The following is a 70738-nucleotide window of genomic DNA, read 5'->3' on the forward strand; positions in this document are numbered from 1 at the left end:
ACTTTCTTGTGATGTTTTATGAAACACTATCCTCTAGTAGAATAATTTTATATTAGATTGTAAGCCGCTAAGATGGTTATAACCATATAGCGGGATACCACATTTTTAATAAACGTGGAAGATTGGCTGTATCTGGTGTTCCTTAATTGCGCCAGTAACAGATTCCACCACTAAGGAAGTAAAAACATTTCAAATAATAAGTTTATATTTGTTTCCACTGGGGAAGAATGAGGCGGGGGGCGGGGGGCGATCTGAAAATGGGGAATGAACTGCCTGAGCTGACTCTCCCCTCCCCCTGAAACAAAACCAGTAAGCAGCCTAAGAAAATGCATCAAACCACACAGTCTATCTATGCTAGCTCATATGGCTGCTGAAAACAAAGGCTCCTCTCTCCAAATATAATTGACGTGACGCCATGAATAATAATGAAGCATGAAAGGAAGGTTTGTTCTGAGAGCATAGTATTGTGAGAAAACCATGGCCTATGAAGAGGTGTTCTATGAAAGGGATCTCAAAGTCCCTCCTTGAGGGCCGCAATCCAGTCGGGTTTTCAGGATTTCCCCAACGAATATGCACGAGATCTATGTGCACGCACTGCTTTCAAGGCATATTCATTGGGGAAATCCTGAAAACCTGACTGGATTGTGGCCCTCAAGGAGGGACTTTGAGATCCCTGATTATTTACTCTAATGCTATAGCACTGATGCAGCGTCGCCCATAGGATATTTGTCAGTCATCTAAGTTCAAATTCTTGGCTCTAGTCCAAAATGTTGCAAAGGGATCTTCATACAGTGAAATAGTGCCATGGATTGGGAAGGGGGGGGGGCAGTCTGGGGCAGGAGATATGGTATGTGGAGCAGTATGTGGGATTTTGTTTGGCTTTTTAGCTCATGTATTCAGTTACAGCAGGTATTTCCCTGGCTTTAGAAAGATTACGGTGTACCTATCTATTTTCTATAATTTATACCAGGGGTAGGTAAACTTTTTGACTCGTGGGCCACAATTACATTACATTACATTACAGACTTGATTGTAAACCGCCTAGAAGTCGCAAGATTGTGGCGGTATAGAAGAAGAAAGTTTTTATTATTATTATTATTATTCCGTCATTACCTTTCGGTTCAAAGCGGATTACAAAAGAGTTATGGAAGAAGGGTTACAAAGTTAGATCAGAGAACGTTTCCAAGAGAGGGATAAGAAGGATCAGGGGTAAGGGAGGGGATGGTAAGAAGGGGATATTCGTGGTATTAAGCTTTATTAAGGGATTTCTTGAAGAGTATAGTTTTTATTTCCTTTCTGAACATCTTGTAGTCTGGGGTTGTTGTCAATAGGTTGGAGACTTGGTTGTCTATCTTCGCTGCTTGAGTGGCTACTAGGCCGTCGTATAGTTTTTTCCGTTTTACTTCTTTGATTGGAGGGTAGGTGAATGGGGTGTGTGTTTTTCTATGCCTGGTAGAGGTAGTTTGGATGAGGCGATTGTTTAGGTAGATTGGGCTGACTCCGTTTATGGTTTTAAATAGTATACAGTAGAATTGAAATTGTATTCTTTCCTGGATTGGAAGCCAATGTGAGTCGATGTAAGCCTCAGAAAAGAGGTCATGTTTCTTCAATGAGTAGACGTGTCTCAGCGCTGTATTTTGAACTGTTTGTAGTTGTTTAATCTTATATTTGGCAGAGGGGCCGGACCCGTCCCGTCTCCGTGAGCTCGGTTCCCGTCCCCACCCCATCCCTGCAAACTATCTGATCCCATCCACACAAAGCCTCAAATAGTTTTATACTGAACTTTTTGTTATTTATTTATAATTTCAAAAAATATACTACGCATTCAATACTTGTACAGAAAGATAGATTATGACAATATAGCTTGTACATCAAAACCAAAATAATACTTATACCAAGAAATTAAATTTACTGCTTAATCTATCTCAAGTCCTAAGTAAGACACTCAGTTCTAATCTTGGATCCCTTTTGTCTTACTGAGAAAGCTTCTCTATGGAATATTTGATCCTTTAGTTCCCTTATATTGGAACCCCTTCAGATCTTGCCATTTGAGGAATACACAGAGATATAAACTATCTTTCCCTTCTTTTAAGGGTATTAAATCTATAGGAAAGCTTAGTCAATCTTTTGCCTTCAAGCTGGTAGAGATGTGGAATGGACTTCCTGACTCCATTAGACTGATAGGCCAGCTACAACAATTTCGTAAAGCCCTGAAAACTCTGCTGTTTACACAACATTTAAATGGCTTAACTATAGCATCAAAGAATTGACGATAATCCAGCTTTTTTTTTCTTTTATGCTCTCTTTCTTATGTACTCTAGTCTTAATTAGATAGATAGATAGATATAGGACCTTTTTTGAAAGGACCTTAGCATTTCAGGCAGGCAAACTTCAATGTTGGCTCAGTGAATGTCTTCATCAAGCCATGTCGTACTGTTCTTTTCGAAAATTAGTAAAGTCTGCTTTGTTTGACAAATTTATCACATAATTAGGCCTTTTTAACATTCTAATTATTTTACCATTTATAATCTTGTTTTTTTTTTTTTAATCTTATGATATGTATGTACTTCGCTGATTGTTCAGTTTCTTATGCTGTAAACCGCCTAGAACTCTTGGGTAATGGCGGTATAGAATAATAAATTTATTATTATTATTAATAATTACATGTGAACCGAGTCAAGCTCCGTTGGGAGATGACCCGGTATATAAATTGAAGACTAGATTAGATTAGATTTTATTAAAGTATAAAAAGAAACAATATTCTATACAATTGTCATTGCTCTCCTCTGATGCAACTTCCTGTTTCCTGTTGCATCAGAGGAGGACTTTCCAGCAGCCACACGCGACTTCATGGCTCCAGCTGCTTGTGTCATTCTCTATCATTTAATAATAAAATTTAGACAAATTTGGTGGGCTGGATTAAAAAACTAAACAGGCTGGATATGGCCCGTGGGCCATAGTTTGCCCATGTCTGATCTATACGGTTCTCCCAGTTACATACCGTAGGGAGATTAAAGGGCAAATTCTATAAGAAGTACCCAAAAGGTAGGCGCCGAATTAGGCACCGTTCAGCGCGATTCAAGCAAAATCGGGCGCTGTTTAGTGAATCACGCCGAATGGCGCCTATTTTAGAGGCGCCCAATAAATAGGCCAGCTCTAGGCACGACTAAAAGTTTAGTGCCCATGCGAGCCCTTAAGCACGCTTAAGAGCAGCGATTCTGTAACAAGGCGCCTAACGCGAGGCCACACCCACGCCTAACAGGCATAGCGCCTATTTTTTTTGAAGGCCCCTAAATTTTTAGAGGCGCCCTGCTACAGAAACGCTCTTTCTCGACAGGTGCCTAAGTTCCAATTCTTGCTGATTAAAAAGTTTAATTGAGCTTGTTATTCATTTTAGATAGGCGCCTGTGTAGCTGGGTGCCTCCGAAATAGGTCCTGATTACAGAATTTGGGCTTAAGTGACTTGTGGAGGGTCGCAAGGAGCACCATGGGTTTGAACCCACAACCCTGGGGGGGGGGGGAGTGGGATGGCTGAGGCTATAAGTTTTAAGAGCAAATTAAAAAGCTTTCTTTTTAAGGATGCATTTGATAATTAGTAAGCCAGATTTTCACTTTACTGCATAGCTTCACTGAAGTGTATTGATTTTTCATTGATTTTTCCTTTCTTTTCGCTTTTCCCTTAAATGTCCTACTTACTATCAAATAATTTGTATTTCCTTTCCCTACTTTTCCTTGTGTTGAATGGGTTTGTCATGTTAGCCCTTAGTCTTGCAAGACTTAGTTTTTGTCATTTGTTGTATTGTTCCTTAAATTTTGTAATTTTTAGTGATATGTACATCGCTTAGAATTCTGATTAAGCAATTAATCAAATCTTTATTAAACTTGAAACTTGATCACGGTGCCACACTCTCCCCCTAATGGTGGCATCTTTTAGAGGGTACAATGAGTATGTGTGTGTGTGGTCAATTATACTGCTACCCCTGCCACCCCACCTACATCAGGAGTGTCTGAGACAGGGAGGGTAGATGTGTATGCCAGGGACACAGGGAAGGGGTTTCAGGTTCACCTTGAAGATCTGTGTGTGGGGGGGAGGGGGGAGTAGAGTGTCTCTGAAAAGGGTTTTTGGAGCAGTGATGCAGGACTGGTTCACGTGGGTGCAAGGTAAGGAGTTGGGATACAGTTTCTTTCCGTAAATGGAAGGATACCCATCTATTAGGAGTACCGCAAGGCTACCATTAGGGGTCAATGGCACAATTTTGGATCTTGATGCAGCACCAGCCTGGAGCAGAGGGGTATTGCTCTTTCCTAGGATCACTGGACCACCACTGCTGACCCCAGGTAGGTCTTGGGAGGTGTCATGGGGGGAGGGGGGGGCTCTGGGAGTTGGATATGTTAAGGGGGAGTTGGATCAGGGTTTGTGGCAGTGGTGTACCCAGACAGCTAATTTTGGGCACACCTGAGCCCAAAGAGAGCAGGCCTCTCTCTCTCCCCCCCCCCCCTTTCAGCCTGTGCAGGAGCCTCTCTTTCCCTTCCTTCCCCTCCCCCCAGCCCATACTCTTCCGCTGCCAAGAAATCCCATCCGTGTATCCCCCTCCAGTGAGAGAGATGCCCACATTCCCGCTGCCAAGAAATCCTGGCTACGCACATGCAAATTTAGCGAACCTTCGCTGCTGTCCGCCTACCTCATTTGCATGCGCAATTTTTTTTGAGAATGACTCGCTTTTTTTCAATTCCCTATCAAAACGGCTGCGTTAGCAGACCGTCGCTTTTTAACGCGGGTTTTTGAAAATCCTGGCCTTTGTGTCACTGAAGTAACTCCAGAATTTGAATATACTTATTGTATGTTGAACGGTAAAGAAAAATTTCCAAAATGGTGGTAGTGAGGGGGAGCAAGATTGTTTATGTGGATCTGTCCATTCGGGGTGTGGAACCCTATGCATTATCATCATTCAACCAATCTTCCTATCAAATAACTCCAATAGTAATTTTATGGGGGGGGGAGGGGCCAGGGGAAAGGGAGGACGGATATATAACTAACCTGTTTTTTTTATGTCTGGAAGGCTCTTAGAAAATTTTATGTCTTTCCTGACCTAGCCTTGGATCCCCCCTCAGTTCACAGAGCTATAAACTCAAGGTGTGAGAACATCATTAAAAAAAATCAAAGGTCACAGCCCTCAACTGCAGGAAAAAAAAAGAGAGCGAAAACTTCTAAACCCTCCCTGCTAACTTTCTCAGGATAAAGTAGTGTGGTTGCCATGTTAGTTCAATGAATAAGTTAGCCCAATAAAAAAGGTATCACCATATTTTCCTTTCTTTTATTCATGTTCTCAGGAGAAGTATCCCCTGAGAGAGACCATCTCCATCAATTCCAGACTCCATTACGGTGGGTGACGCTGTCTTTGCACTTAACCAGGAATTCCAAATTAGCAAATGAACTCCTCCCAGTTGTTCCTGCCCAAGTTCCCTGGTCTTATGCCCAGAAAGAGAGTTTGGGGTATGCCTTTCTCTTTTACGGTTTGGGAAAATTCCTTCCTGAATTCATTATAAAATCTTCTAGGTGGATTTTCCTTCATTCATCTGAAGTTTTCTTTATGTTTATGTAAAGCTTCTATACTGTTACTAATGACCGGGGAGTCAATTCAGAGCAGTTTACATGAGCGTCTGTAATAGTGTTACAATATATGAGCTTCTGTAAAGGTGTTACAATACAGAGTTAGCATTTTTTTAGATGGTTTTCAGTATAGACACATTTATACCATAATCAATCATCCTACATTTTATGTACACATTTATGTAGGTCCCATTTTAAAAACTGTGTTTATATGACTGTTTTTTGTGTGTCAGTGTATTGGTGTGTGCATCTTAATATCTTACTCACATAGGATATATTACATATGAGCATAGGAGATGCCAGATCAGTGGCATTAATGACAAAAGGAAAAAACTGCAGAGACGATGTACAAAGTGTCAGGTTACTTTATTAAAAATAAATCAAATATAGTTGTCTCAATAGTGGGTCTCATATGTTAAGTACAGGACTTGACATGGGCTGTGTTTCAGAGAAACACTCCTTCTCAGGGGTCCGGATGAAAGAGAGTCACAATTGCGGAAAACTGTGGGTGTTTGGAAATCAGTACAATAAATCTGCTCCACAACTCCCTCCTGCTCCCGGGGACATCGCCGTCTCATTCAGTGGCCAATGGGCTTGGTAGAAATCAGCCATTCATAACAGGAAAATCCATTCCTCAGTACACATACACAGAAAAATGAAGTGGAGACATGTAAGACTACCTGACCACCGATTCCACATGGAGTTAAGAAAATATGAACATAAGAACTGCCAATACTGGGACAGACCAAAAGTCCATCAAGCCCAGTATCCTACCCAGGTCCCAAGTACCAGACAGAAACCCAAAGAGTGGCAACATTCCAAAGCTCTTATTGTGATGTCATAATGCCTCATTCCACCAGTGCCTAAGAGCCAACCTCATCAGTGATGTCACAATGGCTTGGCTCACATAAGAACATAAGAATTGCCATACTGGGACAGACCGAAGGTCCATCAAGCCCAGTATCCTGTTCCCAACAGTGGCCAACGCAGGTCGCAAGTACCTGGTAGAAACCCAAAGAGTGGCAACATTCCAGAGCTGAGATTGTGATGTCATAATGCCTCATTCCACCAGTGCCTAAGAGCCAACCTCATCAGTGATGTCACAATGGCTTGATTGTTCTATACTTGGCTCACATAAGAACATAAGAATTGCCATACTGGGACAGACCGAAGGTCCATCAAGCCCAGTATCCTGTTCCCAACAGTGGCCAACGCAGGTCGCAAGTACCTGGTAGAAACCCAAAGAGTGGCAACATTCCAGAGCTGAGATTGTGATGTCATAATGCCTCATTCCACCAGTGCCTAAGAGCCAAACTCATCAGTGATGTCACAATGGCTTGATTGCTCTATACTTGGCTCACATAAGAACATAATAATTTCCATACTGGGACAGACCAAAAGTCCATCAAGTACCAGACAGAAACCCAAAGAGTGGCAACATTCCAAAGCTCTTATTGTGATGTCATAATGCCTCATTCCACCAGTGCCTAAGAGCCAACCTCATCAGTGATGTCACAATGGCTTGATTGTCCTATACTTGGCTCACATAAGAACATAAGAGCTACCATAGTGGGACAGACCGAAGGTCCATCAAGCCCAGTATCCTGTTCCCAACAGTGGCCAACACAGGACGCAAGTACCTGGTAGAAACCCAAAGAGTGGCAACATTCCAGAGCTGAGATTATGATGTCATAATGCCTCATTCCACCAGTGCCTAAGAGCCAAACTCATCAGTGATGTCACAATGGCTTGATTGCTCTATACTTGGCTCACATAAGAACATAATAATTTCCATACTGGGACAGACCAAAAGTCCATCAAGTACCAGACAGAAACCCAAAGAGTGGCAACATTCCAAAGCTCTTATTGTGATGTCATAATGCCTCATTCCACCAATGCCTAAGAGCCAACCTCATCAGTGATGTCACAATGGCTTGATTGTCCTATACTTGGCTCACATAAGAACATAAGAGCTACCATAGTGGGACAGACCGAAGGTCCATCAAACCTAGTATCCTGTTTCCAAACAGTGGCCAACCCAGGTCCCAAGTACCCAGCTAGATCCCAAGTAGTAAATCAGATTTTATGCTGCTTATCCTAGAAATAAGCAGTGGATTTCCCCAAGCCATCTCAATAATGGCATATAGACTTCTCTTTTAGGAAATTAGCCAAACCTGTTTTAAACCCTGCTAAGCTAACTGATTTCACCACATTCTATGGTAATGAATTCCAGAATCTTTTTACATGTTGTGTGAAGGAATATTTTCTCCAGTTTGTTTTAAATCTACTACTTAGTAGCTTCGACACATGCCCCCTAGTCCTAGTAGTTTAGGAAAGAGTGAACAAGCGATTCACATCTACTCTTTCCACTCCACTCAGCATTTTATACATCTTTATCATATCATCCCTGAGCCATGGTACAAAATGCATCAGCAAAACTTCTGCTGGGAAAATCGAGGCAGACGAGTGCCACCTCGCTACTGAATGACTTCTACTGGCTCCCGATTGAAAGCGAGGTGAAATTCAAGATCTTGTTGCTGACGCACAAAATCGTACATCTTTCAGAACTGCAATATCAAGCGGCCAGACTACATTACCGTATACCAGCATGTGCCCTGCACTAGAGCCAAGAATACCTGTTGGAAATACCCTCCTTCAGAGACATCAAATACAAAAGCGTCAGGACAAGATGGCTCTAAGGTGGTGGAACGCCCTTCCTAAGGATCTAAAACTAGAAAAGGACATCATAAGAACATAAGAATTACCGCTGCTGGGTCAGACCAGTGGTCCATCGTGCCCAGCAGTCCATTCACGTAGCGGCCCTCTGGTCAAAGACCAGCGCCCTAACTGAGACTAGCCCTACCTGCGTACGTTTCGGTTCAACAGGAACTTGTCCAACTTTGTCTTGAATCCCTGGAGGGTGTTTTCCCCTATGACAGACTCCAGAAGAGCGTTCCAGTTTTCCACCACTCTCTGGGTGAAGAAGAACGTCCTTACGTTTGTACGGAATCTATCCCCTTTCAACTTTAGAGAGTGCCCTCTCGTTCTCTCTACCTTGGAGAGGGTGAACAATCTGTCTTTATCTGCTAAGTTTATTCCCTTCAGTATTTTGAATGTTTTGATCATGTTCCCTCTCAGTCTCCTCTTTTCAAGGGAGAAGAGGCCCAGTTTCCCCAGTCTCTCACTGTAGGGCAACTCCTCCAGCCCCTTAACCAAGGTCTGATCCACCTTCCATCCACCTGTGCCCCACCCCCTCATCCATCCACTTTGCCTTAGATTTTCCTTCTCCCTCCCAGTCCAGGAGCTCCTAATTAGAGGAGAAGCAGAGTATGTGCATGTGATGTTGCCTGTGCAGATGGGATTGGAGTAGTAGCCTGGAAGGTCCCACCTTCTCTGGTCCTAAAGAAAAGCACCCCCGGAGGTTAATTGCTGATGAGAAGGTCAAAAGCACATAGCAGAGAGACAAAAAGGAAAGGTGGCCCTATGACAGACTCCCGAAGAGCATTCCAGTTTTCTACTACTCTCTGGGTGAAGAAGAACATCCTTCAATTTTAGAGAGTGTCCTCTCGTTCTCCCTACCTTGGAGAGGGTGAACAACCTGTCCTTATCTACTAAGTCTTTTCCTTTCAGAACCTTGAAGGTTTCAATCATGTCCCCTCTCAATCTCCTCTGTTCGAGGGAGAAGAGGCCCAGTTTCTCCAATCTTTTGCTGTACAGCAACTCCTCCAGCCCTTTAACCATCTTAGTCGCTCTTCTCTGGACCCTTTCGAGTAGTACCGTGTCCTTCTTCATGTACGGCGACCAGTGCTGGACGCAGTACTCCAGGTGAGGGCACACCATGGCCCGGTACAGCGGCATGATAACCTTCTCTGATCTGTTCATGATCCCCTTCTTGAGCATTCCAAGCATTCTGTTTGCCCTTTTCGCCATCGTCGCACATTGCATGGACGGCTTCATCGACTTGTCGATCAGAACTCCCAAGTCAAAAAGTTCAAGAAAGAGATAAAGACCATTCTCTTCACAGACTACTTTAACTAATAAAGCAACATAGAGGAGATAGCAGGCTAATCCCTACTAGGACCACGACATAGAACATGATACAGGTATTATGTGTGCAAATAAGTAGGATTTAGCATGAATAAAGTATGTGATACTAGTACACTATTATATGTAGGATGATTGACTATGGTATAAATGTGTCTGTATTGAAAACCATCCCAGAAAACGCTAACTTTGTATTGTAACACCATTACAGAAGCTCATGTAAACTGCTCTGAATTGACTCCCCAGACTACAATGGGAACTCACGGCAGCCATTTTGATGATGGCTCTGCGGGGGGCAGGAGCTTAGGAAGATTGATCTTGCCCCGCGTCGCTGCTAGACCACCAGGTAAGGTCTGGGATGCAGGAGGGAGGCAGGAGTGGGTCAGAGCCGGCCCTAAAACTTATTCGCTCTGCCCCTAACTTCCGCGAATATTGAGGGGGGAAGTATAAACTCTTTTTAAAGTTCTGCTGTTCTCCAAACCTTGACCGTATTATCCGGTGACTGGTTCCATTACTCATTTGTTCATCGACTTTGCACACTAACCTCCAAATTCTGAATATGCGTCTTACATTGTGCACACAAATTGGTGTACATAACTATTAATGTTTAAAAAGCCTTTTGGAGTACTGTGTTCAGTTTCCGAAGCCATATCTGGCCAAGGATGTAAGAAGGTGTGAACTGGTCCAGAGGAAGGTGATGAAAATGGTAGGGGTAAATTTCACGCCTAACTTTGGACACAAGAACTTGTGCCTGCCAATTCATGGCAGTTGGGTGCCGCAGATCCAGGTATTCTATACCATTTTTCCTAAATTCTGCAACACCCCTGACCTGTGCAGGCTCCTCATCCCTTTTGGAGTTGCACACCATTAATTATAGGCGCACGTGTTATCGAGCAGAGCGTATGGCAGATTATTGCCGATTTAGTGCTTGTGAACTGCAATAATTAATCATTAGCACCTAATTGACTAATTAGTTTATGTGCGGATCTGGGGTCTGCACACCAAACTGGATGCCCACGCTTGCGTGACCTGTGCAGAATTCAGGGGTTGTTGAGCAAAGCATTCAAACAGGAGTCTAACCCCGGAAATATTACCGATGCTAAAATGGACTTTGGGATTACGGGATTCCTTAAGCTCATCGCTGCCCTCCTTATTTTGTATGTATCTATAAAGAGCAAAAAAAAATAAAATTATAGAATTTTATTTATTGAAATATAGGGTAGGGGGAGGGTGGGATTAATTTTTATATTATCTGAAATTATAAGGATATATTGGAGGGAGGAAGGGAGGAATTATATTATGATTTCAATATATGTAAGATTAATAAGTGATATTAAAGTGTATATGATTGTATTATTATGTACTTGTTGAAAGTTTAAAAATGAATAAAGAATTATAAAAATAAAATTAAAGAATGGTTACATTTGGGGGGGGTGGGGGAGGGAGGGAATAGCAATCCTTAAATTTCCAACTTCTGTTTCAGCCAGACTGAATGAATGAAATTATCCACTGATGCTTTCTGAAGAATGGCAAAAAACATAACCTGACATTGGAGGTCTTTTTCTTTCTTTTAAAAAATTTAACTAAGGGTACCGTATTTTTCGCTCCATAAGATGCACTTTTCCACCCCAAAAAAGTGGGTGGAAAAAGGTGTGTGTCCTATGAAGCAAATACCCAAATCCCCCCACCCCCGTTACCTTATTTAGATTGCTGCCGTTGCTCGCCCTTCGCATGCCGCCGCTGCTGCTGGTTGCTCACTGCCGCGGAAAGGAGAGGAAGGGAGAGGCCAATTCAGACGTCGGCGAGAAGGTCGGGGCCAGCCAATGGATGTGGTAAGAGCAATTAACTTCAACTACTACAATTTATCATTTCTATAGCCCTGAAAAGTGTATGCAGATCTCTACAATCAACACAATAGACTGTCACTGCTCAGAAGAGCTTACAATCTAAATGCACAGACAGGACATATAGGGGCTGGGGAGTTTTAAAACATAGTTGGTTTAGAAAAAAAAAAAGTTGGGACAAATTCCTGGAGGAAAAGTCCATAGTCTGCTATTGAGACAGACAAGGGGGAAGCCGCTGCTTGCTCTGGATTGGTAGCATGGAATGTTGCTACTATTTGAGGTTTTTTTGCCAGGTACTAGTGTCCTGGATTGGTCACTGTGGAAACGGATTACTGGGCTACATGGAGCATTGGTCTGATCCAGTATAGCTATTCTTATGCTCGAGAGACTGGATGCTTCAATTTCTCTTTCTATGCCATTTTGTGCAATGCTAATATGTTATTCCAGCTACTCTCATGGATACACTCAATCCCTAAAAAGGGAGGAGAGTGTGGTGTAGTGGTTATAGCTACAGCACCCTGGGGTTGTGGGTTCAAACCCATGCTGCTTCTTATGACCTTGAGCAAGTCACTTAATCCCCCTTTGCCCTTGGGACATTAGCTAGATTGTGAGCCTGCTGGGACAGACAGGGAAATATGCTTGAGTACCTCAATAAATTCATGAGCAGTCTATAACAGAAGTTACAGGGAGATACTTTGAAAACCAATAGAAATAAATATATTTTCACTTAGAGAATAGTTAAAGGGACAAAAATATGCACCATTTTTATGGGACCGGCATGTGACATTTCAGCACAAAGTAAAAATGAAAAATAAAATACATTTGCACCTGATTTTGGAAAACATTTATTCGGTACCATTCAAGGTGAACAAAGACAACTGAAGCCCATACTCTGGAGAATTTAAATTGAATAAAAAAAATAAAAAAAAATAAAATAGCAGACCTTGTTCATTTAGGAGAGACAAGGCCTCCAAACCTCTCTGAAGAGCTTACCACCTTGAGTGAGCAGAGGGGCACAGCTGCTGAACTTTTTCCTGCTTCTCCCTCCCAGCAAGTGTTGTCTTGGGAAAAGAGAATGCCTTCTTTTGGCATATAGGAGCTAATTTACTTCCTCTCACCTGCTTTACAAGGCTGGGCGCTTTGAAGAGCCCTGGGAACTTCTTGACAAAATGTAGCCAAGGTAGGTGGACTTTGGCACACAAGGGCGACAAGGAAAGCCGACACATGTCTTCTCACTCGGCTGCCCTCCCCCTTTAAAGGTCAGCCATCCTGCACCCAGCTTCTCCCCCCCCCCCCCTCTCTTAAATCCCATTCACAAAAGGGGACAGACTTTAACTCTGTGATAATTCTTATATCCTGTGAGCTGAGGCTGTATGCACAGTTAAGCAGTGGGATGTGGTCAAGGTTAATAGCTTAGCTGGGTTTTGGACCTGTTTCTGGAGGAAAGGCCTATCGACAATTATTAGCCAAGCAGGTGTGGGGCTTGTCACCTCTTCCTTCTGGGAATGAACAACAGGGAAAGGATGTTCCCATTAAGATCTGCTGAATGTTTCCAAAATAACCCTGAGCGGCCACTTTTGGGGATAGGATGCTAGGCTTGATGAACTGGTCTGATCCAGTATGGCACTTTGGCTCTGGATTGCATCCCCAGTTCCCAGAACTATAAATTCAAATAGTAAAGCATATTGAGGGAATAAAAAACCTAGGCTAGCTGCTTTTGAGCAATATGCATGGGGGGAAAAAATTGAGGACATGGCACTTCTTAGTTCTTATATGAAAGAGGAGGCATGAAACATGTACAAAGCTCGGCCAATGTTTACATCAATGCAGTTTATTGAAACTGAATCAGATATGGAGTTTTACCAGAAGCAAGCAGCGCTGTACATTAAACATGCAAGAGACCGTCCCTGCTCAAAAGAGCTTACAGTCTAATTATGACAGACAAGCAGGTTTTAGGTAGGGAATATGGAGGGAATGACAAACCTATGCTTTACAAATAGGTTGGGTTAAGAGCAGGAGTTGGCTTTGACTCTCCAGGGCTGTGAGAGGAGTTTCTTGTTTTCCACGGAGAACCTACCTTACAGGTAAGTAACTACACTTTTTTTGCTTTTTGGGAAATCTCTGGAGAGAAGATCAGGGCTGCTGGATGGAGGCTGATGGCCTTCCTTTCTCTCTGGTAATTAGCTGATATGGTGTTGAGGGAAGGTGTCTGCCTGGCCCGTGTGCTCTGCAGGGGGGAGGCACAAGGACACGTGGATAGCTTTAGGTTAGAGAGGTGTGAAAATAGGCAGAAGTCGGATGGGAGGAAGGAATCTCACTTGCACATGTGAAAAGGGTGTATCTCCCCCAGCCCAGCCCTGCACCTCCGGAAGATTTGGAGAAAAGCATAAAACCCTTAACGTATGTATATGTAGACTACAGATATAATGCCAGTATACATGTAGGTTTGGAGTTCAAATTATTTTTTTTGTTGAATGTGAAAGTTTCTCTTTTCCTCCTCTAACTGAATAACCTTGCTATGTAGACACCAGCCTGCCAGCTTTTATTTTTCCATTATATAAAAAAAAGAATCTTTGCTTCTCATCATGCCATTTGCTTTGGTAACCCGTTCTGAGCTTCAGGGAGGATGGGCTAGAAATAAATTTTAAAAATAGTCTGCCTCAAGGTGGCGCTGTCTATACATTGATTCTGCGGTGATCAGTAGGAAAACGTATAATTCAATCAACTAAAAGATAAATAATTAGAATAAAATATAGTTTAAATTCTCTAAAAAGGGAAATAGCTAATTTTAAAAATGAAAAAAAAAAAGTTATTGACTGCATTGGCCGGGAATCGAACCCGGGCCTCCCGCGTGGCAGGCGAGAATTCTACCACTGAACCACCAATGCTCATCTTGAAGAGAGTGCCTTTTTTAGTTCTGATAAAGGTTATTTTTTCATTATTGTTACTTTTGGTTTTTTAAATTCGTGTTAGTGAGGCTATAAACTAATTGTGATATACAGTACTGGTTTTTTTTTCTTCTTGGTAGTTGTGTGACATATATTTTCCAGAAATAGCTTGCTTTTTTTTTTTTACAAATCTTTATTCATTTTAAATTTTACATCAAGTGTACAGAAATTCATTAAATAATATACAATTTCACTTGAAATTCTACAAATATTCACACAAAAAGGGTTTCCCCCAACCCACCTAGAACATACTTTATAAATAAATAACCTATAATATAATAACTATATCATTCATTTTTATTTATCATTGAAAACTAAAACCCCACCCCTCCCACCCACCTGAAATATATTTTATAAACAAGTATCATATAATATAATATCTATATCATTAATTTTATTTATTGAAAGCTAAAATCCTACCCTCCCACCCAATACATATAAATATTAATAGGGGGAAAATGCTTGCTTTAGTTTTAAGAAAGTCCTTAGCATCTTGGAAAAGATGCACAATAGAGAAGAAAGATTTTTAGTCCCTATATATTTTTCAAAATTTATGTCTTTTTTTACAGGGGGGGTATCTTGAAACTTAAGTTAAATGCACAACAGCATTAAAACAGCATTATTCATAGTCTGTAAAAAAAATAACACGGATATTGGGGATACTTGATTGCCTATAAACGAGGATTCCAGGGACCTCACAGATGTCTACTGCACGACCTTAAAAAGAAATTGGTGGTGGCATGCAGGGCAGGATTAATTTGTCGAGGGCCCCTAGGCACACAAGTACACTGGGCCCCCTGCCCCCATCCCACCCCACCCCACCATGCACCTAGGCGGAAACAGGAAGCTGCGTCAGAGGGAAGCTTTGGGCAAGCAGCACCGCTTGCAAAATTACAGTTCCTGTTGCCTTTCTTACCCGTTGCTTGCTTGTCTTACTTTCCGTCGATGGGGGGGGGGCTGCATTGCCAATAGGGGGGGAGGCGCATTGTCGATCGATGCTGGAGGGGCCCATCGCCATTTGGAAAAAACAATGTTGATGCCCTCCTTCATAGGGCCCCCCTGACCATTTCGGGCCCTAGGCACGTCCCTACATGGCCTATTGGTTAATCCTGCCCTGGTGGCATGGGGTCTGTAGGGATCGTTGTTTTAACTCCTGCGGACCTCAAGGATCCCGCTTACCCCATGTATCCTCATCCTACCCCCCTCCTGCAGGATCCGTGAGGTTCACAGGAGTTAAAACGAGGATCCATGAGGACCCCCACACCATGGCCACTTTTAGCTCTGTGGGTTCCATGTTTTAACTTCTACACTTGTTTATTTCTTTTTTCTTTGTGGTTGGGATTGGGAGGGGTAAAATGCGGACCCCGCAGAGATCCTTGCTTTAACTCCTGTGGACCTCATGGTTCCCACTCACCCCCAAGGTGAGCAGGTTTATAATTGTGTGAGGTTAAGATCCGCGTTTTACCCAGTCACATTTTTGGTAGGGTTACAATATGGCTCCAGAAAAAGGAGGACGGATTGAGATATCCAGGTTTTACTTCCATTGCTTTCAAAGGCCAGCATGTGGTCAAGATATTTCTTACTTTCACATCCTTTAACTGATGGAAAAACAAACAGAGCATGTGACTTTCTACTATTCTTGTAAGGTGCTATAAGAAATATATCAACTAGATATGATGGAGCTATACTTTTTCCTCGGTATTCACAGGGGATAGGGGCAGAGACGGACTGCGAAGTGTGAAAAACCGCGAATAACTTCTTGTCCAGCTCTGACCCACCCCTGCCTCCCTCCCGCCTTCCCCCTAGCATCCCGGCCGTACCTGGTGGTCTAGCAGGCTTTCGGGGGCAGGAGCAAACTTCCTACGCTCCTGACTTGTGCAGATCGCCAATAGGAAATGACTGCCATGAGCTCCCGTAGTCTCTCGAGACTACAACGGGAGTTCAGGGCAGCCATTTCCTATTGGCGATCTACACAGGGCAGGAGCTTAGGAAGATCGCTCCTGCCCCGAAAGCCCGCTAGACCGCCAAGTAAGGAGTAATCTAGACATTTTAAGTCCTGTAGGGAGGCAGGAAGGCCCTAAACTATGCTTTCCCCCCAAACCGCCCCCCCCCCACAGATAATTAAAACCGCGAACCCTGAAATCGCGAATAGGGAGGGGGAAGTGTAATCCAAAAGCAACTTTATAGCACAGACATCCCAACTTGAAAACAACTCGTGCCTCCACTGGGAGCCAATGCAGCTCACAATAAAGTGGAGTCGCGGGGTCGTATTTCTTCAGACCATAAATGAATCTGACCGCAGTGTTCTGTATCAATTTGAGTCTGGCATGTTATTGTTTGATTCTATACGTGTGCTGTCACATTTATTGTGTATGTGATTTTGTAATCCGCCTTATTAAAGATGGACTATGAATACAAAATTATAAATGAAGACTGCTTTATTGGAGAAAGTGAACTTGAAGGAATCTGGATTCTGTCTGCAGGACGTCCCATCTACCTGCTTGCTGTTCTCAATGATGCCCTCCCTTCCACCCTGCCAGAACCATCTGTCAACTCTGTTTAAAACTTTAAAGCATCTTTTCCATTCCATTAAAGGAATTGCATAACTGTATTTCCAATCCCTTCGTTTTGCAAATCATGATTCATTTAACACTGAGCATAAAACAAATCACAGCTTCTGTCGGTGCTCTCTCCCCTGCTATGTGTGACCCTCTGCCCACACTCCAGCTCTCTCCCATGTGGCATTCCTTAATCATGCCCACCCCTCCATCCCCACCAAGCACCTTTTGGCCTTTTAGCCCTTGTCACCTTGGTCCTGCATCCTCCCCTCTTGCACTTCTCCCCGAGGGAACCCACTGTATGCTGGGAAGGAAAGGGGGAAGAAGTAGGGGGGGGGAGATGAGTTGCACCTTCCCACCCATTTGTTCCCTTAGAATATTCAGCTATTCACTCCCAAGGACCCATAAATCTACCCTGGGGCCATTCACAGGTCCCTGCTAGCCCATTTGCCTGTATCATTGCCCTTTGTCTACAACTGTGCACTATAAACTGGCCACATGGTATAACATACAAAGACCTGTGATAATCCTACATGTCTGGGGGAGGGAGGAGGACCATAGCTCCGGAGCCTGGGCTGGAGATCAAACTTGTACTTGAAATTGATTGCTAGACAGAACAAAGATCTTACAGGGTTTATCAGCGAGGACACTGGTCCTAGGCGGGAGGGGCACAGTTCCAAAATTGGACGCATATTATCCAGAGTCGTATTTTCCACTCTAAAAATTTGTGACACCTATTAGCCTCTTGTGCAGACGAAAGGAGATACTGCATAAGTTAATCTGGTCGATTGATTTGTTCCGATGAAAATGAAACCAAAAAAACTATGGATACAGATGTTCTGGAGATAATTTATTATATACTGACATATAAAAACATGAAAATTCAATGAGAAAAGTACAATGATAAAAACTACAGTGGTAAAAATCCAACCGGACCCTACACGGTCCGTGTTTCGGCGAATACGCCTTCCTCAGGGGTCCAATTGTTTGCAAACTCACATATAAAGAATTGGACTGAAAACAGTCTATTGTCTTTAAACATGTGACCAAAGAACATTGTTCTTCTACATGTTCCAAATCCAATTTTTATAAATCTGAGGGGGATTTCTCAGAAACCTTTTTTAAAGTTCAGTATGAGGGGGAAACCTGTTTAGGACTTTCGGGGGAAGTTAATTTGACAGGATTTTGAAAGAGAGAGCCTGTAGCTGTTTTTAATTATATAAGCGCTCTGGTTTTATGCAACAGGTTTGACTTAATTACGGTGCAATTATTTGGTTTGATTTTTCACCTCAGGGGATCTTTGGAATGGGAAGGAAGTTTAAATGGAAACGGAAAAAAAAAGGACATTATCTCCTTGAAGTAATAATGGTCAACTAGAAAAACAGTTTTGACACAAGCTGTACTGAATATTTGTATATGATTTGACCTCAAATGCTTCCTATATGGTGGAATAGTGATTTGAATTTGGATTTGAATAATCTGGGCCTGTTCTGTGCTAAATTCTACTTAAATAAACACTTGATTTGTGATTTCACCTTGTTTTTTTTATTATTAGCTAAGCTAAAGCTCAATGCCCCTTATTTGGTATTGCAACAAAAGTTTTCATTATTGTATCCTGCAGAATAGTCAACTTTGCTATTTGGTATAGATCTAAGCAAGTCAAACACAATTCAAAGAATTAGGAAAATCATCTCCTCAGCTTTGATAGAGCTGAAAGAGTCAGTAGAATACAGACAAGGGGGAACCTGGTGTCCTCCTGGGGAAGGAAGATCTGTGGAATAGATATAGAGGGGTGTCTAGTGTCCTCCTGGGAGAGCTGTGGAATCAAAAGGGAGTGGACTTCTGGAGAGTTAACAGGGACTGAGGAAAAGTTGCCAACTGGATCCAGATTTGCCTGACAGGGTTGATTCAGTCCTGGGTTCACCCCTTTGCATGCAGGGACTTTTAGCAGGGAAAGTAAAGAGGAGCGCTGAAAAGTTCTCAGTCCAACATAGAAACACGATGGCAGATAAAGGCCAAATGGCCCATCCAGTCGGCCCATCCGCAGTAACCATTATCTCTTTCTCTCTCTGAGAGATCCCACGTGCCTGTCCCAGGCCCTTTTGAATTCAGACACAGTCTCTGTCTCCACCACCTCTTCTGGGAGACTGTTCCACGCATCTACCACCTTTTCTGTACAAAAAGTATTTCCTTAGATTACTCCAGAGCCTATCACCTCTTTAACTTCAAAGTTGGGGCAGTCTCCATCCAGGGCTATACACTTAAGTGTAGTGATTTTCCACTTTTTTTTTTTTTCATTCCATTGGAAAAATATAGAATGAAAAAAAATGGAAAATTACTGGACTAAGTGTATAGCCCTGGATGGAGACTGCGCCAACTTTTTGGATTGGGCTGAGAACTTTTCAACAACCCATTGGAATGGGGGGGGGGATTAGAACTATAATTCAAGCATGCACTGGGTAAAATCAGGACTGGATTGACCCTGTCATGCAAATCTGGATCCCGTTGGCACTCCTACCTTCTGGTGAGGGAAAAAAAAGGATCTATGGCAGGGGTAGGGAACTCCGGTCCTCGAGAGACGTATTCCAGTCGGGTTTTCAGGATTTCCCCAATGAATATGCATTGAAAGCAGTGCATGCACATAGATCTCATTAATATTCATTGAGGAAATCCTGAAAACCCTACTGGAATACGGCTCTCGAGGACCGGACTTCCCTACCCCTGACTATGGAATAGAAAAAAAAAAAGTGCCCTTTGGGAGAGCTGAGGAAAGTCCTTTTGGAGGCAGCAGAAGAAGAGCTGTGGAAAAGGGGATCTGGTGTCATTTGGAGGGAGGAGACAGGTTGTGGAATAGAAGTGACCTACCTTTGACCTTATGGGAAGAGACCTGGAATAGAAAGGGAATTTGTGTCTTCCTAAGGGGGAGGGTGGAATAAATAGCTATCTCCACGTGTTGCCAGGGCCCAGCACCAACACCTGGAGGTGTGACTGGCAGAGGAGAAACAGGAAGCGCTGCTTGGTGAGGGGTGGGCTGGAATATAAAAGAAAGAGACAGGGAGGAGGGAAGGAGAAAGGTTTCCTGCCGCAGATAGACTTTGGAACATGAGTGGATCGATGGTCCCCGGGCAAACCACGGAGGCAAGAAAGATGAGAAAGGTGCCACCATTCCTTCTAATACTATTAGAATAAATGGGATACCCATGTGGGATCCCTACGAGGGTCAAGATAAAGAAATTGGGTCATTAGGGCATAGACAGGGGGTGGGTAAGCAGAGTGGGCAGACTTGATGGGCTCTAGCCCTTTTCTGCCATCATCTTCTATGTTTCTATGTTTCTATTTACAGCTAGCAGGGGAAAAAAATTCCTTTATCCCCCAGACCCTAACTAAAAACAAGCTTTGTTCTGATAGGACCAAGGCTGGCAAACAATTTGATAAGCTTCTTAAACAAATCTTCTAAATAGCCTTATATTTAATGTATTGTGCTTTGTGTGGGAAAATTGTCTTTTGAAAATATGATTTTAAAGCAGAGTAATGTAAGTTGAAAGAATTTTATTTTTTTTTCCCTAATAGCCGATGTAAAGATGATTGTCCTTGGAAACGTTTTCTGATTCTTATTTTTGCAAATAAGGATAATCATCTTTATTTTGTAAAAAAAAATAAATTTTTTTTTACTTGTGATGAGTGCAATGCAATATTGCAAGTCTCCAAAAGGGATTTTCATCTTCTCTGGAGAAATATATTTAATATTCAGGCTACTTATATTAGTTTTTCCGAACCCCTGGCCACTTATTTCAAATTTGCAGAGCAAAACAATATTTAGGAACTGGGTTGGTTTGTTGCTGTGTTTTTTTTTTGAGTTGCCCACTCAAGGATTTCATTGTTTTAAGCTGCAAAGAAGGTGAATGTTTCCCCGCGTGGTGGGGGTGGTAAAGATCATATACTCTGAGCGTTTAATTTGCTTAAAAGCTACAAAGCAGTATTTGGCATGCTACCAGGCTATCTCACCCCTCATTTTACCCTGAGTTACATTAATAAGAGCTCTCGAAGAGTACACTTGTTTGCATATCCCTCAATAAAATCTTGTCATTACAAAAGGTTCCTCGACAAAACCTTTTCGTTTCAGGCGGCCACACTGAATACATGGCTTGCTAAAACTGCGTTAGAAGCTTCCTCTTATCTTGATTTTAGAAAACAGATAAAAACTCAATTATTCAATAGACTGGCAACCTAATGCATCTTATTACTTACTTATAATTTTTTTTATCTCATTTTAAATTGTTTGTATCTTCCCACTGTAAGCTTTTAACTTTGCCGAAATTTTAGATGATTTCAATGTTAAATATCTATTTGTACTGTATGTATAATGATTGATTGATGTGAACCGCCTAGAACTCCCGGGTATGGCAGTATATAAAAATAAACTATTATTATTATTAAACCCTACCCCCAGCTGATATGATGGTTTTCTGGGCCTAGTTTCGGGGTCTCACTTGAAATGGGGGTGGGCTGAAGAGAGAATGAATAGGTAAACTGATGTTTGAGGAAACTCCTGCAACCCAGGTATAAGGGCCAGGAACTTCCTGTAAACTTAAGAGAGAGACTATTGCTAAACTGACGGAGGAAATTAATTTGCAACCGATGCATCCTATGAACGATGCAAGGTTGCAATTGTATGGCATCTGTGGTAGGAAAGCAGGGAAAGAGGGTGTCAGTCTGGCCTCCTCATCCCAGCAGGTTTGATCGATTGATTATTTTTTTTTGAAAGATGGGACTGGCCTCTTGTGTTTTGTATTAAATTCTCTCTTTGTCAGATTCTGAAGCCAGTGATGGAGAAACGGAGGCGAGAAAGGATTAATCAGAGCTTGGAAGAGCTCCGGCTCTTGTTACTGGAGATCACCGGTGACCAGGTCAGTTACCTGGCCAGTTCAACCTCCCCCTCCCCATGTTTCTGTCAAATTTGCAATTTATCCGTCTATCAATGTGTGTGAGCATGTAGGTGGGGGGGGGGGGGATAAGAAGAAAAAATGTAAAAAATTTAAATTGAATCAGGTTGGGCAGAATGGATGGACCATTCTGGTCTTTATCTGCTGTCATCTACTACTACTACTACTGCTATGTCTGTTGCTGGAATATTCCATCCTACAACAATAATAAAAGCAAAGGCCCATTCTCCTATAAGGTGAATGCTCTAAAGTTTTCTACCAATAAATAAGTCAACTTGTCCAAAATGCTCTGGAGTGCTAAGGGGCAAACAGATGATTCCCTCCCTGGGGCCCAGTGAAGACGTTTGCTCAAGCAACTATGCATAAGGCCCAGAGATATTCTGCCTCCTTTTCAGTCTGTAGGTATTAGCCTGTGCACATCACTTTTTCTTTTCATTTTGCTTTGCAGAAACTCCAGAATCCCAAATTGGAAAAAGCAGAGATACTGGAATTAACTGTTCACTATTTAAGAGGCAAAACACCTTTAAAACCAAATGGTACATGGGGATTTGTTATAAATCTTAGCACATGGTCTTGATTATTATCTCAGCTTTTTTTTTAATGGTAATCTTATACAATTTTCTTCTTTTTTGGGAGGGGGGGCTGGGCCAGGTGCTGCATCCGATAGGAATTCAGCCGAAATCTGCTACTTGTCTGGATTCAGGGAATGCCTTCTACGGATGGCCTTCTTCTTGGGTGAGCTGGAGCCTTCCATTCAGAGAAGGTTCTTGGAAAGTTTGCAAGCTCACATGCAGCTGAAGAACCACAAGATTTCAGACCTAGAACCTTCTTCATCCAGAGGAGAGCCAGCGTATGCCCCACAGCCTTTTGGCTGCTCAGGAGGGATCTTCACTGTCTCTCTCCTAGAAGACCTCTTGACCAACCCAACTAGAGTACCCTTCTGTTTTGGAGGCCCCTTGTCAAAGGTTCCAAATCTATCAAGACCCTGCACTCCTTCCTACTCTCGGGAACATCAACAGCCCATCAGTCCAGACTCCACTGCCTCCCCGCAATATTCCAGAGATCTGGCAGAGACTCAGAGCCAGAGAAATGTCTCAGGATCCTTCCAGGAAAGGAAGATTTTCTGGAGGCCTTGGCCTTAAGTAAAGACTTCAGATTACAGGACCCTTTCATGACTATATACAGTATCTGTATAGTTCTCTATTTTATTTGTTTACATATAGGTCTATTTTATAAATAGTGGCTCTTCCTTAACCATTAAAAGACTCAGCAGAGGAAGAAAGGAATGGACAAAATCAACCAGCACAGTTTTCTTTAAGTATACTTTCTATTTATGTAAGGTTCTGTTATGTATAATTAGGTATCTATCTATATATGTGTATATATATAAAAGTAGCAAATTTATGTTCCTCTTTTGTGTTTTTAAATAATGGTCAAAGGGGCAGGTGTTATGCCTTAGGCAGATGTTGCTTTAATTGTTAAAAGTGTGAGGAAATGCTGCTTTTACTGTAAATTTATCTTTCAGTTAATATGGGTTTAAAATAAATTTGTCAAGTTAGGCAAAGAACGGAATTAAAAAAAAAAAAAAATCGACTCTGGTGGGACTCGAACCCACAACCTTTGAATCTCTTCATCCAACTAGAAGTCCAACGCGCTATCCATTGCGCCACAGAGCCCCTTTTCTGAGCTTCCTCATACTGTTTTCTCTATGTATCATGCTGTCTGCCAATGCATATAATAAATGTTTTCTAATTTTTAATCATGATTTTTTATTCCATTACTAATGGGAAATATAATGGAGATGGGTGGACTTTGATTTTTTTTTTCTCATAACTTCATTCTCTGTAAAATAAATAAATAAATAAATACATATATGCATAAATAAATACAACAAAAGGGGGAAAAAATAATTGTGATGTTTCCAAGAGTTCAATTTCTATGTTAAAGAAGCAAGATGCGGCACATTTGGAACAGAAGCCTCCGATCGTACACTGCCAACAGCTTGATCTTTTGGAAAGTTGACTCGTCTTTTTCACTTTCTTTTTCTGTCCTCTCCCCCTTCTTTGTCTTCCCTGCCACATAGACGCATGAAACCTAATCTTGCAAGGTTTTTGTTGAGATCAGCCAAGGCTTTCTCTGTCGCCTCCCCCCCCCCCCCCCAAGTGAAAAAAAGAAAGAACAATTTCGTCTCTGAACCCTCTGGGGAAGGAGGGTGCAATATACCCCCTGGGAAAGAGAAAAACAATATATCATTTATCAAAAGAGGCGGGGCCAGGATCCAAAGCGAGGCTTGGAACGCAGATTGAGGACATGTTGCTCCTAGTTGGGTGTCTGCCAGGTTCTTGTGACCCAGATGGACCATTGGTCTGACCCAGCTGCTCTTTTGACACTTCCTGCTCCTGGATCTGTGTGGCACACGTCTGGGGAAGCTGCCCATGCAGTAATACTCCAGGAAACTTGTTCTGTTCCTTCAGATCTTCTGATTTTAGGAGAGAGTCAGAAGGGACAACTCTGTCTGCAGGGTATAACTAATTCTAACAGACGAGTTACCTTGCAATCTGATTTATAGACCGCACGGATTTAGATTGATGAGGATAATGGAGGAGTTGCACTGAGGGAGGAAAGGGGTAAACGGAACTATTTGAATCAGAGAGATAGGGGGAAGGTCAGTTGAGCCAGAGAGAGGCTGGGTCAGTCAGTCCTAAAACCAACTGCAAAGAATCAGGGTTAGGGAAATTTGCAAATGGCTAATAAAAAAAAAAAAATGATACTTGAAATAAATGCAAACTAGAAATTAGCAAATGCCAAAGCATGTGCCAAAGAAGCATCCAGAGCACAGTGTAATCGCACCCAGACTGCAGTGTAGGTAGCGTGGCCGAGCGGTCTAAGGCGCTGGATTTAGGCTCCAGTCTCTCCGGGGACGTGGGTTCGAATCCCACCGCTGCCAGCAGGTTGGATTTTGCATTTTGTAAAAGTTAAGTATAAACTTCATCTTTCCACCCACCCTCCTTTTCATTGGCTAGTACTCATGTGATCTTGTTTAAAATGAAAGAGTGCCTACATTTCCCCTCCCCCCTTAAAGCAGAAAGGCTTTATGGGAGCTTCCTTTCCATGCTCTTCTCTCTTCCTCAGGAGGATCTACTTACTGTAGTTTTTGCTTTTCCGAACTAGATTTAAGGTCTGCGGTCTCCTGCGTGCTGCCTCTTTGTTTTCAGAATTGTGCAGTAATTTTGAATCTATTTCTATTATTTCATATTCAGAACTCCTACCCACCTCAGACTGTTTAAATTTATGTTCTTGAGATTTCTTCTAAAATGGAGTTTCTTTTTTATTTTCTGTCCCCATCCCAAAGGTGCTTATTTCCCTCCTGTAATTTTTCCTTCCTTCTTCATCCACCTCTCCTATTCATACCTTTCCATCTTTTTTTTTCCTCCTTGATGCTCTAGGTTCTTTAAACTTTTCCCAGCAGACTGTACATTGTGCATTATAAACAAGGCTACTGAAAAGGAAACTTTAAAATAATCCAGCTAAAATGATCAGATACTTGGAAACTGCAAAGAAAGGACTTAACTAAAGGTCAGGATTTTTAAATCACAATAAAAGTCATAAAATTCTGCAGCTTCCCTACTTTCTATCTTGAAGGTTGTTTAATGATAGAGAAATTTTTTTTTTTAATTTTTATAAATCTTTATTCATTTTAGATTTTACAAGTGTACAGAAAAATCATCAGTTAATATACAACCTCACTTGAAACTACAATTTCCTCAAAATGAAGATTTAACCCCAACCCCCCCCCCCCAATTATATTCAACAAATATATGCCACATATATAATAACTTATACCATATATATATATATTGTTGGAGGGTGGGGGGGGGGGTTGAATTTCACTATTAATGATAGAGAAATTGATAGAGAGATTTCTGCAGCTTCTCTGGTTTCTATCTCCCTTCCTCCCTCCACCTTTTCCCCTTCACACTTTCACTGAAATACCTTCTCATACGGTCCTGACCTGAGAAAGGAGGTTTAATCTCTAGAAGCTAGTCAAAAAGTATATTGAGGGTCCAATAAAAATATATCTCCTTAATTTCTGTTTTCTTGATTTGGAATTATTGCCCTGAACCATATCATGGAGCTGAGTGGCATGGGAAGTTGTGGTGGCAGGCCACTTAGGGGAAGATCCTCAAAACTTTAACGGTGGTTGCTAAACCAGTTCCAGCTGGTTTAGTGTTCATGTATTTTAGCAGCAGATTATCAACATGGCTTACCGTGGTCTTTTCCGAGCTTCCTAGCAGTCGTTAATATTTAAAGAAGCACTCTGGGTGATTCTCTATTATTGCCGGGTGATTCGCTAACCTCGCTGTCCTACATTTGCGAGCAAAATTTTCCAGCAGGTCTGAGCTGTTGTAGTCTTACTTTCTGGGCAGTGCCTGAGCCCTGCTTGGCTCAGGCATTGATAGGAAAGAAAGGCTTTGGCAGCTCAGACCTGCCAGAAAATTTTGCCACCACCAAGCAAACCGCCCCTCTCTCACACACACATCCCCCAGCAGCGGGAGAGATGCCCACTTCTGCCACCAAGCAACACCTCCAATGACTCCCCCCCGACAGCGGGAGAGATACCCACTCCCTCCCGCCACCACCATCGTGCCTCCGATGACCCTCCGTACCCCACTTACCTTGTTAACGAAAGTTGGCTGGAGGGATGCCTACTCCCTCTGGCCAGAAGGCCCATCTCAAAATTGGTAGGCCTTCCCCTTCCTGGTGCATCCTGGGAAGTGCCGAGGAGGGGCTTAAGGCTCTGATTGCCCAGGTTGCTTATGGCCCCTCCTATGGGAGGGGACTTAGGTGTCTAGGCCAATCAGAGCCTTAGGCTCCTCCTTTGTTGCACCGGGGGGGGGGGGCTAAGGCTCTGATTGGCCCAGGATGGACCTTAAGCAACCTGGGCCAATCAGAATATTAGGCCTTTCCCTGGCACATCCCATGATGCACTAGGGAGGGGAAGGCCCACCATTTTGAAGAGACGGGCCTCCTGGCATCCCTCTAGTCAACCTTCGTAAACATGGTAAGGGGGTGCAGGTATCTTTGGAGGCACAACAGTGGAGGCAGGAGGCAGTGGGCTTCTCTCCCAATGTCGGAGGGGGTGTCAGCGTAGGGTTGCTTGGTAGTGGGAGGGAATGGGCATCTCTCCCACTGCTGGGTTGGGGGTGTCGTGGGGGGGGGGTTGCTTGGTGATGGAAGGGAGTGGGCATCCCTCCTGCCAATCTTCGATTTGGGGTTTTATGGGGGGTTTTGGGGGGGTGGAGTTATTCTTCACATGTGCCGATCATTATTACCAGCAACTTCATTTGCATGCGTGGTTTTTTAAGAATGACACACATTTTTTTAAAAAAAATCATTACAGTAGCAAATGTGACAGTGGCCCGTCGGATTGTACCGTGAACATTTGAGAATTTTCCCCTTAATGGGAGGTGGAAAGGGGCTAGCACTCCTGTGAGTAACAGTGATGGTGGCAGCTGCCTTTGAGATGGGGAAGGTTATGTGTCAAGATCAGAGCAGACGCGTATAGGAACCCATATCCAAGGTTAATTCTGTGGCAGCTGCCACTGATGTGGAATTGTGGTGACTTGGGTCCCCTGTCCATAACTTGATCAGAGGAGAAAGCCATTCCCTATCTAACTTGGTTATTACATGCCAGGAAGATCTGAGTGTCTCCATTGTCAAACAGATAAGCAGAGCAGTGGAGTATTTAGGTAAGGTTCCTTCATTATGGATCCAAATATGCAGGAAACCTCAGGCGATTGGGGAAGAGAGAAGTCCCAAAATAACATCTCTGAAATTTTAGGGCAATATTTTATGAGTAATTTTTTTTATAAGTAAAGGTCTTACAGTCAGAGATTAGCAACACAACCCTTACATACAGTTCTGCTCTGGCTCTCTAACACTGATTTAGATCAACTCTGTCAGCAGGATGCTTCTGTTACTACACTCTCTGTGCTGCTCAGAAGATGTGACATGCTCTGATAACATCTCCCCTTCCTCTAGACCAGGGGTGCCCACAGTTTTTGGGCTTGCGAGCTACTTTTAAAATGACCAAGTCCAAATGATCTACCAACAATAAAATAAAAAAAAAACACAAAGCACACTGTACGCAGAGAAAATATTAATTATCATTTATATTCTGCGGGTTTTCAAAGAGGTCAAGGCAGATGACTTTATGCAATGTCACCTCAGGAACAACTATACAAAAATAGACAAATATACCCCCTCCTTTTTTACTAAACCGTGATGGTGTTTTTTAGCGCAGGGAGCTGCGCTGAATGCCCTGCGCTGCTCTTGATGCTCATAGGCTCCCTGCGCTAAAACCGCTATTGCGGTTTAGTAAAAGGGGGCCATAGTGCAAAATATAGACAGCAGATATAAATTCTCAAAATGGACACATTTTGATCACTAAAGTGAAAATAAAATCATTTTTCCTACCTATGTTATCTGGTGATTTCATGAATTTCTGGTTGCACTTTATTCTTCTGACTGTGCATCCAATATTTCTTCCCTTCTTTCAGCCTGCTGTATGCTTCCAGCCCTCATTCCCTCCGCCAACTTTTTCTTTCTCTCTCCCTGCTCCCCTCCCCTTTCTTTCTGTCTTTCTGTCTCCCTACCCCCCTTTCTTTCTGTCTGTCTTTCTCTCTCCATGCCCCCTTTCTTCCTGTCTTCCTGTCCCTCCTTTCTTTTTTTCTTTTTCCCTTCTTTCTTTCTGTATCCCTGCTCTCCCTTCTTTCTGTTTCTCTGCCTGCTCCCAAGCCACTGCCGCCGCCATCGGGGAACAGGCCTCCCAACCACCGCTGCTCCAAGCTCTCCCTGCTTCCCCACAAAGAAGTGATGGGCCGACCAGATTTCCTCTCCCTGACGTCATTTTTGAAGTTGGAGATGAAGTTCCGGGCCAGCCAGACAGCGATCTACCAGTCAATCACGATCAACCTTTTGGTCACCCCTGCTCTAGAAAATGTAATTGCAGATGTCCATAGATATAAACCACTTGACCTACTCAGCCCAGTCCTGCTCTTGACACTATTTCTCAGCTGCTGGCCTTACAAACTGAAGTGCCTGCATGAAGTTCCTTCTCTAGCAGTATTCAAATCCAAGCTAAAAACCCACTTTTTGAGGCTACTTTCAGCTCCTAATTCCCACTCACTTATCATTCTCTCTGCAAGAAGCTTCCCAACTCCTATCTGACCCATTTGTTCTGTCCATTTGTCCTCATTAGATTGTAAGCTCTTCTGAGCAGGGACTGTCTATACAGCACTGGGCTTTAGAAATGATAAATAGTGGTAGCAGATGTGGCTTCATCTCCCCCAGTTATATTGAAAAGGTATCAGAGAGAGCCTTGCTGATGTCTCATGCTGGTTGGTATTTCCTTCTCTTGATGTGGAATCCTGAGACATCTCTCTGCCTCTGAGCCTCTGGTGGGTCTTTGGGATGTTTTGGAGAGGTGGTAGAGTCTGGACTGATCAGCTGTTGATGCAAATCTCCTTTTTTGTCCTTCTTTTGAGTTCTGAGATTGAACACCTTCATTATGAAGAAAGGCTAAACAGATTAGGACTTTTAAGCTTGGAGAAAGACAACTGAGAGGGGACATATCAGTCTAGTTCAGTATTCTTTTCATAACAGTGGCCAATACAGGTCACAAATGTCTGGCAGAGTTCCCAAAAGTAGCAAGATTCCATGATTCTTAACACCGAGGATCAGCAGTAACTTTCTCCAGGTCTACCTTCATAATAGTTTATGGACTTTTCCTCCAGGAATTTGTGCAAACTTTTTAAAAGCATAATTACACTAGGCGCTTTTATCACATCCTGTGCCTTTTGGAAATCCCAAACTGCAAGCTTAAAAATATCTGGAAATCGAAAAAAAGGGACAAGGCATGTGGGATCTCTTAGGGAGAGGAGGCGACAGTGGATGCTGCGGATGGGCAGTGGTTACAGCTAAAGCTTCAGCCTCCTGAGGTTGTGGGTTCAAACCCCAACTGCTCCTTGTGACCCTGGGCAAGTCACAGGGAAAAATGCTCAAGTACCTGAATAAATTCATGTAAACTGTTCTGAGCTCCACTGGTATAGAAAACTGAATAAATAAATGTGCCACTGCAAAGTGGTAGTCCCATGGGAGGGGCATGGCCAGGTCAGAGGCATTCTGGAAAATTGCATGCAGTATTATATAATACCTCAGGTGTGTGCCCAGGATTTCTACCTGGTTTCACTTTGTGTAGGTTCTTGTGCCCAAACCTGGGTACAGAATGCCCTGGCATTGCCATATTTGCCATCACCTCACATAAATTCACTTTAATATGTATGCAAACTTGTAACCCATTCTGAGCTCTCCTGGGAAGGATATATAACTAAATTTAATGCCCAACACTATAAAGAGCGCTCATCCCAGAGTGACCTTTATAGAATAATGCTGGGCACCATTTACTGAATCTAGCCCTCTGTGTCTTTAAGGACAGGACAGCTGAGGGAAGGACAGAGAATATAGGTGGCAACAAATTCGAGAGGTTCACAGGCAACTGACCTACTATTTAATTTTATGTTATTGTGAGGATGGATTTAAAAGTATCTTTGATATGAATGATGAGACTATGGGCCTCTTCTATCGGTTCATAGACAGTAACGCGGAAAACAAAGGTGCGCGCCGACAACTGAGCGCAAGACGGAGGCGCGCGCCGAAGAAAAAGACTGTTTTTAGGGGCTGCGACGGGGGTTTTTGTTGGGGAGCCCCCCCCACTTAATACAGATCGCGCCGCGTTGTGGGGGCGTTGTGGGGGCTTTGGGGGGTTGTAACCCCCCACATTTTAGTGAAAACGTAACTTTTTCCCTAAAAACAGGGAAAAAGTTAAGTTTTCAGTAAAATGTGGGGGGTTACAACCCCCCAAACCCCCCACAACGCCCCCATAACGCGGCGCGACCTGTATTAAGTAAAGTGGGGGGTTCCCCCCCCCCGTCGTAGCCCCTAAAAACAGTCTTTTTCTTCGGTGCACGCCTCCGCGCTGCGCTCAGTTGTCTGCTCGTGCTTTTGACCTGACACCCTTCTATCAAACTGCGCTAGCTGTTTTTAGCGCAGAGAGCCCCGCTGAATGGCCCGCGCTGCTCCCGACGCTCATAGGAACTCTATGAGCGTCAGGAGCAGCGCGGCCATTCAGCGTGGCTCAGCGCAGTTTGATAGAAGAGGCCCTAAGTCTTTCCTTTATATTATGGATTTCTTTTCAGTTCTTATTTATGCAATTTTAATATAATATGCGGAGAACTTTTACAAGATTTGGTGGAAATATCAGATTTGAATAAGCATATGACCATTTTAGTATGTCAGTGTGAAGTGCTGGGTTTTTCCCCACTGAATTCTAAGAACATAAGAATTGCCATACTGAGACAGACTGAAGGTCCATCAAACCCAGTTTCCAACAGTGGCCACCCGAGGTCCCAAGTACCTAGCTAGATCCCAAGTAGTAAAACAGATTTTATTCTGCTTATCCTAGGAATAAGCAGTGGATTTCCCCAAGCCATCTCAATAATGGCCTATGGACTTCTCTTTTAGGAAATTATCTAAACCTTTTTTAAACCCCGCTAAGCTAACTGATTTCACCACATTCTCCGGCAACGAATTCCAGAATTTAATCACATGTTGTGCGAAGAAATATTTTCTCCAGTTTGTTTTAAATCTACTACTTAGTAGCTTCATTGCATGTCCCCTAGTCCTAGTATTTTTGGAAAGAGTGACCAAGCGATTAACATCTACCCTTTCCACTCCACTCATTATTTTATAGGCCTCTGTCATATCACCTCTGAGCCATATTTTCTCCAAGCTGAAGAGCCCTAGCCACATTAGCCTTTCCTCTTAGGGAAATCGTCCCATCCCTTTTATCATTTTTGTTGCCTTTCTCTGTACCTTTTCTAATTCCGCTATATCTTTTTTGAGACCAGCGCTAGGGAGCTTGGGCAGATAATTTTTTTCAGAGAGTAGGCAGACAAGGCAGTGTGGAAACAGAGAAGTACAGGCTGGTAATTTGGCTTCTCTACCTGGTTGTTGTCGTTTTTTGTTGAGGACCTGCATCAATTGAACAACTGTGCTACTTTGCATGAATGCGTATGTGTATGGCCAAGTTATTGGGACAGATCATTTGCATTTACCATAGTGATTTCTGTAAAACAGGTTTTCTCATGCAGAAACTGATAAGAGAAGAGACAATGATTTCTATGTGCTGAGGCATCAATAAAAAAAAAAAGAAAAAGGAAGAACCCCCCCCCCCAAAAAAAAGACACCAACGAAAAAGCAGAGATGACCAAGTTATCCAGCTGATGAAAAGGGTATTTATTAGAAACACAACTCATAGACACAATGTGGTGAAACAAAGGATCCGACACTGGCCATGTTTTGGCTAAACATCTGGATCAGGGGTCCATATCTGGCTTCCCCCTCCCACCCCCTTTTACAAAACCGCGAAAGCAGTTTTTAGTGCTGGCCGTCGCGCTGCTCCCGAAGCTCATAGAGGTCTATGAGCATCGGGAGCAGCGCAGAACATTCAGCGTGACGGCCGGTGCTAAAAACTGCTTTTGCAGTTTTATAAAAAGGGGGGGTTAATGTGTTCCACTAAACTGATGGACCATAAAATAACGAGGGTTCTACAAAAAGTTTCCACGCTTTCATGTTTTAGCGGGAAATGGTTGGGGCGGGAGAAGTGGGAAGAGGGCGTGCTGTAGAATGACACGTGACTAGTCAGTCGGGCAAAACAGGGCGATTAGGTGGAAAAGTGATGGAATTTGCTTCTGAGATATTTAATAAATACTGTTTATTGGTCAAAAGCACAATTGAAAACCACAATAACAACAAGACAGCATAGACCAAATTTTCAAAAACTATAAAAACCACCCCCTTCCCCCCCCCCCCCCAAAAAAAAAAAAAGAAAAAAAAGGCATGGAGCAGCAGGAGAGTAAATGTCACAGACAGTAAAAGAAAATAACAACTACAGAATCAAATATTCATAAGAACATAAGAATTGACGCTGCTGGGTCAGACCAATGGTCCATCATGCCCTGCAGTCCGCTCACCAGTGCTCTAAATGAGTCCAGCCTCACCTGTGTATGTTCCAGTTTAGCAGGGACTTGTCTAACTTTGTTTTGAATCCCTGGAGGGTGTTTTCCTCTTTAACAGCCTCTGGAAGAGCGTTCCAGTTTTCCACCACTCTCCGGGTGAAGAAGAACTTCCTTACGTTTGTACGGAATCTGTCCCCTTTTGACTTCAGAGAATGCCCTCTCTACCTTGGAGAGGGTGAACCACCTGTCTTTATCTATTTTGTCTTGAATCCCTGGAGGGTGTTTTCCCCTATAACAGCGTCCAGAAGAGCGTTCCAGTTTTCCACCACTCTCTGGGTGAAGAAGAACTTCCTTACGTTTGTACGGAATCTATCCCCTTTTGACTTCAGAGAATGCCCTCTCGTTCTCTCTACCTTGGAGAGGGTGAACCACCTGTCTTTATCTATTTTGTCTTGAATCCCTGGAGGGTGTTTTCCCCTATAACAGCGTCCAGAAGAGCATTCCAGTTTTCCACCACTCTCTGGGTGAAGAAGAACTTCCTTACGTTTGTATGGAATCTATCCCCTTTTGACTTCAGAGAATGCCCTCTCGTTCTCTCTACCTTGGAGAGGGTGAACCACCTGTCTTTATCTATTTTGTCTTGAATCCCTGGAGGGTGTTTTCCCCTATAACAGCGTCCAGAAGAGCATTCCAGTTTTCCACCACTCTCTGGGTGAAGAAGAACTTCCTTACGTTTGTATGGAATCTATCCCCTTTTGACTTCAGAGAATGCCCTCTCGTTCTCTCTACCTTGGAGAGGGTGAACCACCTGTCTTTATCTATTTTGTCTTGAATCCCTGGAGGGTGTTTTCCCCTATAACAGCCTCCGGAAGAGCGTTCCAGCTTTCTACCACTCTCTGGGTGAAGAAGAACTTCCTTACGTTTGTACGAAATCTATCCCCTTTTGACTTCAGAGAATGCCCTCTCGTTCTCTCTACCTTGGAGAGGGTGAACCACCTGTCTTTATCTATTTTGTCTTGAATCCCTGGAGGGTGTTTTCCCCTATAACAGCATCCAGAAGAGCGTTCCAGCTTTCTACCACTCTCTGGGTGAAGAAGAACTTCCTTACGTTTGTATGGAATCTATCCCCTTTTGACTTCAGAGAATGCCCTCTCGTTCTCTCTACCTTGGAGAGGGTGAACCACCTGTCTATATCTATTTTGTCTTGAATCCCTGGAGGGTGTTTTCCCCTATAACAGCGTCCAGAAGAGCGTTCCAGCTTTCTACCACTCTCTGGGTGAAGAAGAACTTCCTTACGTTTGCATGGAATCTATCCCCTTTCAACTTTAGAGAGTTCCCTCTCGTTCTCCCTACTTTGGAGAGGCTGAACAACCTGTTCTTATCTACTAAGTCTATTCCCTTCAGTATTTTGAACGTTTCGATCATGTCCCCTCTCAGTCTCCTCTTTTCAAGGGAAAAGAGACCCAGTTTCTTCAATCTCTCACTGTACGGCAACTCCTCCAGCCCCTTAAGCATTTTAGTCGCTCTTCTCTGGACCCTGGACCACGGCTATGAGCATACCCAGTCAAAGAGGCCCAAAAAGGCTCCCAAGTCAGTTATAAATGATGGCCCTTAACGGAGTCCATCTCAGGACTGTCACAACGTTCCATCTTCAATTGATAAATCACCAATGATCTCCATCGCAACAAGGTAGGAGGATGCGCATCAAGCCAATGTATCAGAATAGATAAATACTGTTTAAAAAACAATAAAAGCGTGGAAACTTTTTGAAGATCCCTCGTATATATAAAACGTTCCTCTTTAAAGACGCCTTATCCCATTCTCCTCTTTTCTTTTCATCTCAATGTACTTATTAATCTCTCCTTCCCATCCTATCCTAATGTATCATGTACATCCATGCGTAAATGGTCCCCATTTTCTTAGTTTAGATAAGATTTTATTCTTTTTTTTTTTTTTTTAAATCTAATATAATAAAATGCTAGGCCACGCATGCGCACTGAAAAGTCGTGTTCTCTGATCCGTCGCGGAAACACGAGTGCGCATGCACGCGTTTTACGTCACCACAGCCTCTGCAGTGTGAGCTACTGGAGGGCCCGGTAGAGGTTGGAGTCGCTCCGGGGGAGGGGGTGGCTGCCACAGCAGGATGAAGGCAGTGTGGAGCAGTGCTGGCGGCGGCAGTGTCCGGTAGGTAACACATCGACGACTCCCCCCTCCCGCTCCAACCGCTGCCGCTCCTGTTTGAAACGGCCTGCTGAGGTTCGCAGTCGGCTGTAGCGAACCTCGCAGGCCACTCTCCACATGGAGCACGTTCCGTCTGACGCGATCGCATCAGAGGGAACATGCTACCATATGGAGAGCGGCCTGCGAGGTTCGCTACAGCCGGCCACGAACTTAAGCAGGCCACTTTGAACAGGAGTGGCAGCGGCGGCAGGAACCATGGATGGATGGAGGGAGGGGAAGAACGGGAGGGGAAGCAAAAAAAGAAGAGCTATGGAGCAGGCAGGAAAGGGGGCTGTTTTGGTGGGAGGGTTGTGCTGAGTGCAGACAGCAATCATGGGGGGTGGGGAAAACAGAAGGTGGCCACGGAGCAGGCAGGCATGGCACAACAGGGAGCCAGAGGGAGAGGGAAAGGGGGCTGCTTTGGGGGAGGGGTGTGCTGGGGGCAGACAGCAATGGGGGGGGAGGAACAGAAGAGGGGCCACGAAGCAGGCATGCATTGCACAACAGGGGGAGAGGGAAAGGGGGTTGCTTTGGGGGGTATGGTTGTGCTGGGGGCAGACAGCAATCATGAGGGGGAGGAATAGAAGGGCAGGCATTGCACAACAGGGGAAGAGGGAAAGGGGGCTGCTTTGGCAAGCAGGGGGGCCAGGGAGACAGACAGAAAGAAAGACGCACAGACAGGGGACCAGGGAGAGACACAGACACAAAGAATGACAGACAGACAGCGTCCAGGGAGAGAGAGAGACAAAAAAAAAAAAAAATCAGACATACAGACATCCAGCATCCGTTAGTGTAACGGGCTTAAATACTAGTATATATATATTACATTATATTGTAAACCGTTTAGATACCTCTATGATAAACGGTATATCAAAAATAAAGACCCTTGAACTATTAGGATGCCACCATGCCAAAACACAGGGACAAAAACTGTATGATCCAAACAATGATTTTGGGCCCCACATTTTGGCATGCAGGCATCCTAACAGACCAGGGGTAGGGAACTCCGGTCCTCGAGAGCCGTATTCCAGTCGGGTTTTCGGGATTTCCCCAATGAATATGCATGAGATCTATTTGCATGCACTGCTTTCAATGCATATTCATTGGGGAGTTCCCTACCCCTGTAATAGACTATATATATAAATATATATTTTACAGTCCATCAGTTTAATGGAACACATTAAGGCAGATATGGATCCCTGATGCAGGTGGTTTCCTTCCTCACTTTTTGATTTTATTCTAACCTCTCCCCATTTTTTTTCTTTCCTTGTGTTCTTGTGACGTCCGTAATGTTATTGTCAGTCGTCTAGTTTTTTGTTACCCTCCTACATTTTATACATCACTTAGATTTTAACCTTGGTTTTACATCTGGCGGTATATCGCATAAATTGAACTTGAATTTCGTCTCACCACGTTGTGTCCATGAGCTGGGTTTCAAATAAATACCCTTTTCATCAGTTTGATAACCTGGTCATCGCTGCTTTTTCACTTTTCGTGCTGAGGCTTCGCCATGCGGCATGCCCAGCTGCAAACGGTCAAGGACGCTTGCCCCATGAAGAATTCGAGAACTCTGAATTTCCCCAATAATAGTATATTTAGGCAATAGCATATGGGTTCATTTTCTGAGCAACAGCACAGCAGACTGAAACCGCCCCAGACACAGAGACACACACGCTGTCTTGCCTTGTGTGGAAGCGATGTCACTTTACTGTGTGTGCCGATACAGCTGTGTTTCTGCATGAAAACACATCTGATTTAACAGTTTCATTTATGTATAACAATTTTTATTGAAAGAATCAAATAATCAATACAATAGGATAATACAAAAATACATTCAATACAATAAGAATCACAATAAATTTCATACAAATTTAAATCATTCTTTCAAATTTAATTTCCATATGAATTAATTCAATCTTATCTACACCCCCCTTAATTCCATCCCCTACCCACTATCTTCCCCTAAATCAGGGGTGTCCAATGTCGGTCCTTGAGAGCCGCAATCCAGTCGGGTTTTCAGGATTTCCCCAATGAATATGGATTGAAAGCAGTGCATGCAAATAGATCTCATGCATATTCATTGGGGAAATCCTGAAAACCCGACTGGATTGCAGCCCTCGAGGACCGACATTGGACACCCCTGCCCTAAATGAAATCCCTCACCCTGGATGAAAGTTTACAAAAATAAAGAATTAAAATAAATAACTGGAATGTAATTATTAAACCTAATTTTCATAATAAATCATTGATAACCAAACTTCGTATTTTTGGTGAAAGATTCTGAATATAAGGATCCCAAACCTCCATAAAAAGACGAGTGTTTTTTAGGCGAACCTCGAACCTCCCAACTCTCAAATAAAAATAAGCGATGGAATTGATTCCTCCAATGCCAAAAACTTGGAGAGTCTTTCTGCAACCAAAATTGCATAATACATTTCATTTAAATCGAAAAGCAGTTTCTACCAGACCGGTGGGACTTGGGAGGGGCCAGCGTTGTGTTAAGTTTTTGCATAGTGATACTAGCTTTCTATAGAGAATAACACGAGAACACAGTTTGTCCCTGAGGCCACAGGCTCTGTCCTCATCCCTGCTCTGTCTCTGTGGGCTCTGTCCTTTGTCCCAGCCGATTCCAATGGGCTCTGTCCCCATCCTGTGGGCTCTGCCCCATCCCCACCCCGCGGTTAACCTCGGGCACCTGTCCCCATGTCATTCTCTAGGTGGGCCCCCCTTAGTTGAACATTCAGGCTGGGAATACACACATTCCTCAATGACCCGATACTTGAAGCCAGTCTTCTGCTTTTTCATACTGATTCATGTGCTGCTCCTGGTAGGAAACTGGAATGGTGATGGTGATGCTGGTGGTGGCAGTGGATGGGTGTTGCTGGATGTTGCTCAGAGGGGCACCAAAGCTACAAACTTCTTTATGATTGCTAATGGGTTTATCTCTTAACAAGTTAAAATGTTAACTAAACCATTGCATCTTTGGGGGGGGGGGGGGAGGAAGCACAGTGAGGAAGATAATTGCACTTCCTTACTGATTACATATCTCACTTCACTATTCTATGCATGTAAAAAGCAGGAACTACAAATCCCATGAAGCATTGGGCCCAGCAACTCCTCTATTAGGGAAGGTGAAGCACTGATGAAGCCCTTGGGGTAAGACAGATAAAGATATAGTACAGGGGAAGGCAATTCCACTCCTCAAGAGGCAGAGCCAGGTCAGGTTTTCAGGATATCCACAATGAATATGCATGAGATCGATTTGCATCTGAAGGAGGCAGTGCATGCAAATCCATCTCATACATATTCATTGTGGATATCCTGAAAACCTGACCTGGCTCCAGCTCTCGAGAACCGGAATTGCCTACCCCTGGTCTAGTACAAAGGCAGCCTGTGATATGCTGGGTGTGGGTAAAACGCTAAGAGGAAGTGCAGGGAGGGGATGGGACAGGGTTGTTTTATATAAGACAGGAGACTTCTGCAGACACAGGCAGAGAGATTTCCCGCAAGCCACCTGCCACCATCTGGAAGAATGCCACAGTATAGATTGACAGTGACCACAGGCTCCTTCCGCACAGCCGAGACCTTTCACTCCATCTGCCTCACCCTTGTGGGGTCCCGTGGTGAGAGCAAAAAGCATCCATTGGAGAATGAGGGGAAAGGGTTCCTTCCAGGGACAGTAAGTATCCAAGGAACGGGGAAGGGGAGGAAGAGAACAGACCGGACACTAGCGTGGGACGAACACAGACAGGACTGGGATAATAATCAAGCACATTTGTCCTGCAGCTCTCTTTATATCAGACTCCTCATTTTCAAACTTTTTTTTTTTTTTTTACTCTGTTTTGTCTGTCACCTGTTGCTCACACCTTAGGATGTCCGTTCGAATGTTTCGTCGCATATTGTGTTGACAATTTTACGTAGCATACGGTTAGGGGCATTTTTCCAAAACTCAAAGGCGTCCAGAAAAACTGCAAAAAAAAAAAAAATCGACGTTTGGTATTCCGAGTGCCAATGTTTGAAACCCTCTTTTCGGGCATCTTGTGAGGTGTTCTCTGTGTGTCTGTGACTAATGGGGTGGGTATTGGAGACGTATTTCCGGGCGGGCTTTGACTTGCACATTTCGCAGCAATAATGGAACGCTTCCCAAGACGTCCTGAATGGAACTTAGATGTCCGAGGCTAGACCTCTTTTAAATGCTTCTAAGTGCCAAAAATGTACACAAACTGACCAGCTGACCACTGGAGGGATTAAGTTATGACCCCTCCCCCACTCCCCCAGTGGTCACTAACCACCTCCCACGTCCCCAAAATCTGAATGAAACAGTACATACCTGTCTCTAGAATAGCATAAAAAGATAAGACTAGCCTTACTGGGTCAGACCAATGGTCCATCTAGCCCAGGGGTCTCAAAGTCCCTCCTTGAGGGCCGCAATCCAGTCGGATTATCAGGATTTCCCCAATGAATATGCATGAGATCTATGTGCACGCACTGCTTTCAAGGCATATTCATTGGGGAAATCCTGAAAACCCGACTGGATTGCGGCCCTCAAGGAGGGACTTTGAGATCCCTGATCTAGCCCAATATCCCGCCTTCATGGTGGCCAATCCAGGTGACAAGTACCTGGCAAAAACCCAAACAGTAGCAGCATTCCATGCTACCAATCCAGGGCAAGCAATGGCTTCCCCCATGTCTGTCTCAATAGCAGACTATGGACTTTTCCTCCAATAACTTGTCCAAACCTTTTTTTTTTTTTTAACTCAGCTGCATTAATGGCTCTTACCATTACCTTCTGGTAATGCGTTCCAGAGCTTAACTATTCTCTGAGTGGAAAAAATATGGCCTCCTTTTGGATTTAAAAGTATTTCCCCGTAACTTCATCGAGTGTAATTTTTGATGGAGTAAAAAAATCAATCCACTTGTACACATTCTACATCACTCAGGATTGTATAGACTTTAATCAAATCGCCCCTCAGCCGTCTCTTTTCCAAGCTGAAGAGCCCTAACCTCTTTAGTTTTTCCTCATAGGAGAGGAGTTCTATCCGCTTTATCATCTTAGTATGGGAAAGCCAAGTAGAGCATCACACAGGTGTCTTAAGTAGCCTGGTGAATGGGCTAGTAAGCCATAGAGAAATGGACCCAGGCCTATAAGCCATTCTAAACACTACATTTAATTTAATTTAATTCTTATATACCGCTAATTACCGTGAGGTTTCTAAGCGGTTTACAAAAATGATGCATTAAAAAGATACAATAGATAAAAATAAATAAGATAGGTACTTGGAAAATTTCCCTAAATGTCCCAAAGGCTCACAATCTAACTAAAGTACCTGAAGAAACAATTTATGAAAAGTAAAGACAAAGATATAAAGACAGAGGTAGAAATATAGAGATAAATATGAATAGTCCAACAAGTAATGTATAAATAACTATTTTACATCCTACAATTGAAAATATTCTAACATCAGCGAATATCAGGATACAATTATGAAGAGGGAATTTTGAGCAGACAGGGAATGTGGATACCTGGTGGAAAGTGTGAGCCTCCCCAAATCCTACTATACTGCCATATAGGTGTCACCTACAGGCATAAGGGCTATTGGGGGTGGTAGGCAGCTGAGTATAGTAGGTTTGGGGGGAGTTTTGGAGGGCTCTGCATATGTTATAAGGGGTATAAGGTGAGATGTACATCTGGCACCCTTTATGTGAAGTTCATCTCTAAGGTGCCCCACTGCTCTTTTGGCATGTCTGTGTGGCCCCTCCCAAGTCCAAATGGTCTGGATTAGGACGCTTTGAACTTGGATGGTTTTGTGGTAGAAAATGACAAATAAAGTTGGACTTCCTAAGGTTGAACATCCTGGTGGCCAAGACGTCTAAGTAAGGGGTGTGGCTTGTTTTGAAAATGGCTCTTTCTCCACCTCCAACTTTGGACATCTTGTGGGACATGTTCAAAGTCGGACTTAGACTTCCTATTGAAAATACCCCTCCACGCCTACTATATTTGAATATTGTTTACTGCATCTCCTTATGACTCTGGGCAATTCGATTAATACTCCAGTGCCCCAGGTACAAAATAGATACCTGTTTAATATGCAAACTGCTTTGATTCAGTGGCGTAGTAAGGGGGGGGGCCATCCGCCCCGGGTGCCGGCACCCACCCTTCTCTCCGCCCCTTCCCCCGTGCATTCCTTCCCTTCCCTCACACCTGTTTACCGTATCACAAACTTGCTGCCCGTGTCAGTGTCAGCTCTCTTTGATGTCATTTCCGGCTCGCGCGCCCAGGAAGTGAAGTCAGATGGAGAGCCGACGCCATGGGGTCAGCGAGTTCGTAACGCTGTTTGCGCTGGGAAAATGAAAGAGGTGTGGAGGAAGGGAAGGGGGGGACACGTGCGCAGCGGAGGAGCGGGGGTGTGGAGAAGAGGGCGGGGATCACTCGCCTCCGTTCATACTTAAAACTGTGCAAGACAATCGCGTGCAGGTAAAGCCAGGCTGACAATTGCACGAAGGACATCAGCGCGCTGGATTTAAACTCAATTTGAAAGCGCTCCGAGGGGGAGTTGTGGGGGGGGGAACCACTGCGCTTAACTTAGAAGTGTTGGCGCTGCTGTTGGGGGGTTGTTGTGGGGGAGGATCCCCCCCATTATAGAAGAAACAGGCTTTTTCCCTATTCCCCCCCACCTCCCCCCAACAGCAGCGCCAACACTACTAAGTTAAGTGCGGTGGTTCCTCCCCTCCCCCTCTCGGACCACCCTCAGAGCGCTTTCAAATTGAGTTTAAATCTGGCGCGCTGATCTCCTGCGCGCGATTGTCGGCCTGGCTTTGTCTGTGCACGATTGTCTCACGCGGTTTTGAAGCGTCCCCCTCACCTTTGCTACGCCACTGCTTTGATTACAACCAACCCATCCCCTTACTGCTGTAATTGTCTGTTGGCCAAGTTCAACTTATTCGTGCTGTACACTGCCTTGGATGAATTTTTTCAAAAATAAATAAACACATTTTTCCTGGTATCTGAACGTAGCACAGACTTAGGGAGCCCTCTCCCTCTCCCCGACACTGGCACCGGCCGAGGGAGCCGCTCTCCCAGGGCACAATGCTAACACTGACTGGCGGGCCTGTTCCCATCATGCTGTAACCCAACCTCCCTTGCTCAGGTCAATCACTTCCAGCTTAGCACCGATGAAGACTTGGGGGCGATCCTACTGATTCGCCTACACAAGGAGCCTTATTCCTTCTTCCCAGAGGACAGCTGGTACTGCAGCTCCGTCTCCGTGGAAAGCCCTGACCACAGGACCTATACTTTCCCCTGCTACCGATGGATGGAAGAATATGGCATTGAGAGCTTCCGAGATGGAAAAGGTGGGTCAGGCGGTCATATGACCACATACACTTACATCCTATGGCTGATGGTGTGTTTGCACCTCTTATTTCCCTGTGTAAAGCTTTTCCGTTACTTTGTACCTTTTTCTTGGCTGGGTAGAAGATTATTGTTATCAAATCTTATCTTTGTTTCTTTCAGCTAAGAAAGTTACTGATGACACGGACATTGTCCTTCTGGAGCATCGATGCTCTGAGCTGAAGCATAGACAAGAGATATATCGGTGAGAGGATTCATTGAGAGTGAGGTCTCTTAGGAACTAGGGTAGGCAGTTTCTGGTAAGTGACAGGCATGAGTAAGCACGGTATTCTTGGAACAATGTACCTTGTTGGGCTGCGGGTTTCTGTTATTAGTTATTTGTTGTCTGTCGTTCCTAAATTTGTTATGCTCGGGATAGTGCTCCTTGGTTTTCTACTGCTGATAATGGATTGGTTGAAGTCTCTTGATCTCTACAGTTGGTGATTGGCTGAGGTCCTTTGATCTCTCCACTACTAGTATGTGGGTGTGATACTTGAGGATCTGCTGTTGATGGATTAGCTGGGGTCCTTGTGTCTCTGCTAATGATGACGTACTGGCTAGGGTCTGAGTTTCTCCCATTGTGAATGAGTTGGCCAGATTCCTTGAGTCTTCACTGCTATTAATATATTAATTGGAGTCGTTGAGTGTCTACTGTTGGGGATTTAGTGGCTGAGGTTCAATTGTCTTTTATTGCCTAGGATCCTTGAGTCTCAGTAGGTGTTGATGGATTGACTAGGATCCTTGGGTGTCTTCTATTGGTGATGGGTTGGCTTGGATTCCATGGTATCTTCTGCTGATAATGGATTAGCCAGGGTTCTTGAGTTTCTACCGCTGGTGATGGATTAGTTGACGTCTCTGGGTCAATGCTGGTGACTGATTAACTGGAATACTAGAATCTCTGTTGATGGTAATAAACCAGCTAGGGGCCTTGGGTCTCTGCCACTGGAGATTAGTTAACATAAATCACTGATGTCCTTATCTTTCCCCAGATGGAAGGATTTCCAGCCAGGATTCCCACGATGCATCAATATTGATTCTATGAAGACTTTTGATGCCAAATATTCCCTTTTGAAACTGGCTCCTCCCAGACTCCTCACAAAGTACCCGTGAGTACCACCTGCCCCAGAATAATCTATCCCGTTGCTTCAGGGGTTCTGAATCTCATATCTGGTTTTCTCCTGCTATTCTTAGAAATGTACAGGCCAAACTAAAAGCATTTAGCAAAGTCCAAGAGAACTGGAAGAGTCTTAAGGAGCTGCGAAGGGCATTTTCTTTCTCTTACACACCTGCTTCAGGTTAGTGCTCATGACCTCACCCCTTCCCCCTGGCTCAGAGAGTAATATTATATTAATGTACCATGCTGTCATTCTAATCTAATCTAATCTAATCCTTAGGTTTGTATACCGCATCATCTCCATGTTCGTAGAGCTCGACGCGGTTTACAGTAGGAGAAATAGGAAGGAACTACAACAGAGGGTTAGAGGTAGAAGTGTGAAGAAAATTTAGAGGACTTGGGATGCCAAGATATAAGAGTTTCCTTGATTCCTAAGTTGGAGGGAGACTTACATTTTTTGAGAAAAGCCAGGTTTTCAGATGTTTGCGGAAAACTTGGAGAGAGCTCAAGTTCCGAAGAGGGGAGGTAAGGTTGTTCCAGAACTCAGTGATTTTGAAGTGGAGGGAGGTCCCTAGCTTTCCTGTGTGGGAAATGCCTTTTAGCGAGGGGAAGGATAGTTTTAATTTGTGGGAGGATCTGGTGGTATTAGGGTTTGAGGAATTCCAAGAAAGAGGGATAAAGGGAGGGAGGATACCATATAGGATTTTGAAAGTTAAACAGGCGCATTTATAGTGGACCCTGGCGATTATCGGAAGCCAGTGGAGCTTGGCCATTCTCTCTTTTTTTTCCTGTCATAGAGTATGTGTCTCAACACTGGAAGGAAGATGCTTTTTTTGGTTACCAGTTTCTGAATGGAGCAAATCCAAATTTAATCCAGAAGTGTAATACAATTCCAACTAATTTCCCAGTGATGGAGGAGATGGTTGCAGCCTCCCTCGGAAAGTCAACAAGCCTGAAGGATGAACTGATGGTAGGAATCTTTGCCTATGTCCTCAAACAACGATCTTCTCTGCTAGACCCATATTTGCTCTCTCTCTCTGTCAGCCATTTTCTGATGCTGCCCCCAGATTTGCTGTGCCTTATCTGATCCGATTCCCCTCTTTGCCTTTGCTTCCAAGCTCCTTGCACATGCTGCTCACCTACGCTGCCTTGAGCTCTTGACATCTTGAGCCATTTTTGACCCTGTCTAATCTTCATTCCATCTGGATAGTCCTTGCCAACGTTTTGATTGCCGCTTATGACCACGACACAGGCCCCTTCTCAGTCCTTAGCTTTTGACACTGATGATTACCACCTACTCTTAGATATGCTGTTCTCACGCGGGTTCTGAGACTCAGCTCTTACTCCCACACTTGCTCAGGGCTCGGTGCTCCTTCGCAAACTCTAGACTCACATTATACTCCTTGTTTTACAGAAAGGAAACATCTTTCTTGTGGATTATAAGATCCTGGATGGAATCCCTGGAAATGTTATTAAAGGGTGCCAGCAGTACATCGCAGCCCCATTGTGTCTTCTGTACAACACTCCCCAGCACCAACTGATCCCTATTGCTATTCAGGTAATGAGTCTCTCCAGTATCTAAAGTGACACCTCTCCTCCCCCCCCCATTATACTATAATACAATATTCTAATTTCTTTCCTCCTTACAGCTTACTCAGATCCCGGGCCCCAGAAGTCCTATATTCCTGCCCAGTGACTCTGAGTGGGATTGGACCTTGGCTAAGATCTGGGTACGCAGTGCCGATTTCCATGTGCACCAGCTATACTCGCATGCCCTGTGTACACATTTCATGGGGGAGGTCTTCTGTGTCTCTACCATTCGACAGCTGCCCATGTGTCACCCGCTTTACAAGGTAAGAGTCAAGAATAGGATGTATCGCCAGCACACAGGACATCCTCCACCCCCCTTCTTCTCTAACAGTTCAGTGGTGAAGACGGTAGGAGAGCCCTCCCCATCGCCATGAATGCACCTTCCCTCTGTCCCATGTATATTGAGTGCAAAGAAGAATGGCCAAGAAGACGGGGAGTTTAAGACTTCTCCATCTCTCCAGGTAACTCTCCAGTCCTCAATCGCCATCCTCCTTGAGTTTGATAACTTATGCTTTTTATTCTTCACGCGGACATCCTCCCCTTCCATGATTATTGGAGACCTTAATTCCCATGCAGGTGAACTTGCTAATTTGCATTTCTCTAAACTCCTTGCCCTATCCCTTTCGTATAGTCTCCGTCTACGCTATACTGTCCCACTCATAGGCATGGGCTAGTTTTTTCTTTCTCCACCATTTTCCCTCAGACTTCTTCAGCTTTGCTCTTCCCTTTTCTGACCTTCATCTGATATCCTTCTCCATCTCAACCAGTAACCACCAGCACTTTTACAGATCTCCAGGCTATTGACCTGGCACCCTTTCCTCTACCATCTTATCTCTCCTCTCTTTATCAGATTCTGCTGAGGAAACAATCTCTTCACTCGATACCGTACTTCCTCTCCTTCAGATAGCCTCGTGTCACTCATTTCCAGTAGCATAAAACGCATCAGTTTTCAATCCTAACTCACCCTGAAAATTTGCTACCTAAGGTCTTGAACCAGCGGTGTAGTCAGCCTTGGAATCCCTCCCTCCCACTCTCCTCCCCTTGCACCTTTGCCGGTGAGGAGGCTGAAGCCCCAACAGCCAAAGAAACTCCCTTTTGACCCACTTCCCTCTTCCTTGTACTGCTGCAGTAACCCGGAAGTCAGTGGTGTGCTTGAAATGAACATGCATAGAGTCCCAGCGTCAGCAGATGGAGGCACTCTGCCAACTTCTGGGTTACAGCAGCAGTGCAAAGAAGAGAGGAGTTTGGCTGGTGGGGCTTCCAGCCATTTAATGTGTGCAATGCAGGTTGGAAGGGGGCCTGAGCCCAAAGCCTCCCCCTCCCCCCTCCTGTGGCTACATCACTGACTGAGTATTTTGCTGGAAGTTCCACTCTCATGCTGACTTCATGCATTTCCAGGTTATGCTCACCTCCAGAAGCGGACTGACAGGGATTCGGGCCCCTGAGCAATAAGGGTCATAGCCCCCTCCCCACCTCCCGATCCCACATCTCATCCTTTCTCCCCAAGTTCATATACCCTCCCCCCCCCTTTACCTCAAAAGTGTTTTTCTATAAACAGAGCCCTGGCATTGGCTGTTTCCTGCTATCCGGAACCTTCTCGCTGCCGCAGCCACCCCTTGCAGAAGCAGAAGTTACATCAGAAAGGGGCACTCCATGGCAGAAAGAAAGTTCTGGTCAGCGGCAAACAGCGTATGCAAGGGTCCTGTACGGAGAAAGGAACTTTTGAAGTAAACGCAAGGGGGGGGAACAGGGGAGATGAAGGAGAAGGGAAGGGGAGTAAGAGAGAAGGGGGCCAGACCCATAAGCACATAAGCACTGTCTCTGCCGAGTCAGACCATAGGTCCATCATGTCCATTAGTCCGCTCCGCCGCAGCCCCCCAGGTCAATGACCTGTAGTGATCTATTACTCAAGAGCATTTTGTCTTGTATAGTAACCCTCTAATTGTACCCCTGGATTCCCTTACCCTTCAGGAACTCGTCCAATCCCTTTTTGAAACCCAAAACCGTACTCTGCTCAACTATCCCCTCTGGAAGCGCATTCCAGGTGTCCACCCCCCTCTGGGTGAAGAAGAACTTCCTAGCATTTGTTCTGAACCTATCTCCCTTCAATTTTTTTGAGTGCCCTCTAGTTTTTGTTGCCCCTGCCAGTCTGAAGAATGGAGAGATGTCGGTCATGCCAGGAAGAGGTACTCGGCTCCCCAAGTGCTCTGGGTCCACGGACACTGCCCAAATGATAAGCCCGCCCCTGCTCATCTCTCTCCAGTCTGCAATTGGATTCGCCAATCAGCTCTTTATTATTGTACATATTTGGGTGGAAGGAGTCATCAGTAAATTGATAAAAACTATCCTCATTATTTTTTTAACTTAACGCCTAATCAAGTAAGTGCATAAGTTATGGAATGCTAGCACTTACGCACGACAGAGGCGCTGATAAGTGTGCCAGGCGCTTTTCTATATTGTATGCGTCAAAGTCACTTACCCCCATATTCTAGAAATAGTGCTCAAATTTAGGCTCGCGGTTGGGAGCGGATGAGCGGAACCTGGCCTCCTGACTAGAGGCGTTCCAGAAAAAGGAAGGTGTGTAGACCAGCTTTAAATTTCCCAACAGACCCTTTTCTCGCCGAAGGGAGTCCACAGGAGCGGAGCTCCTGACATTAAAAATCCTGGTCCTCACGAAATCGTAGCGAGTCTTGTTGCCGCTGTTATTAAGACAGTCATGAGGGAAGCCTCCGCTTGCCCAGGATCGGTAGCGTGGCTACTATTTGGGGATTCCACACGGAACGTTACTGTTCTTTGGGGATTCCGCATGGAATGGTGCTACTCTTTGGATTTTTTTTTTGCCAGGTACTAGAGGCCTGGATTGGCCACCGGGCTAGATGGATCGTCGGTCTGACCCAGTAAAGCTATTCTTAAGTTCTTACGAATGTGGGGTTTGTAAGGTTGTTCTATGGCAGTGGTCTCAAACCTGCGGCCCGCCAGGCCCTATTTTGAGGCCCTCGGTATGTTTGTCATAATCACAAAAGTAAAATAAAACAGTTTCTTGATCTTATGTCTCTTTAGTTATAAATGACAATATTATTATTAAAGACTTAGCCAAAAGGAAAGATTTATACACTATAAAGAGTTTTACCTCAGGCAAAATTGTCATTTCTTTAATAAGACATTATCTATTTTTTTCTGAGGCCCTTCAAGTACCTACAAATCCAAAATGTGGCCCTGCAAAGGGTTTGAGTTGGAGACCACTGGCTTAACTGTAACCATGACATCCTGTTTGCCTTTGGGAAGCCGAGCTGAGATTGTGATGTCATAATGCCTCATTCCACCAATAAGAGCCAACCTCATCAGTGATGTCACAATGGCTTGATTGTCCTGTTCTCACCCTCTGCCCTCCAACCCAGCCAGCAGATTAACCGTTCCCCTTAACTCAGTGGTCTCAAACTCACGGCCCGCCAGGTCCTATTTTGAGGCCCTCGATATGTTTATCATAATCACAAAAATAAAATAAAACAGTTTCTTGATCTTATGTCTCTTTAGTTATAAATGACAATATTATTATTAAAGACTTAGCCAAAAGGAAAGATTTATACACTATAAAGAGTTTTACCTCAGGCAAAATTGTCATTTCTTTAATAAGACATTATCTATTTTTTCTCTGTCTCGGCGGAGCAAGTTATATCCTGGTATAGCCAAATCCCATCCATGGGACTCCGAGAACCAGGTTTCTGTTATTGCCACCACATCTAGGTCGGCATTTCTCATTTATGTTTCCAATTCCAGAATTTTATTGCCTAAACTACGTGCGTTAACATACATAGCCATCCATTCTCTATATTTGGCGATCCTTATAATCATTCTGGCTTTTTATCTGCTACTCTTTGTCTCTATACCTGAGCTCATGTGAGAAAAAGCTGCCTGCTTGAAGGACAAAGCATTTCTCAATAGATGATGAGAATGCATTTTAAAATGCCTTAACAAATTATACGAGGAGACACAACATATAATATATTCATATAATGAGTCAAAATGTTTTGTGATCGTGTCACCGAAGTACCCCCCTCTTCAAACCCAGCATGCACCCAAAAAGAGGGAGAAAAAGCCTCAGACTAATGTAACAGTATAGAACCAAAAGGTACAAATCAAAACTGCTTTTGATACTTTCGCTGGCAAAAAAATTCCCTCACAGAACAGCTCAGGTTTAGAAAAGGGCAAAGTCACCCAGAGGCACGTACAAGGACAAAAGACGACTTGAGCTCCAACGCTGTCACATCTTCTCCAATCTTCCCAATGCCTGCCTCCTTGAGGATACCTTCAATAAAAAGTTTGAAAGTGGGCTGGTGGGCTGGTGGGGGCAGATACCATCGGCACACAATGGTCAGCGGTGTCACAGCTTTGCATGGGAAGGTATCTGGCGACTCTCCTTCAATTTCTTTGGGTCCAAAGTAGGGTTACCATATAGCTCCAGAAAAAGGAGGACTGATTGAGACATCCGGGTTTTACTTTCATTGCTTTCTGGGAGGTTGTGGTGCAGTGATTAGAGCAACCACCTCAGCACCCATTCTACTCCTTGTGACCCTGGGTAAGTCACTTAACCTCCCCCCCCCCCCCCGCCTTTGCTTTAGGTACATTAGGTAGAGTGTGAGCCCACCAGGACAGATAGGGGAAAATGCTTGAGTACCTGAATGTAAACCGCTTAGGTTATAAGTGGTATATAAATTAAAAAAATGAATGTCTTTATCTGTCTTCCTTGCTTTCAGTGGAAGTAAAATCTAGATCTTTCAATCCATACTCTTTTCTGGACATGATCCTGATTTAAAAATTAGCGAAGACCATTGCCCTACAGAGACAAGCAGTGCATAAGAAGAGTCAAAGGTTAAATGGGATCCCAAAGATTCTACTATGATAGCTTGGCTTGATCAATGATGATTGGTAAAGGGCTTACCAGGGAGAGGTACAGGGGGCATTCCCTGGGTACCAGCCCTTATCCTTGTCTCTTTCTCTTTTAGCTCCTGGTGCCACATATGCAGAACAACCTTCAGATCAATATTCAGGCTCGATCTAAAATAATTGGAGCAGGAGGAATTTTCGATCAGGTGAGATGGGCTTCCGTTCGTACCTTGCAAAAGTGTCTTCAAGCACATAGGAATCTTGTTCAAGTTTGTTTATCTAACATAGAAATATAATATATACCCAAAACACACTAGCTAAGTTTTTCTCCTTCCCTGGGCATAAAATACTGCACATTATGCAGGTCCATGTTTCACCGCTTCTGTGTTGAGGAACGACTTAATGCGTCGTCAGTTGGCGTTGCTCTAAGGATATATTAGCTGCTCATTGAGACAGTAGGTTCATCTTCAGTGGGACCTTTTTGAGTTGACAGAATACATCACATAACCGTTCAGACCCCTGATGCAGGCTAGAGGCCGAAACACTGTCAGTGTCGGATCGTTATTTAATAAATGATATTGGCATCCCAGTTCTGTACTTTTTGTTTGGTGTACTTTTTGTTTGATTCGCTGTTTGTAAATCAGGTAATCGCAACTGGAGGGCCTGGGCTTCCACTGCTTGTCAAGAGATGCTTAGAGACCTTGACTTATTCCTCCCTCTGCCTCCCAGAGGACATCCAAGCCAGAGGAATGGAGGCGCTTCCAAATTATTACTTCCGAGATGATGGACTGGAGATCTGGGACGCCATAGAGAGGTGAGAAGCAGATGCAATGTGTATGCATTCATGTAGTGCCAGAGAGGGTATTAGAAAGATTAGAGAAACTGGGCCTCTTCTCCCTCGAACAGAGGAGATTGAAAGGGGACATGATCGAAACATTCAAGATAATGAAGGGAATAGACTTAGTAGATAAAGACAAGTTGTTCACCCTCTCCAAGGTAGGGAGAACGAGAGGGCACTCTCTAAAATTGAAAGGGGATAGATTCCATACGAACGTAAGGAAGTTCTTCTTCACCCAGAGAGTGGTGGAAAGCTGGAACGCTCTTCCGGAGGCTGTTATAGGGGAAAACACTCTTCAGGGATTCAAGACAAAGTAGATAAAGACAGGTTGTTCACCCTCTCCAAGATAGAGAGAATGAGAGGGCACTCTCTAAAATTGAAAGGGGATAGATTCCATACGAACGTAAGGAAGTTCTTCTTCACCCAGAGAGTGGTAGAAATCTGGAATGCTCTTCCGGAGGCTGTTATAGGGGAAAACACCCTCCAGGGATTCAAGACAAAGTTAGACAAGTTCCTGCTGAACAAGAACGGGTGCTGGTAGGGCTAGTCTCGGTTAGGGTGCTGGTCTTTGACCAGAGGACTGCCGCATGAGCGGATTGCTAGGCAATTCTTATGTTCTTAGTTGAACAGAAAGAGATAGAGGGGAAGGCTAGCAGTGCAGTTTAAGGTTGAGAGCAGAAGGCTGTGATAATCTCAGGCCCAGATTCATATCTCACTGCTGATGTCAATCTTACTCTGTGACCCTCAGCTGAAAACATAGAGCTTGTTATCTACAGACCTAGATTCCAATCTCATTTCTGACACCGGTCTTACTGGGCTGAGAACACGAGGCCCGTTATCAGATCACTATACAATCAACAGGAAACACCCCCTGTGATTGCTATGAACACCTCTCTACTTCCTGTCTTGTTCTAGGTAATGAACTCTAAATTCCAAAAACCATCAGTCTAAGAAATAATTTGTATGGTTTATATACTATATTTCCTACAATTGTGCACATATATTCTTCTTTTTTGGGGTGGTATGCCTGAGGATATGGAGCCTACAGGTTCTCTCGTGAAAAGGCTTTCACTTGCTCCTATTCACATCAAGGGCTTCCATCCCCCTTCCTATATTCTTTTTAAATTACTATCTTGATTTTTTATTTATTCTACCATAGTCTTTAAAATATCAAAAATTGCTGCTTTTTGTAAATTGCAGACACGCCTCTGTTTTTTTTTTTTTTTTTTTTTGCAGATATTTCAATTAATTCATTTTTGCATTCTTGCACCATGAAACACTGGCGGCGTCGGAGTGAAGAAAACAAAGCCCATAAATATATGGCGCCGGCAACGGCTCCAGTTGGAACACCTGGACTTCGATTCTATAAATGGTGCCTAAGAATTAGGCGTCAAGGAATGTGGCACACAGCACCTGTAAATCTCCAATTGGGTGCCCTTTATAGAATCACGCCTAGTGGCACCTAAAATGGATGTGGGTGCCCCATGTTTACGTCAAGGTCCATTTTTGGCACTTACATAGAAAACACGTCCAAGATCCACCCTTAACCATGCCCACCTTGGGCTAGGCTGCCTTTCTGACATCAGTAGTTGCCTAACACTCAATTAATTTTAATTTAAGCTAATTATCAAGCCAATTGAGCTTGTTATCAGTGCCAATTAAGCCTATTAAATAATTGTAAGGAGCCTAGATTGACTAGGTGTGCTGATCTAGAGAGGCAAATGGAACGATTGGCTTAGTAACTTTATCAGGCTCTCATCCTACTTCAATTTCAGAAAATTGATAAAAACGAGTTTGTTCAATCGATTTGTAAACTAAGAATCTACACAGCTCTGCTAAGAACTATATAGCTTTCCAATTCTTTCATTATGTAAGACTGTACTATTGACTTTGATTGTAATGACACGGTGACAAAATTCATCACCGTTCCCGTCCCCGCGGATAACCGCGGTAAACAATCTTCATGTCATTCTTTAAGGAGAGAGGGAAGAATCAGAGTATGAATGGCCACAACCACTGACCCTTAAGCTTTGCTTTGAAGAATGCTGGTGTAGAAGGACTGAGGTTGAGATAGACACTAAAGAATGACAGTCTGTGGTATCCAGATATTGTGATGTCATAATGCCTCATTCCACCAATGCCTAAGAACCAATCACATCAGTGATGTCACAATGGCTTCATTATCCTTGGCTCACATAAGAATCAGAGTATGAATGGCCACAACCACTGACCCTCGAGCTTTGCTTTGAAGAATGCTGGTGTAGAAGGACTGAGGTTGAGATGGACACTAAAGAATGACAGTCTCTGGTATCCAGAGCAGATATTGTGATGTCATAATGCCTCATTCCACCAGTGCCTAAGAGCCAATCACATCAGTGATGTCACAATGGCTTCATTATCCTTGGCTCACATAAGAATCAGAGTATGAATGGCCACAACCACTGACCCACAAGCTTTGCTTTGAAGAATGCTGGGGTAGAAGGACTGAGGGTGAAATAGACACTAGAAAATGACATGGGATTATTTCCCGCGGTTATCCGCGGGGACGGGGATGGTGATGAATTTTGTCACCGTGTCATTCTCTAATTGTAACCTCTTCGCTGATTGTCCAGCGCTTCTTGCTGTAAACTGCCTCGAACTTCCATGGCTTTGGCGGTATATAAGAATAAAATTATTATTATTATTTAACTTTAGGCCTCTTTTATAGAATCTAATATGACAGCTAAGTACTGTGTGTTACAACGAAAGAAAAATGAAAAATGAAATAAGGATTTAGCTATACACTTCTTCCTCCGTATTCGCGGTTTCAGCAATCGTGGTTTCGATTATTCGCGGTTTTTAGCTTGCTGGCTCCTCCCTCCCAAATTGCATCAGCTTGCATAGAGAAATTGCCGATTCCAAGCGTTTGCAGAGAAAATCACCAATTCCCAGCACTTTCTTCACTTGTGTTTTGCCTCTCCTTCAGGAACAGGCCAGGTCTCCCACCATGTTATTCGCGGTTTTGACATATTCACGATGGTTTTTAATAGAAAACAGCGAATTACATATGAAAAAGTGATTCGCGGTTTTTCTGTATTCGTGGATCTGTTAATCCCCTAGCACAGCGAATACGGAGGGAGAAGTGTATACATTTCGAAAGTAAGCTCTACAGCATACTGGTGAGTCCCGGTAAGTAGAACAAGTTTTGATTGTAGAAAAATGGAGAGCTGTGGAAAAATCCGACCGATGGAAACGGGCGGAAACTAAAGACTGGTGATTAGGGGGAAGCAGGGGGGAAATGGGTAGGGCTCGGGCATGCCCAGTGGGGCCCGGGCACTGCACGTGCTCAGAGAGAAAAAAAAAAAAAAAATCTCTCTTAGCTATTGGAGAGCTTATCCGTAAATTGGGAGCTGTTGGGACAACACCCATATGTGGCTGACTCATCCTGCTTGTCCTAGGAGAAAGTGTAGTTACTTACCTGTAACGTAGGTTCTCCGTGGACAGCAGGATAGTCAGCCATACAACCCACCCGCCTCCCCATACGGCCGACCCGGCCACAGCTAGGAACATCCTGGGGATTAGGGGGAAGCAGGGGGAAATGGGTAGGGCACAGGCATGCCCAGTGGTGCCCGGGCACTGCACGTGCTCAGAGAAAAAAAAAAAAAAAATCTCTCTGAGCTATTGGAGAGCTTATCCGCAAATTGGGAGCTGTTGGGACAACACCCATATGTGGCTGACTATCCTGCTGTCCACGGAGAACCTACGTTACAGGTAAGTAACTACACTGTCTGGTCGGTGTAAGAATGCAATAACACAAAAAATGAATTAATTGAAATATCTGCAAAAAAAAAAAAAAGAGGCGTCTGCAATTTACAAAAAGCTGCAATTTTTGTTATTTTAAAGAATATGGTCGAATAAATAAAAAATCAAGATAGTAATTTAAAAAGAATATAGGAAGGGGGATGGAAGCCCATGATGTGAATAGGAACAAGTGAAAGCCTTTTCACGAGAGAACCTATAGTGGGTACAAGGCTCCATATCCTCAGGCATACCACCCCCAAAAAGAATACTATATATGTGTTGTAGGAAATATAGTATAAACCAGTGGTTCTCAACCTTGTCCTGGGTATCCCCCCAGCCAATCGGGTTTTCAAGATATCCCTAATGAATATGCATGAGAGAGATTTGCATACCTGTCACTTCCATTATATGCAAATCTCCCTCATGCATATTCATTAGAGATATCTTGAAAACCTGACTGGCTGGGGGGTCCCCAGGACAGGGTTGAGAACCACTGGTATAAACCATGCAAATTATTTCTTAGACTAATGGTTTTTGGAATTTAGAAATTATGACCCTTTGGAACCATAGGGATTTTTTTCTATTGATGTCCTATCAAAAGCACATGAATGTCCAATATAACAGACTGTTCTGTGTTTACTGTAATCTACTGCAGTGGTTCCCAACCCTGTCCTGGAGGAACACCAGGCCAATTGGGTTTTCAGGCTAGCCCTAATGAATATGCATGAAGCAAATTTGCATGCCTATCACTTCCATCATATGCAAATCTCTCTCATGCATATTCATTAGGGCTAGCCTGAAAACCCGATTGGCCTGGTGTTCCTCCAGGACAGGGTTGGGAATCACTGATCTACTGTGTATGTGATTTTGTAACCCGTTTTGAACTCACAGGAAGACGGGATAGAAATCTAAATAAATAAGTTAATGGAGACCCCATAGACATCATATATCTTGATTTCCAAAAAGCCTTTGACAAGGTGCCCCATGAACGCCTACTCCGGAAACTGAAGAACCATGGGGTGGAAGGAGATGTACATAGATGGATCAGAAGCTGGTTGGCGGGTAGGAGACAGAGGGTGGGAGTGAAGGGCCACTACTCGGACTGGAGGAAGGTCACGAGTGGGGTCCCGCAGGGCTCAGTACTAGGGCCGCTGCTATTTAATGTATTCATAAATGATCTGGAAACAGGGATGAAGTGTGAGATAATAAAATTTGCAGATGACACTAAACTATTTAGTAGAGCTCGGACTAAAGAAGACTGTGAAAAACTGCAAAGGGACTTGAACAAACTAGGGGAATGGGCAACGAGATGGCAGATGAAGTTCAATGTTGAGAAATGTAAAGTATTACATGTGGGAAACAGAAACCCGAGATACAACTATACGATGGGAGGGATGTTTTTAAATGAGAGTACCCAAGAAAGAGACCTGGGGGTGATGGTGGACTTGACAATGAAGCCGTCGGCACAGTGTGCAGCGGCTGCTAAGAAGGCAAATAGAATGCTAGGCATCATCAAAAAGGGTATTACAACCAGAACGAAAGAAGTTATCTTGCCATTGTATCGAGCAATGGTGCGTCCGCATCTGGAGTACTGCGTCCAATATTGGTCGCCGTACCTTAAGAAGGATATGGCGATACTCGAGAGGGTTCAGAGGAGAGCGACACGTCTGATAAAAGGGATGGAAAACCTTTCATACGCTGAGAGATTGGAAAAACTGGGACTTTTTTCCCTGGAGAAGAGAAGACTTAGAGGGGATATGATAGAGACTTACAAGATCATGAAGGGCATAGAGAGAGTAGAGAGGGACAGATTCTTCACACTTTCAAAAAATAAAAGAACAAGAGGGCATTCAGAAAAGTTGAAAGGGGACAGATTCAGAACGAATGCTAGGAAGTTCTTCTTTACCCAGCGTGTGGTGGACACCTGGAATGCGCTTCCAGAGGGCGTGATAGGGCAGAGTACGGTACTGGGGTTCAAGAGGGAATTGGACAACTTTCTGCTGGAAAAGGGAATAGAGGGGTATAGATAGAGGATTACTGCACAGGTCCTGGACCTGTTGGGCCACCGCGGGAGCGAACTGCTGGGCACGATGGACCTCAGGTCTGACCCAGTAGAGGCATTTCTTATGTTCTTATGTTAAGTTAGCTGGGCCAACTCCCGTGTTCGGTGCCTAGCCGTTTCCAGTCACCAGCATTGAATATCTGGTCTATTTGTAGCTGGCTAAATTGATATTAAGATCTGGATGGCTAAGTGCTATTTAACTGGCCAGGAGCTGGTTTCCTGCTGGTTAAATGATACTGAATATCCAGCGGATAGAGCCAGTGGCGGGATGGGGGTGGGGGGGGGGCGACCTAGGATTACCATATGGCTCCAGAAAAAGGAGGACGGATTGAGACATCTGAATTTCACTTTCATTGAGAGCAATGGCAGGATGGAGGACAGATTGAGACATCCGGGTTTCCACCAGACATGAACTCTTTTTGAGGACTGTGGTGGGAGTCCGGGCAGCTTTTTAATTTTATAACTTTTGTCTGGGGAAACCAGATATCAAGTACCCCCTAAGCAGCTCACACACCTACCTCCTCCTTCCTCCCCACCCCTGCACCTATCCAGAGTCCTCCCCACCCCCATCCAGGGTCCAGTTCTTGTTCACCCGGCGCTGCTGTAAGTCTTCGGGCCATCAGCAGCGTAACTTAAGTAAACACGCTGCCTTCGGCGACCCAGAAGCTCCTCCTCTGCTACTGCTTCATGTCCCAGCATAGGCGGAAAGCAGTAGCAGAAAGAAAGCTTCTGGGTTGGGAATAGGGCGTGACCGGGGGGAAGAATGGAGCAGGGCCGCACGTCCTATTTTTTTAAGGGGAAATTTGGTAACCCTAGCTTTACTTCCATTGCTTTCAGTGGAAGTAAAACCTGGATGTCTCAATCCATCCTCCTTTTTCTGGAGCCATATGGTAACCCTAGGTGGACAGGCCTGGATGCTGTCTTGGTGGGGGCATCAGCATCTCTCTGCCCCCTCATTCCCTCCCTTTCCCCCATACCGCTTTAAATCTTCGCCAGTGTAATTCTCCAGCCTGGCTGCCCTCTGAAATCACTTCCTGGTCGCAGTGCCAGGAAGTGATGTCAGAGGGAAAGCCGACGCCAGTGCAATCAGCAGGCCAGAGAAACTGCTCATGCGGCTGAATATTTAAAGAGGTATGGGGAGAGAGAGGGCGTGAGGGGATGGAGGAGTGGGAGGTGCGGAGAAGAAGCGGGGTAGAGAGGATGGTGTTGGGGGGGGAGGGGGCTGCCACATCCACTTATCTGAAGCTGTGCTGTTGTTTTAAAGGTCTTTCAGTTGTGCTATTTGGTTTATCCTATTCTGTTAGTTACACCTGAATTACTGTGACCTAGTGACACCTCAGAGCTGTGATGTCTGTTCTGGTTCCGATCCTGCTGCCAACACCAATTAACACTTGGGAGTTTCTTTGTTGGGAGGGAATGGCTGCGTTCAGGAGAATATCACATAACCCAGTGCAGAAATTCATTCTCTTTTCCTCTTCCCTCAGCTTTGTGTCCAGCATTGTTAACCTGTATTACAGGAACGACTGCTCTGTACAGCGGGACTCAGAACTACAGGCCTGGGTGGCAGAAATCTTTCAAGAGGGGCTTCTGGGGAGGGCATCTTCAGGTAAGAGCAACCCCTTTGCCTTCAGTGACAGTGAGGAGACCCAGGGTTGACAATTGGCTCCGGACTCACCAGAAAGGGTTGATCCAGTCCAGGTTGGACCCCATTGCATGCAGGGACTTGTAGTTTTGATTTCCAAACTGGCTTCCCAACTACAAGTCCCCTGCATGCAATGGAGTGAAACCCAAACTGGACTGGGTGAATCTGGAGCCACTTGGCAGCCTCACAGCAGACCTTTTATTGTACACAGAGGGTTTCCTGCACAGGCCCTTAGCCAGCAGCGAAAAGGAAGTCCCGCCTTTCAGACACTGCTGTACCTGCAGAAGGGGTAAACCGGTCTGCCTCCCTGAGATCTCTGAGGAAGGATGCAGTTGGAATTTTTGCTTTTGCCTGTGGTAATGGAAGAATGTTTCTGTCCCTCACCTCACAGGTTTTCCATCCCTGCTGCACACCTGCACCGATCTTAAAAAATTTCTGACCATGGTTCTGTTTACCTGTTCTGCTCGACACGCTGCCATGCACAGTGGACAGGTATGAGAGATTCACGTCTCCTATGCCATTGTGAGACCTCAGGTGAATCACATTATCTCCTTGCACCTCAGACTTCATCTCTAGCTCTGTCATTGTGGGACTGTGGGATGGATCATTTTATCTACCTGCACCTGCTGTGTTGTAATCCCGGTTGTGTCATTAGCTCCATGTGCGACTCTTGCACCTGAGTTCTAATCTCCAGCTTTTTCACTGACTTTCTGGGCGACCTTGGATAAGTCACTGCATCTCCCTGTACCCACTTCCGACTGCCTGAGGGAGTCACTTTATCTCCTCGTGCCTTAATTTGAATCCTCAGCTCTGTTTCTCAAGCAGAGTCACTGTATCAGCCTGTTCTAATCCTGGCTCTGTCACTGACTCTCTATGATCTGATTAGAGTTACTTTCTCTTCCAAAGTCTCAGGTCTAACCCCCTGACTATGTTTTTGGGCCTAATTTCTATCCTCTGGGATCTTTCTGGAAACTCATCTCACTACCCTTGACACCAGTGTTCACTAATCACTAACAGGTCTTGTAATCTCTTTCATGCTGTGTGGGTTACAGATTGATTTCTTCTCCTGGCTACCCAATGGGCCGGCTTCCATGAGAAACCCCCCACCCATCACCAAGGGTGCCGCTGTGCTTAGGAGCATCCTAGAGACTCTGCCAGAGGTGAACAGCACCTGTGCCACACTGACTGTGCTGTGGATACTGAATCGTGAACCAGAAGATTTGGTAAGGATTTATTTGGCCTTCATACATGGGATAAGTAGATAAGGGTGTGAAGAACTGTGAGATGCCCAAGTTTAAATCTCACTTCTGACACCATCAACCAACTGAGGTTCAGTAAGTTCCTTCTCATCAGGTGTATTAGGGATGTATTAAATGTGTCTTTGACTTCTAAAGGTGACCCTTAAATTTATTTCATTCTATTATATGTTTTAATTAAAAATGCATTTTGGTTTACTTTTTGCAGAAACCTTTAGGGACATATTCAGAGTGGCACTTCACAGAGGAGGAGCCCCAGCGCTGCATTGCAGCTTTCCAGAAGCATCTGGCAAAGATCTCCAGCAAGATTGAGCAGAGGAATGAGGCATTAGAACTGAACTATGACTACCTGAACCCCAAGAAGATTGAAAACAGTGTCTCCATCTGACATGTGACAGCATAGTTTTAATTCTCATGGACTCTTCACATTAGAGAATGACACGGTGACAGAATTCATCACCGTTCCCATCCCTGCGGATAACCATGGGAAACCATCCAGTGTCATTCTTTAGTGTCTATCTCCACCTCAGTCCTTCTACACCAGTATTCTTCAATGCAAAGCTTGAGGGTCAGTGGCTGGGCCCATTCATACCCTGATTCTTATGTGAGCCAAGTATAGGATAATGAAGCCATTGTGACATCACTGATGAGGTTGACTCTTAGTCGTTGGTGGAATGAGGCATTATGACATCACAATCTCAGCTCTGGAATGTTCTGGCAGGTACTTGGGACCTGAATTGTCCACTGTTGGAAACTGGGCTTGATGAACTTTGGTCTGTCCCAGTATGGCAACGGTTTTGGTCTTATGTTCTAACCATCTGGTGTTATTCTTTAGTGTCTATCTCCACCTCAGTCCTTCTACACCAGCATTCTTCAACGCAAGGCTTGAGGGTCAGTGGCTGGGCCCATTCAGACTCTGATTCTTCCCTTTCTTAAAGAATGACATAGGGATGGTTTCCCGCAGTTATCCGCGGGACGGTGATGAATTCTGTCTCTGTGTCATTCTCTACTCCACATTACTCTCTGGTTTCTACATATTCTTAGCAATAGAAGTGAAAACAGTTGCTTTGTCAGGGGTCATTTACTTTCTTGAGTGCCTTCTTATTATGGTAAGATGGTCACTTTTTTTTGTGCTGTGCTTTCCTGAGTCCGGGGCAGTTTCCTCCATCAACCTTGTCTGTGTGTGGCTGAGCTGGACACTGAGTGCATTCACTCTTTATCCCTGTCTCCTCTCTGAGGCCCGAAGGCCTTCTATTCCCTTTCCTGGCCACTGCTGGGCAGTCTAGGGCAACATGAGTAATAAGAGAACATGAATCGGTCTGCCTACATTGGCAGTACACTTTTCCTGTGGGCTTTGCACCTATAATCAAAGCAAATGAAAGAATCTGTGAATAAAAGCATGGGCATGCATAAAACAAGTTATGTTTCATTTTCAGATGCCTTGGCCAATTTTCAAAGCTTTGTTTTAAAAACTGGTGCATGCATAATTGGTTAACATATATAAAAATGATTAGCAATCAATTTTGCACTGATTAATGGCTTTATGGATGCAAAGTCAGTTTAGCTCAGGGGTCTCAAAGTCCCTCCTTGAGGGCCGCAATCCAGTCGGGTTTTCAGGATTTCCCCAATGAATATGCATGAGATCTATGTGCATGCACTGCATTCAATGCATATTCATTGGGGAAATCCTGAAAACTCGACTGGATTGCAGCCCTCAAGGAGGGACTTTGAGACCCCTGGTTTAGCTTTGCATGCATTACATTTCTCCAAACTGAATGCACCCCCATTGTTCAAGATGAGTAGAGCTTTTCCTGTCTGTATTTCATGGTTCCCTCATTCCATTGTGCCTGGTCTGGAATCTATTGGGGACATGATCCTGAACTGGGCAGAATATGACATACTTAGATTAAATTGTCGGTAAACTCACTCTTTTTTTTCGTAGAAAAATGGGCATTTTTGGAGTTAAAAAAGTAAGTGATCCTAGACAAAAAGCAGCAGTGTGCAATCAGTGCCTTCAAGGGATTCAGTGAATCCCAGCCCTTCGATTGACAAGTACCAGCTCGGCACTGACGAGGACTTCGGGGGGGGGGGGGGGGGAATGCTGATGATCCGTCTATCCAGGAACTAAACTCCCTGTTCCCTGAAGATAGCAGGTCCTGTAGCTCCATCTCCGTGAAATATCCCAGCTACAGAGTCTTCCCCCCTTTTTGTCGTTGGTGAAATGTTTCCCGCATAGCTGAAGTTAGAAATGCGGGAAACATTGCCCTGGCAACAAAAAAGGGCAATTCCTTGATACAGCCAAAGGCGAAGCGTAGTCCTATGGGGAAAACTTTAAACCCCCCTAAAAAGCCGATGACGACTTTGGTGTTTGTAGTCTGTGGTTGCTGATTCTTTGATAACACACAGCAGCACCGCTGACGTCTAAGAACCACTGTAAATATTCCATTCAAGGGTATGTTGAATGATAAGCGTTACCCAATTAAAAATAGAACTTCACGCTACAATGCTGATCATCGAGGTCGCACATGATGAAAAAGAGCCAATCATGAAAATACACTTTCACACAAACTGCTGTAGCTCGGAGACGAAAACAGATATCGGCGAAAGGAAAAAAAGGAGGTCACTCGTGAGGTTTCAAGCTACTCCTCACCACCTAGCGCGTCTCAAAAGAACTTCCTGCTGGTGCCCAATTCAAACTGTCCTGGAACTTTATGAACAGACCTCATATACCTCATACTTATGGATTTCCAGAAGTATTTATTGTGGATAGAAAAAGCCTCTGCAGAAAATAGAGGTGCAAGTCACCAGAGGTGCTCTTTCCTTTGACAGTTTTCAAAGCGAGAGTACTTATGGCTGACCCCTTGCGGTATCCTAGGCAGACCCCTTGTCCTAGTATAAGCATTTCTCCCTTCCTTCTCTGCCTCCTTGAGGAGTCCTGCATTTCCTCTTCTCTTTCCTACTATCCCCTCCCAAGATGTCCAGCATCTATATTTACCCTTTCTCAAGGACTCAAAGACCCACACTGTAATGGGATCCTTCTGAGCTACAGTTTGACATGGTGCCACTAATGTGCCTTGGCTTCACCTATTTCACTACCAGCACTAAGAGACAGTGGACTGGGAACCATTTTTACCCCCTCCATATTTGCCCCTTGCTATGGTGCTGGTCTTGACATCTCCTGTACTAAATATCTGGGTAAGTTTTAGACTGGATTGGAGAGAGGAACCACATTCTGTTATTTGTGATACAATGCTGCCATCTCGTGGATAATAGACAGTTTGCAGTTTTTCTACAATTGCAGTAGCAACATAGTAGAGAGTTTGGGGGAGGGGGAGAGTCCCTCATTGTGTTGTTCCAGGACACGAGGGTACATCTGGATCTGCAACATAGCAGATGGCAAATAAAACCCAACATCTACTATATTATTTGGCTGAACTAAGAGCCAGTGTTGCAGAACTTTGTCTGTAGTTCCTCAGGAATCACTAATTGGGCCCAATCCAGGCCTGATCTGGGTAGGTCCCACGAATTCAAGAAGATAAAATATGCAGATGGGGGCGATCGGAGGAACTCGTCCCATCTGCCTGCATGAATCGCTGTTGTGCAATCCGTGCACATGCGCAAACCATCTGTAGATGGTCTGCGCATGCCCCTCCCAGCCGTGACTTTTTATTTTTTAAAAAACTTTTAAAACTTTAGTTTTTAGCCCTGCGAGCCCGTGGTTATAATCCACTTTAAACCCGCGGGTTAAAACCGCAGGCTCGCAGTGAGGGGAAGGGCAGGAGAGATTCGGGGAAGGGCAGGAGAACGGCGATGCGGCAGGAGAGATTCGGGGAAGATCGAGGCAGAGCAGGGCGAGCAGCTGGAGACAGAAGCTGGGCAGAGCAAGGCGGCATTCGGGGCAAGCAAGCAGGAGAGATTGCTGAGCAGAGGGCTGAGAGCAGGGCTTCCAGCCGGAAAGACGTTTTCGACTGCTCCCCAGCAGTCGCTCCTTCAGTTGATCGGCCAGCCCGATCGGATGTGAAATCTGGTGTTGTGAATCGCGTCCCTGCCAACTTTGCATGCGTTTCACCTCATTTGCGTGCACGGATTCGAAGTGGATCACAGGAGAGGTCAGTGAATAGTACAAGAGGGAAATCTGGTGGCAAACACACGATCGGTTTGCTTTGTGAATCTGGCCCTTAGTATCTGTTTTAATAATAATAATAATTTTATTTTTATATACCGTAATACCACAAACAGTTCAGAAAATCACCGAAACTAAGATGCTCAGCAGACTGAGGTAGACATACTCTAATAAACTCTTCAATTTCAGCTCTGCAGAAAAAGACAAACTCACTTCATTTCTGACACTGAAAGCTATGTTTGATTACAGATGGTGTTAGCGAGACGTGTCCTTTTAGCTTTCCTGCTAGCTCATGATAAATCTTGGCCTCTGATTTTATAAAAACCCTACTTTTTGACTCCATTCCGGTACCTCTTTAACGTTCCCGGCTTGAGCAGCAAGCAATCCCAACCAACGTCAGCTCTTCCTCTGATGTCACTTCCTGGTCCCGCACCCAGGAAGTAGCGTCAGAGGAAGAGCCGACACTGGCGCCAGCAGCAGGTTGGGGTTGCTGCTCACGCCGGGATTGTTGAGGCGCTACGGAGGAAGGGAAGGGGCGCATACGTGCACCAGGAGGGGGGCAGGGAAGGAGCGAATGGGGGTGGGGTGCGAATGGGGGTGCATTCAGTTTGGATAAATGTAAAGCAGAAAACAGAAAAGTAGAATCTAGTTAGAGTCCCAACTACAGCATTGCCAGTGGCATAGCGAGGATGAGAGGCGCCTGGGATGGTGGTAGGGATACCACCATCCCAGGCGCCTCTCATCCTCGCTATGCCACTGGCAATGCTGTAGTTGGGACGCTAACTAGATTCTACTTTTCTGTTTTCTGCTTTACATTTATCCAAACTGAATGCACCCCCATTGTTGAAGGTGAGTAGAGCTTTTCCTATCTGTATTTCATTGTTCCCTCATTCCATTAGAAACATAGAAACATAGAAATAGACGGCAAATAAGGGCCACGGCCCATCTAGTCTGCCCACCCTAATGACCCTCCCCTACCTTTGCCTAGTGAATAGATCCCATGTGCCGATCCCATTGGGCCTTAAAATCAGGCACGCTGCTGTCCTCAATCACCTGCAGTGGAAGACTATTCCAGCGATCAACCACCCTTTCAGTGAAAAAGAATTTCCTGGCGTCACCTCGTAGTTTCCCGCCCCTGATTTTCCACGGATGCCCTCTTGTTGTTTTGGGGCCCTTGAAAAAGAAGATATCTTCCTCCGCCTCGATGCAGCCCGTCTCGATCATGTCCCCCCTCTCTCTGCGCTCCTTGAGCGAGTATAGCTGTAATTTGTCAAGCCGTTTTTCGTACGGTAGATCCTTGAGTCCCGAGACCATCCGGGTGGCCATTCTTTGCACCGACTCCAGTCTCAGCACATCCTTGCGATAATGCGGCCTCCAGAATTGCACACAGTATTCCAGGTGGGGCCTCACCATGGATCTTTACAATGGCATAATGACTTCCGCCTTACAGCTGACGAAACCCCTTCGTATGCAACCCATGATTTGTCTGGTCTGGAATCTATTGTGCCTATTTTTGTAAATTGCTTTGTATGATTGATTGATTTTAGTATTTATATACCACCTATAGCCTAAGTGGTTTTACATTCAGGTACAGTGGTACCTCGGAATCCGAACGCCCCAGAACGCGAACAACTTGGAATCTGAACTATATTTTTAATTAAATTTTACCCCGGAATCCGAACGTATGGGAACTGCACGCGTTGTTCAGCCCAAAGGTTCACTCTGATGCGGATTCCTGTTTCCGCCTGGGCGGTTCGCGTCAGAGGGAAGCTTTGGCTGAGCATCACTTGCAGTTGCCGATCTTGCTGTCTCTGCCAAGGGGCTCCGATCTTGCTATCTATGCCGGTGGGACCCGATCTTTCTGTCTCTGCCAGAGGTACCTGATCTTGCTGTCTCTGCCAGGGGGGCCCAATCTTGCTGTCTATGCCGGTGGGGGCCTGATCTTGCTGTCTCTGCCAGGGGGGCCTGATCTTGCTGTCTATGCCGGTGGGACCCCGATCTTGCTGTCTCTGCCAGGGGGGCCTGATCTTGCTGTCACTGCCAGGGGGGCTCCGATCTTGCTGTCTCTGCCAGGGCTACCTGATCTTGCTGTCACTGCCAGGGGGGCCTGATCTTGCTGTCTATGACCCGATCTTGCTGTCTCTGCCAGGGGTACCTGATCTTGCTGTCTCTGCCAGGGGGGCCTGATCTTGCTGTCTCTGCCAGGGGGCTCCGATCTTGCTATCTCTGCCAGGGGTACGTGATCTTGCTGTCTATGCCGGTGGGGGCCCGATCTGAGTTTGCGGGACCAAGGAACAGATTAATCCAGTTTCTATTATTTTCAATGGGAAAAATTGTCTTGGAACTCGAACATTTTGGAACTCGAACAGGGTTCTGGAATGGATTAAGTTCGGATTCCGAGGTACCACCGTACTCAAGCATTTTTCCCTATCTATCCTGGTGGGCTCATACTCTATCTAATGTACCTGGGGCAAAGGGGGATTAAGTGACTTGCCCTGGGTCCCAAGGAGCAGTGTGGGATTTGAACCCACAATCTCAGGGTGTTGTAAATCGTTTTGGTACTTTGCTGTTAAGCGCTATATCAAGTGAATGAAATCAAACCAGCCAGTCAGCTGTTCAGGATGCTCCTCATGAATATGCATAAGATAGATTTGCATGCAAATGGAGGCAAGGCATGCAAATTTAACTCATATGTATTCTTTGGGGATAGCTTGAAAACCAGACTGGTTTGAGAACCCCCCTGCTCTCTAGGGCATAGGTCACAGTGGAGGCCCAGAGAGATGGGGATAAACTTCATTTCTGTGACTACTACTGATGATGTGACCTTTTTGGGGGGTCCTCCTGACCCACATTTTGGGAACCACTGGTGTACAGGGTCAGTGCTCAGATTCAATGTGAATGGCATTTGGATTCTTTGATGTCACAGAGTAACTCGCTGCTCCAAACATCTTTTCCTGCATGGGGGAGGAGGGGGGTTTGTGCTAGGCTTTCTACCCCTGTTCTGGAGAACCTGCAGCCTGTTGGGTTTTCCGATTTATCCATGAGGCAGATGCATGAGATGCCTCTGTGTAACTGGATCCGCTTCACTCACCGGGGCACCCCGACCAATGGAGATGGGATCTCTACACCTCAGGCCACTGGAAGCTCCTTAGGCCAAACACGCGCTGGGTCCTGGGATCAGGATTCTGGGAGGAGGACTAGCAACAGGTTGAAGGCTCTTAACCAGAGAAACTTACTTGCCTAAATGTCCCCATAAGGTACTCTGAAGCTAGGGGCACTGTGCCTTGTGTATTCCTGAGCACAGGAGCCCACTCTGTGGGTGGTACGGGGTGTCTGAGCAAACTCCTGAACTGTGGCTTCAGTGGAGTACATTCCATCAGATTTAGTACCCCCAAATTACCATTCTGAAAAAAATTGGCTCCTATGCTCCTGAGCCCCTGTGAAATAACAGGAAGCACTCAAAATAAACACCACTTTATTAGTATCTACCAGTTAAACATATGGACAAGTCAATGGAGATGATTATTTACAGTACAATGAAACAGCAGATAAGACGATCAGAGGACTTCTCAAAAAAATGGCAACCTGCCAAGGATATTTTATATAAATCTAGTTACAGTTCAACGCTATTACAACATGATGCATGACCTTGGGGGAGGAGGGGAAGCAGGTCAGCTTTCACCCCCAAGTGTTCAGACAAATAACAAACTCTGTACTGTGTCTGATCATCAGGGGCCATGGGTTGTACTTCTTTCAATGATCCCTTTACATTGCTGCTATGTGTCTCAGTAATTGATTAGGAATGTTTCCCCCAACAAATCAACGCCCTGATCGGTTCCAAATCCCTCATTTGCCCCCTTTCATTAAACTGCTGTAAGAAATGCTCCGATGCTGCTCCGGCGCTTATAGGAATCCTATATGAGCGTCGGAACAGCGTTGGAGCAATTGGAACTCCGGGCCGCAGTAGAAATCTCTACCTTGGCTTGGTAAAAAGGGGGTGTTATTTATTTAAAAACACACCCTGCAGAATCCAAAAAGTTCAAAGCGGGTTACGAAAAATATAAACATCATACAACAGAAATACAATTGTACAATAAGCAATAAATAAAAGTTACATAACAAACCATAACCAATAGTATTCTGTACGCAGGACCCTGTCAGCCATGCTTACTTGCAGGTAATTTAGAAAACCTCGTTCAGTCAATGTATATAGTCTATGCAGATCATCTGGACTGTTTTGGGAGGGATTTCTTTGGGGTCTATTTTTTTTCCCTTTGTTGAGGGTACAGTGGTACCTTGGAATCCGAACTTAATCTGTTCCAGAACCCTGTTCGAATTCTAAGACATTTTTTTATTGAAAATAATAGAAACTAGATTAATCCGTTCCTTGGTCCCACAAACTCAGCAAGATCCTGTCCCCCTGGCAGAGACAGCAAAATCGGGCACATGTGGCAGAAGGATCGGGTCCCCCTGGCAGAGATGGCAAGATCGGCAATGGCAACTGCAAGCGTTGCTCAGCCCAAAGCTTCCCTCCCAGGCGGAAACAGGAAGCTGCGTCAGAGGGGAAGCTTTGGGCCGAGCAACGCTTGCAGTTCCCGTACGTTCGGATTCCAAAGCAGCATTCAGATTCCGGGGCAAAATTTTATTGAAAAAATAGTTTGGATTCCAAGTTGTTCGAGTTCTGGGGCGTTCGGATTCCGTGGTACCACTGTACTTGATATCTTAGTACTGGATTGTCTGTCTTTTTACTTGGAAGTTGGCCACCTTTCCTTTTTGTCTCTCTGCTATGTGCTTTTGACCTTCACATCAGCAATGAAGAACATAAGAAGTTGCCTCCGCTGGGTCAGACCAGAGGTCCATCGCGCCCAGCAGTCTGCTCCCACGGCGGCCCATCAGGTCCATGACCTGTAAGGTGATCCTTTTAATCCCCTTTATCCTTCTATCTATACCCTTTCATAACCTATCTCTACCTCTGTCTGTATCCCTCAATCCCCGTATCCTTCAGGAATCTATCCAATCCTTCTTTGAAACCCTGTAGTGTACTCTGTCCTATCACAACCTCCAGGGGTGCTTTTCTTTAGGACCAGAGAAGGTGGGACCTTCCAGGCTACTACTCCAATCCCATCTGCACAGGCAACATCACATGCACACACTCTGCTTCTCCTCTAATTAGGAGCTCCTGGACTGGGAGGGAGAAGGAAAATCTAAGGCAAAGTGGATGGATGAGGGGGGGGGAGGCCACAGGTGGATGGAAGGTGGATCAGACTTTGGTTAAGGGGCTTGAGGAGTTGCTCTACTGTGAGAGATTGAAGAAACTTGGCCTCTTCTCCCTTGAAAAGAGGAGACTGAGAGGGGACATGATCGAAACATTCAAAATACTGAAGGGAATAAACTTAGCAGATAAAAGACAGATTGTTCACCCTCTCCAAGGTAGAGAGAACAAGAGGGCACTCTCTAAAGTTAAAAGGGGATAGATTCCGTACAAACGTAAAGAAGTTCTTCACCCAGAGAGTGGTAGAGAACTGGAACGCTCTTCTGGAGTCTGTTATAGGGGAAAACACCCTTCAGGGATTCAAGACAAAGTAGATAAAGACAGGTTGTTCACACTCTCCAAGGTAGGGAGAACGAGAGGGCACTCTCTAAAGTTAAAAGGGGATAGATTCCGTACAAACGTAAGGAAGTTCTTCACCCAGAGAGCAGTGGAAAACTGGAACGCTCTTCTGGAGTCTGTTATAGGGGAAAACACCCTCCAGGGATTCAAGACAAAGTTGGACAAGTTCCTGCTAAACTGGAACGTAGGTGAACCACAAACCTTATTTGCTTGCATGGGGTTTTTTTTTTAGGTTCAAACAATTTTTATTGACATAAACACAGCAAATACAACACCAGCGCACCCCAAAGGTGCCCAGTGCAAATAATAATGCATCATATACAATAACAGAACAAGCATATACAATAAAAGAGTAACATCAACCAAACTCCCTCCCCTTCCTTCTCTACAAAGGGCAAGTGAGATTAATGAGGGTGGAAAGGTACTCCAAAGCCCTGTACTCTTATGAACCCCTTCCCCCACCTGACCCACTTATCCTATCTTTGACTAATTGCCAGAACCTTCAATACACCCCATTTCCCCTCCTCAAACCCCACCCTCTCCTCCCCCCGCAATGATACTCTCCACCCCGCCCCACCAGTACTCACCATTACTCTCCCAACCCAACTAACTAACAAATTAGGACACCCATCTTAAAACCGCACCGCGACCCTTAGGATGTAATACTTGCAGATAAGGCTCCCATATATTCAAAAACAACATCTTTTGTTTCCTAGACCCTCCGGCATCTCGCGCCTCCCAAATGACCAACTGATGCAATTGGTTCCGCCAATGCCATTATGCCAGAGGGTCCGGAACCGTCCAGCACTGAAGAATACATTTCCTGGCCAGTAAACTCATCTTCCTACTGGGGTTTTTTGTTTTTTTTTAGAGTGACTCATCTTTTTGAAATCACCACAATAACGGTCGCGGTAGTAGCCCGTCAGATTTTGCCGCGAATATTTGAGAATCTGGCCCTGAGTGGCTGAGGTGAGAGCGATTATGTGGAATGAATGAGTAGATAGGCATGATTAAGTGGGTGAATGCATAAGTCGGTGAGGTGTAAGTTACTGAGTTGAATGTAGTAGATAAGGCCCTAATTCCATACATGGCAACTAACTCGTGGGCACCGTTGAGTGCGGTTGTCATTTACTGACCAGGCGCTGTTTATAGAATCGCGACTAAGCGGTCTTAGGCACCGGCAGACATCGAATCATTAAGTA

At 44.6% G+C, this 70738-nt stretch overlaps 2 protein-coding genes and 3 non-coding genes across 5 annotated transcripts; 3 read left to right on the forward strand and 2 right to left on the reverse strand.

Annotated features, from left to right (window-relative positions):
- Positions 1–14316: 14316 nt before the first annotated feature.
- TRNAG-GCC lies at positions 14317–14387 on the reverse strand. Its single transcript has one exon. It is a non-coding gene; the product is annotated as a tRNA-Gly (tRNA).
- A 5698-nt stretch (positions 14388–20085) lies between these two features.
- On the forward strand, positions 20086–23707 carry HES7 (hes family bHLH transcription factor 7). Its single transcript, XM_033925203.1, has 4 exons — positions 20086–20161; positions 21817–21912; positions 22397–22484; positions 22585–23707. Exons 1-4 carry the CDS (start codon positions 20108–20110, stop codon positions 23088–23090), a joined length of 744 nt encoding a protein of 247 aa, XP_033781094.1. The 5' UTR covers positions 20086–20107; the 3' UTR covers positions 23091–23707.
- Positions 23539–23624, reverse strand: TRNAR-UCU. The gene is given in 2 exon segments: positions 23539–23574; positions 23588–23624. It is a non-coding gene; the product is annotated as a tRNA-Arg (tRNA).
- Positions 23708–24813: 1106 nt separating the features above from the next.
- TRNAL-UAG lies at positions 24814–24895 on the forward strand. The gene has a single exon. It is a non-coding gene; the product is annotated as a tRNA-Leu (tRNA).
- Positions 24896–38749: 13854 nt separating this feature from the next.
- On the forward strand, positions 38750–60350 carry ALOXE3 (arachidonate lipoxygenase 3). Its single transcript, XM_033923083.1, has 14 exons — positions 38750–38925; positions 42395–42599; positions 42760–42841; positions 43626–43742; positions 43828–43931; positions 44548–44720; positions 45165–45308; positions 45400–45603; positions 50344–50430; positions 50869–51038; positions 58389–58510; positions 58938–59038; positions 59599–59769; positions 60011–60350. The coding sequence occupies exons 1-14, from the start codon at positions 38779–38781 to the stop codon at positions 60188–60190; spliced, it is 2007 nt and encodes a 668-aa protein (XP_033778974.1). The 5' UTR covers positions 38750–38778; the 3' UTR covers positions 60191–60350.
- The last annotated feature ends 10388 nt before the right edge of the window (positions 60351–70738 follow it).

Source organism: Geotrypetes seraphini, chromosome 16, assembly GCF_902459505.1.
Source record: "Geotrypetes seraphini chromosome 16, aGeoSer1.1, whole genome shotgun sequence".
NCBI classification, from domain to species: Eukaryota; Metazoa; Chordata; class Amphibia; order Gymnophiona; family Dermophiidae; genus Geotrypetes; species Geotrypetes seraphini.

Bases quoted from the DNA above. Each gene is read 5' to 3' on its own strand.
- HES7 (XM_033925203.1), top strand. From the start codon at position 20,108: ATGAGTGGATCGATGGTCCCCGGGCAAACCACGGAGGCAAGAAAGATG. The intron at 20,162-21,816 runs GTGCCACCATTC...TCTCTTTGTCAG, and splicing joins AGGCAAGAAAGATGAGAAAG to ATTCTGAAGCCAGTGATGGA. The intron at 22,485-22,584 runs GTACATGGGGAT...CTTTTTTGGGAG, and splicing joins AACACCTTTAAAACCAAATG to GGGGGGCTGGGCCAGGTGCT.
- ALOXE3 (XM_033923083.1), top strand. From the start codon at position 38,779: ATGCCACAGTATAGATTGACAGTGACCACAGGCTCCTTCCGCACAGCC. The intron at 42,842-43,625 runs GTGAGAGGATTC...ATCTTTCCCCAG, and splicing joins CATAGACAAGAGATATATCG to ATGGAAGGATTTCCAGCCAG. The intron at 58,511-58,937 runs GTAAGAGCAACC...CTCACCTCACAG, and splicing joins TCTGGGGAGGGCATCTTCAG to GTTTTCCATCCCTGCTGCAC.